A 72,089-nucleotide genomic window follows, 5' to 3' on the forward strand; every position below is an offset into this window, starting at 1 on the left:
AGCTTTAAACACGTGGATTCATTATTTTTCCCATTGCACTCTTACTTATGAACTTTTTCAATAATAATATTTATATTAATTCAGTTCCTACAAATTCAGTGCATATGTTTATATGAGCGACCTATTCCTTGTCAAGGTCTTAATAACAACGTAATCTGCATTCATATATCACCCATTTTCTTCTAGTCCATTTTGTTTAATTTTGATGCATGTGTAACAAGGCACAAATGCACAAAATACAGCAGATCTTTCAAATTCTATCAATTTCTGTCAAATGGAGGCGTCTGTTGTCCATACGAGTACAACCCCAAGTCCCTCACACAGCATCATTTGTCAGTCTTATATGATTCCACAACCATATTTCTGAAGGAACGCTTTCCACACCACTTCACACTATAACTCACCAGTAGTTATATTTACACCATGCCCTCACACTGCACACACACACACACACACACACACACACACACACACACACACACACCAGAGCTGGGCGCTTCCACAGTCACTTCCACAAAGTGCAAATTCCGCAATTGCGGAAGTGTGATTTTGTTTGCAGATTTGCATCTGCGACAAAGTCTACGCAGATTTGTGGTTTTGCACTTGCGGAAGCACTTCCGCAAACACAGATATGCCTGCAAACAACTATGTGACTTAGACCGAAAGGCAGTGCCTGGCTGAGTTACCGGCTTGCCGGCGTCGGCCGTCAGTTCTGCACTGTTGCCATATGTACGTTAAATATTGTAATATTTACAATAAATTCACCATCAGTATGATGTACAATAGCGTTTTTTATTATCGTACATTTTGAGATAATTTTGCAATTCCTTCAGAAAGAGAGAGAGAATGGCTGAAGATCAGATTCATCTATTTTAGATATTCCCTAGCTTCATAGCAAGCTCCCAGGAAAGGAATGAAAATGGGTATAAACCAAGAGGGGGCAACGTTCGTACTCGTGATTAACCCGCCCCGTCCCGGCCACTTTTCGACCACTGGTACCCCCCAATCCCGGGCAATTTTCGACCTTTTTTTTTTTTTTTGCTAAAACTTTCGCTTTTGGTGAGAAACATCGAAAATTCATAGAGAAATCACTCACCTGAGGTTTAAAATACTCATTACAGGTAGGAGAGCCTCCTTACTTTACTGGGTTTTCTATCAGGCTGCCACCAAAGAAAACGAGTTCTATGGGAGGATAACTATTTCACACCACTCATAAACGGTATTTATTTATTTACTGTTACGAATTTATATGTAGTACAAAAATATATTGGTTTTCAAGCAGTAATATAGGCATTATAAGCATTGTTTCACTCACTAATACCTGACCTTTTTTTGCCACATTACCTGATCATCATTTCTAACTGTTTCTTCCTCTAATGCTATGTAAAGTTTGTCCTCCACATTGTCATTGATTGGGGAATCACTCTGGCCCTGAATTTCGTACCGTGGCATGACATGGCTATACTGGCCAGGTCACTGATAACAGGTGAATTGCTGAGAAAAGGGCATGCAGGGGGGGGAGGAGGTCATGCTGGGTAAGGCATTGTCTCTGCCTGGCATCTTGTTGAGGCAGGTGTCCCGTGTATACGTACCAAAAATGACTCGCGAAAATTGAAAATTGTGGAAATTATGAACCTTGCAATTGCAGGACGTTGAACGTGAGGACGTGGAAGTACGTCCTTGGGACGGCACGGGTTAAATAGTAAAACATATCACCGTCATTGCAAGTCTTATTCTACTTTACATTAGAGGGTTCCTTACTACATTGTCTTACAATGATATACTGTATTAACTTTCTGGGGGGAGGGTAAGAAATAAGAATCTGAGGATAAAAGCTAGCAAAGATGCCCCCCCCCCCAATAAATAAAGAAAAATATAGTCTAAATCAAGATCAATGTATTTACAGATTCTTATATATTTTTTTCTTTTATATGAAGAAGAAGGAACCAAAGGACACGAGCCAGCAGTAACTGTTCCTTCCAAAAGAAAAACAGATCCGTTCATTTTGAGATGCCTGGACACACTGCGTTTGATCATAGGAAGCAGGAAATACAAACAGAGGGAGACAGTTCCAGAGTTGACCTGTTGCATAAATGAAGGACTGGGAGTAACGGTTAACTCTTGCATTAGAGAGTTGGACAGAAAAGGGATGAGAGTTTGCTACTAGACGGGTGCTACGCACCCGTTGAAGAGGTGGAAGAATGCATGCAGACAGTTTAGAGGAGCAGTGACCATTGAAGTAGCGACAGAGGAGAGATAAAGATGTAACACTGCGGTGAAGAGACAGAGGTTGTAGGGAGTCAGTAAGAGGAGAGTTAATGAGACGAAGAGCCTTTGGCTCCACCCTATTGAGAAGAGCTGTATGTGGGGAACCTCCCCACACATGAGAGTTGTACTCCACACAGGGGCGGATAAAACCCATGTATAGAGTAAACAATTGTGCAGAGGTAAAGAAGGAATGGAGTAGGCTTTGATATAATGTATGCTACTGATGTAAACTACAACGATACTTGAAAGACTTGTTTAGCATAGAAGCCAATGACAAGATGGAAAGTACAAAGATGTGCTATGAAGCCTTCCAGTCCATCTGGAATATGACCTTTAGTCTAAATTTCAAATTTGTCAGACTTATAGCATTGCCAGTGCCAGTATTTCAATCTCAACAAAAATCATTAGGTAGTTAAATTACAGATTCAACAAGAAACACACAAAATGACACTGAACACAATTTTACTACTTGCCTTACCAGACAACCACCTTTTCTCATATAGTATCAATATAGACAGATAGATAGACAGATAGATGGATATACCAAATGTTGGAGTTGTCTCCTTTGCTGGAGGAATCTGACTGTGACTAAGAGTGAGGACTGGGAAGGTTAGAGCCGAGGAATAGAGATGCATTGGTGTGTCAACTTGTCAAGTGTGAGCTGTGAAGTGATATAATTTGATTCATTTATATACAATAGTGAAGGATTTACTCTTGTTTCGTAGTAAAAACAGTCAAATATACTAATAATAATAACTGAAATATATGTTTTAGTTTCACTATAACTATACTTTTATATATCCCATTCACTAGACAATTTCCAAGCTTCATAAAGTCACCTATTGTTAGTCAGAATAGAGTAAATATTTAATTGATGTGGATGAGTAAATAGAGATGACTTTTAACACCCTGATTATGAAAAATGTTATCCTAAACTTAATACAAAAAGCGGTGCTAAGGCGCAGTAAACCCGTCCCCAGCAGTCATTTTAGTACTGACATATAAACACAACAGGATATCTAGTCAAAGATGTCACTTATCAAATTTGGAGTAAATTGGATGAAAACTGACGACTTTATGCACATTTGAAATTTTTGGCCCGACCTACCTAACATTGACCCTCCTACCACTAACTGAGGGGTGACCCCCCTAATGTAATGAGGCATGTTACAGGATGCAAATTTGAAAGATACATCTTTAGGTTTTGGTTTCATGTCGATATGGCATATTTGAAAGGAGTTATGGCGAAAAAAAAAAAAAATCTTCATTATTCTGGCCTACAGCCTGGGCCTTGGCCTAATCTGGCCCTAAATTTTATCAGGTGATCACAAGGTCATAGCCCATCTCCCTGTAATTTAGTCAAAATGGCACCAGTAGATTTTGTGTAAAGTTCTTAACAGACAGACAGACAGACATACAGAGAGAAAAACCGAGTGAAAACAATATCCATTCCCAGGCCCCTCTGGGGTGGGGACGGGTAATGGTCCAATGATGGTATACGAAATAAAATGAAGCTGATGCCGAGGTAATGAAAGGGATAAAAATTGTTTGCGTTTTCGATTTTACATTTGCAGAACTGCTAATTTCAAGAATTTTGCGGATTTGCGGTTGTGAATGGCAGTTTTATGAGTTTGCAGATTTGTGTTGCGAAAGTGAATCTTCAATTGCGGTGCCCAGCATTGATACACACACACACACACACACACACACACACACACACACACACACACACACACACACACACACACACACTAACTTAATTATGCTAGAAATTGGTAAATCATTATGTACTACGGACAATAGTAGGTAATTCTGGATGCCATAAGCAACTAGATTCTTTTAAATGCAAGAAAGAAGGAACCACAGGTAAGGAGCCCACAAGACTGTCCACATGAAGAAAAAAACAAAAACAAGATAGCAGAGAGCCAAATTCAAGATCTGTTCATTTCGAGATGCCTGGACACACTGCATTTGAAAGACTGGAGACCAAAGGTAAGAAATACAGACAAAGGGAGACAGTTCCAGAGTTGGCCAGTTGCATACATGAAAGACTTAGAGTATTGGTTTACTCTTACGTTTGAGAGATGGACAGAAAAGGAATGAGAGTTTGTTGCTAGATGGGTGCTGCGTGCCCGCCGTAATGGTGGAGGGATGCAAGCAGATAGAGGAGCAGTGACCACTGAAGCAGCGACGAAAAAGAGATAAAGATGCATCAGCGTGCAAAGAGACAGAGGTTTAAGGGAGCCAGTAAGAGGAGGGAAGTTAATGAGACTAAAAGCCTTTAACTCTACCTTGTTGAGAAGAGCTGTATGTAGGAAGCCTCCCCACAAGTGATAGTTGTACTCCACACAGGGACTAATAAAACCCGTATATAAAGTCAACAACTATGCAGGGGTAAAGAAGGCACAAAGTCGTCTTAGCACGCCTAATCTGTTGGAAGCAGATTTTATGTGAGGTAATATGATGTTTCCAAGATGAATCTCGAGAGAATGAAACCACAAGTATGTTTAAAGATGATGCAGGACTGAGATGGAAATTGCTGAAAATCAGAGGATACTCCTGGGGAAGAATTTTGTTGGTTTGAATGTTGAATGAACAGAGTTTTTGATGCATTAAAAACAAGATTACTTTTACTCCAGTCTGAGATATGAACCAATCTATGACATTAGGTATGCCACAGCCTCATCCCTTATTTACTGAAGTAACTGCTGAGATGGATGCTGCAGATGGCAAATGGAAAGGTGAAGGGTGGAGCCATCAGGGTATGGGTGGATAGGGTTAGATGAAGAGATCAGAAGGTCATTAATGAATAGAAGGAAGAGAGTTGGTGATAGGACAGAGCCTTGAGGAACATCACTATCGATAGCTCTAGAAGAATGGTGGCAGTATACAAGAGGTGCAATGGCAAATCTTTCGCCAAAGTCCCGAAAGGAGTATGACCAGGAATCTGAAAGATCGGTGAGAAGATAGCCAGTGAAGTGTCCTTGGCAGAACTCATACTGACAATCTGAGAGCTAGGTTGTGAAAGGAAATGTGCTCTATATATTTATGATTCATTTTTGCTAAGAACAGCCTCAAAAACTTTTGAAATACACGATGTTAAAGCTATTGGGCAATAGTTATAGGGCTGGCAATGGCCACCCTTCTTTGTGACACACTGAATCAGAGCAAACTTCCAGCAAGAAAAGGAACGTACAAGTTGACATACGAGAGCAAAAGAGTTTATCTAGGCAAGGTGTAAGCCTTGAGGACAACAGGAGGGACCCCATCAGGCCCATACAATATGCCTTGTTTGTACTGAGGCCAGTGATCACAGAATATACATCAGTTGAAGAAGTTGAAATGTCAACCATGAAGAAGTAAAGGAAGATATGGAGGGACAGCACAGGAATCGTCTAAGGTGGAACTGGAGGAGAAACTCCAAGTGATGAGTTCTGCTTTATCAGTAGAAGAAACTGCTACAGAACCAACAGAGTGGAGAAGAGGAGGGAAGGATGATGAGGTAAAATTGTTAGAAAGGCTTTTGGCAATGTGCCAGAAGCAGCAGGATTGATTTGAAGAGTTCAGAACATTTAGTACGAATGAAACAATTTTCAGCAGAGTGAAGAACTGACTTGGCACGATTCTGGACAGAAGCATGGATGAGATAAGATTCACCGGTGGGTTGGCTTTGGTACCTTTGTAGGCCTTCTCCTTGTTTTGGATATCATTAGAACAAACGTAATTAAGCCAAGTTTTATATATTTATTTTTTTCATTAGTCACAGGATATGAGAAAGGAATGTATGCACCCATGCTCGAAAGAATAACCTCCTTAATGTGCAAGGCACACTCAGATGGCTCTAGGCCATGGAAGCAGTAATCACTCAAAAAAAAATCAAAGAAGTACTGCCTGAGGGTCTCCCAAGCAACGACTTCAAAGTGTCAGCTGCTGCTTCTTGGGAGAGTCCACGGGCCTACTGGAGTGAAAGGACATGGTAAGGTCATAAGGTTGTGATCTTGACTGTATTTTTATTCACACATTAAGTCACCTTGAAACATCTGGTTCTTAGTCTGCGAAATCACTTGTTTCTGTGCTGTCAAACTTTACCTGAAACTCAGTTGGTTTATTTGATGTGGCAATACCACTCATATTCTGTCTCTTAGTCATCACTCTCAGAGAAAGAAGGTTGATTACGTGCATATGATATCCACTTTACAAAGCAAATACCGATCATGGCCTACATTCTTTGTCTACCAACCTCTATCTCACTTATCCTACCCTTCACCTCTCCTACCTTCCACTTCCTCCCCCACTGATACTAGCTGGTAAAGAGGCATATCCCCCTTACCAGTAGAAGGAGGAAGTGGACTTTGCTTCCTCCCATGAAGATCACACAAAGTAGCTGTTTCCGTCTCATTCCGAGGTGGGAATTCCAATGTAACAGCGATGACATTGCACAAACAAAAATTGAATCACCCTCTAGAGGACAGAGGGAAGGAGAAAAGGGCGCTGTGGGAGGTAGGTTTTCAATTTGCCTCGGGGTACGGAACAGGGGATGATGGGGTAGTTTGGAGGGAGGGGGTAGGTTGTAGTGGGAGAGTAAAGGTTTGGTTCCTGGATGGATGCCTCATTTGCGTCTCCATGCAGTGAACAAGGCTATTCCAAAGTAGGTTCCACATCACCTCGTTATTTGTTTGTAGTGACTATATATGGTTACCACCCAGTGTTATAAATGGTTTCCTTGGTTACAGGAAGCCATTAGGCTTGTCAATTAGTGTGGAGTCACCTAAAGATATTACTGTGTCAAGTGACTGGATGACGAGCGCCTTCATCTGCCACCACATGCGTAGTATTCCATGTTTATATTTCGATTACTGAAAATCAACCATGGATTTGTTAACTGGAGATGAAATAAGTAGCTAAAATACAGAAAGATTATATTTTTCCTCCTTTTCTTCCATACACCTTTGTTACCTTCACCATCAGCAAATGCCCCTATATTCTTCCGTATGATGTGTTCTTTGAATGTAAAGACTAAAATCAGGTGATACTAAGTGTCAGATGATATGAGGAAAATGCTTACTCCTACCGACTGTATGGGGCTCATTAACCCTCGCGCACACATAAGTTTCAGTAAGTTTCACGGCACACGATTTTACTCGACTGGCCGTCCGCCAAGCCTGCCCGCGCGCTGCTAAACACACGTATTGTTGCCTTATTTTCACCACCCAAACCTAAATATACTGCCATTAAACCTATATCTTATTCCCCGATGTTTGTTCTAGCTGATAAGCAAAAAAAAAAAAAAAAGAAAGAAAAGAAAAGAAAAACACGAATAAAATTACATTAGGCAGCCCTGAATAAAAATTTTGCAAAGTCAATCTCACTTCCCAACATCATCATTCGAATGTTTTCCATCATACAGGAAAATGTTAGAAGTTTTAATGGAGATTTTCATCAGCTTTCTAATGAAAAATATCCGGTTATGTACGATTAGTAGTTTTTGTGGAAATGGACGAAAACTGAAAGCCATTTTTTTTAAACTGAAAGCAACGTTGGGTCTGGTTAGTACTTGGATGGGTGACCGCCTGGGAACACCAGATGCTGTTGGCATAACGTTCTCCCTACGTGTCAAGTGGGGTTGGTGGAGGATTAGTGCCCCTCCCTGTAAAACAATTAACTCTAAGCCTTGGCCACCCCGTTTGGGATACATGGCGTCTGGCAATGAATGAATGAATGAATGAATTTTTGTACAGGGAACTCTACCGCAAAACTTTTCTCGCACGCCTTGTGTTTTTCATTCATTCATTCATCGTCTAATCCAGTGTTGCCCCATGAGGAGCGTAGGAGCCCAGGGCTAGGCAAGTTGGTCCTGACATTTAAGATGAGAGTGACCAGCCTCACTCATCCCTGAGTGGCATTACGCGAGCAATCAACCCCAACCATCCCTTGGATATAAACCTGCACTGGCTGAATCATATTGGAGCACCTTAATTACCCACTAATTCATAATATTGTGTAGAATTTCATGAGCTTTCTCATGGTATCCACTGTTTTTTGATAGGCTTCATAGTTTCCGAGTGAATCACAAGAAAACGACTGGGTACTCACGGTCGTGCGTCACTTTCGTCATGCGCGCACAGCAAACGCTATATTCCCGCCTCCAAAACAACGACTTATTTTCAGAGATATTACATTGTTATGTCCTGTACATAAGTAGAGTTTACTGCTCTTTATCATGGTTCTTATACGAAATTCATACGTCCTATAGTTTTCAATTAATTGGCCGACAAAATGAGATTACTCCGAGCTCTTGCTACTTTTACCGCAAGTGAGAAAAAAACACTCTGTTCCCCCACCTTTTCCTACAAAATAGCTCCCAAATGCTTATAATTTAGTAGAGAACATACGTAGAATTTATTGCTCTTTATCATGGTTCTAACAGGAAATCGATACGTACAATAGCTTTCGAGTAATTGGCCGACAAAGTGAGATTACTCCTCCGAGCGCTGGTTACTTTTACCGCAAGCGAGAAAAAAATACACTCTGTTCCCCAGCCTTTTCCTACAAAATATGCTCTCAAAGGCTTTTTTTTGGGGGTAGTGAACATATGTATAAACCACTGATCATCATGGTTCTTACAGGAAGACGATGCATCCAGTAGTTTTCGAGTAATAAGACTACAAAGCTAGATTACTCCTCCGATCGCTACCTAGTTTTACCGCAAGCAAAAAAAACAAAAATAAAAACACTGTCTTCCCCCCCTTTACCTTAAGACTATGCTCCGAAAGCCTTCTTTCCTTTTTCTCTTTTATGAACTGACTGTAAAATCTCCAAGGGTTGTTTTTGTAGTGTTAGAACCTACTAGACATGAACACTACTTTTTTCTAGTCATTGCTAATGAAGCTGACCTTTCCATCATATGTGTAATATAAAGAAGAAAATGATTATTTCTGTGAAAAATATAAGGGTATTGGTAATAGGTTAATATAAATATCGACAAAATTCGTAAAACTTTTTTCCTTCAGGGGTGCTGAGCTGCCTGAAGGACCTTGTGGGATTTGAAGATGAGGAGTTATGTATAGTGTGTTCTTACCTAATTGTTCTTACCTAATTGTATCTTTACAGGAATGAGTCAAGCTCGTACTGTCCCGTGTCTTAAACCATATTTATCGTACATATCCTTAAATTTGTGAATTGTTTTGGCACACACTATTTCATTCGGTAGTGCATTCCATTGATCAATTGCTCTGTTTGGGAAACTGAATTTCCTTACGTCTTTATCACCTCTCTTCTTATGCAGTTTTTTGCAGTGTCCTCTTGCTGATGCTTCTCCATATGTTAAGTAATCATTTATGTCTATTTTCTCCTTTCCTGATATGCATTTATATAGCATTATCATGTCACCTCTTTTCCTTCTCTCCTGTAGTGTTGGTAGATTCAGTTTATTTAGTCTTTCTTCGTAGCTTAGGTCCCTTAAGCTTGGTATCCATCTTGTAGCGGCCCTTTGAACTTTTTCAATCTTGTCTATGTGCTTTTTGAGATGAGGACTCCAGACTACTGATGCATATTCCAGGGTTGGACAAATGAATGATGTTATTATCCTTCTTAGCATGTCTTCATTTATGTATGTGAATGCTATTCTCATATTTGCAAGCAGTGTATACATGTTCCATACCTTCTCGCTGATGTGGTCAGCCGGAGATAGTCTGTTATTGATAATCACACCTAGGTCTTTCTCTCTTTCTGATGTGTATAGGGTTTTATTTCTTAACTTATAATCCCAATCAGGTCTTTTTCCACTTTTACCAAACTTGATTACATGACACTTGTCCACATTGAATTCCATTTGCCATGTACTACTCCATTCATGAAGTTTATTTAATTCTTCTTGTAGCTCTTTACAAGAGCCTGTGTTAGTAATTCTCCTTTGTATTTTTGCATCATCTGCAAACATATTCAGATAGCTCTCATTTCCAGTGTTACTGTTTATATCATTTATATACACTAAAAACATGATTGGTGCCAGCACTGAACCCTGTGATACTCCACTAGTCACTTCTTTCCATGATGAGTAGTTTCCTCTTAGTACTGTTCTCATTTCTCTTTTTATGAGAAAATCTTGCATCCAACAAAACAGTTTGCCTCGAATTCCTCCTTGATGGTACAGTTTCCATAAAAGTCTTTGGTGTGGTACTGTGTCAAAAGCGCTCTTGAAATCTAAATAGATACTGTCCACCCATCCTTCTCTTTCCTGTATTGTGTTTGTTACTCTGTCATAGTAGCTCAACAGATTAGTAACACATGATTTTCCTTTTCTGAAACCAAACTGTCTTTCTGTTATCATACTGTGTTCTTCTAGATGATTTACCCAAGCTTTTCTTATAAGCTTTTCTAATACCTTGCTTACTACACTGGTCAGTGATAATGGTCGGTAGTTGAGTAGATATTGTCTATTTCCTTTCTTGAATAAGGGGACAATATTTGCTTTCTTCCAAATATCAGGTAGTTTACCATGACTCAAGGATTTCTTGACAATTAAAAATAATGGTTTACTTAACTCCTTTGCACATTCTCGTAGCACCCAACATGAAATTTCATCAGGACCACTTGCTTTTCTTCTGTCTAATTTACTTAACTCCTCCTGTATTACTTTTTCTGCTATTTGTATATCTGGTAGTATGTGTGGACATGCATGTTCCACATAGTCCCTCTCAAAATTTTTTTCTTCTGTAAAAACTAATTGGAAATTTTTATTTAGTGCTTCACAAATATCTTTCTCTTCCGTATAAGTGATTCCCTCGTCAGTAATGGATTGTATTATATCTTTTACTTTGGTAGCTGTAAAACAGCTTTGGTTGATCACTACTTTTATTTATTATATCCTCCTCAAACTGTTTTTGGGCTTCCCTCCTTATTCTTGTATAATCGTTTCTTGCCTGTTTGTAATTATTATACGCCCTTTCACTATTGTGTCTTCTGTATCTATTCCAAAACAAATCTCTTCTTTCCTTTGATTTTTTACATTCTGTATTGAACCATTTCTGTATTTTCATATCTACTTCTTTGTGCTGTGGGATGTACTTCTGGACTCCTATTTCATAAAATTCACAAAAAATTTTATATACAGCATTTAAATCTTGTCCTCTAAGCTCATTTTCCCAATCAACATCTAAGAAATACTTCTTTAGGTCTTGATAATTTCCCTTTTTATAGTTTAGGATCTTTTTGTAACTGTCATTGCTGTTAACTATGTCATATGCTATCCTGAAGTTGTAATTTAGTACTACATGATCGCTTTTGCCGAGTGGAGGGTGATATATTAAACTGTCAATATCATTTTCTTGCCTAGTAAATATTAGATCTAGCACTGAAGGTACATCGAGTCCTCTTTTTCTGGTGCTTTCCCTCACATGTTGCTTTAGGAAAAACTCTTGTACGAGATCCAGGAGCTTTTGGTTCCAACAGCTTTCTTCGCTAATTATATCTAGAGTATTCCAATTTATATTTGTATAAAAATCTCCAGTTAGTATAATTCTTTCCGATTTCTCTTCCATTTTATGTAGTAATGATCTTAAACTCTGAATTGTACTCACTGCCAGGTCCTCATATTCGTCTCTTTCCCATGTGTTTGATCTGGGTGGCATGTACAAATTGGCTACAATTACTTTCCCTTCAGATGTGTTGATCTCTACTGCAATCAATTCTACTTGTGATGGTATATCTAGTTTTATTTCATTGAATTTTAGATTTTTCTTAGTTAATATTATAATTCCTCCTCCTTTTTTTAAATTTCTGTCTCTTCTCCTTATATTGTATTCCACTAAGTTTAGTATGTCATTGGATATCCTTGGTGTTAATTTTGTATCAGTTAGGCATATTATTTGTGGTTCATTTTCTCTTATATAATCATTCATCTCTAGTAATTTAGATACCATTCCATCCACATTTGAGTACATCAACTTTATCATCTTGTTTATATACTTGTCATGACATTGTGTGTGTGTGTGTGTGTGTGTGTGTGTGTGTGTGTGTGTGTGTGTGTGTGTGTGTGTGTGTGTGTGTGTGTGTGTGTGTGTGTGTGTGTGTGTACGCTCCATTAGGGAATACTTTGCTCGGTATGGTACCGTTCGAAGCAATCACCCACGCAAAGCAGCACATCACAAACAGGACACATGTGACTTGTGTCCCTCCTTATCTTTGCCAGGGCATGCAGGATGCAACAGAGCCTCCTCTGGTTGGGGATCCTCTCCTGTTGATGGTCCAGTGTGTGATCCAACCGCACTGTGTCGTTGATGACTCTCAGGCGCTTGGTTGGATGTCCTCCTGGTCTTCCCTAGTCCTGTCGTCCTGGAGGTGCAGCTGCAGGACCGGGCATGGCAGCAGCAGCATGTTCTCCCAGTGGACCAGGAACTGATGCAGATGGTCATCTCAGCACCCGTGCTGGTCCTGCAGGTGATGGTGGTGTTGGCTCCTGTGTTGGTCCTCCTCCTGGAGATAGTGGTGTTGACACCTGTGCTGGTGCTGGTCCAGGAGATGGTGCTGGCCCAGGAGACAGTGGTGATGGCACCTGTGCTTGTGTTGTTGCAGGTGTCACAAGTCCCGGAGGTCCTGCTGGCCGTCGTATTGGAAGCTCAGGGGCATGGTGGATGATGTGCCCTAATGTGGGCCACTCTGCTTCAATGAAGTGGAGGAGCTTATCAACTATCTCCTCCACATATTCCAGCAAACTGACTGACCCACGCTAGCACTTCTTGTACAGGGCGAACACATTGAAGATGGCCATCCGGATGAAATAAAAGGTGATCTTCTTGGTCAATTTCACGGTCCGCCGCTGGATGGGGTAACACTCTACCATCTGGTCGGTGGTCCACCCCACCCATGTGTCGATTGTAGTCCTCCACTACGACGGGCTTGTCCACGGTCTTCTGGACATAGGTTGTCCTCCTGTCAGGAAATCTGGTCTTCCCTCGAACCTGCTTCTGGATGATGCTTGTGCTGTGGAAGGTGGAGACCATGTTGACAATGCATTTGTCCTTCTGCAGCAACACCAGCACGTTGTCCTTGTGCATCGCTGCCATGCCCCCCTCTGGCAGGTTCTTGGTCCTGATGAAGTCCTGCAGCCGTTTTGGTGCTCCTCTTGCCAGGTGAAGGGTCCTACACACAAAGGTCCCTGCACTGAAGAGGTGTTCACACAGGGATACAGTTATAATAGTTGTCTATGTAAACTTTGCATCCTTGATCCTTCAGCGGTTCTATGAGGTTCCAAATAGTGGTCTCCAGACCTTCTTCTGCCCCGTATACATCTCAAAGTTCCAGATGTACCCCGAGAAAGCCTCAGCCTGGTTATAAAACTTGATGAAGTACTTCGAGGGCTTCATGAGGTTGCAGATGCTGAAGCTGAGGCGCCCTTTGCACATCAACGAGCCCTTGTCCAGGCTGAGGTGCTCCTCTGGTAGGTAGGTGTCCTGGAACCACTGAAGGAGGTATTCCATTTCCATGCGAACCCTGATGTTCCTGTTGCGATTGACTTGGGGTATAGTGAGTGAGTTGAAGGCATGGAAGTGTTTCAGGATGGCCCTGAAATGCCTCCCACTCATCACGTTCAGGAAAAAGGGGTAGTTATGAGGACGGGATATCCTTCAGCAATGCCTGATGGTTGGCATATTCACAACCGTCATGAAGAAGTAGAGCCACAGGAACTTGGCCATCTCTTCACTATAGATGAACCATACATCCAACACAGTCCCCAGGAATGATGCATAGCTGTTGGTCTCACGGGTGAAATACGTCAACAACTCCCTGGTGAAAAACAGCAGGAAGAACTGGAGAGGTGTTGTTGGTGGATCCACTCTCATTCCTGGGGATCCTGTGAAGGCCCCATCAACTGGTTTGAATGGGTCACTGCTCCACCCTGGATCCTCTGCGGCAACACATTCCGCAGTGGTGGCAGTGAGTCGGCCTACTGACACCCTTCTGCCTCCTCGGCCACCCCTTGGCCGCCCCCCATATCCGGGCCATGGACCACGCCGGCCTCGTCGAGGTGGTGATGGCTTTGATGATGAGGAGGAGGAGGATGTCTCTTGCTGCTGCAAAACGAGGGGGGGGGATGAATGCTGTCAGAGACAGCGCTCTTATTGACCAGGTAGGGGATGACGACACATTCACATCCTGCACCAGTTGTGCCACAGACACTGCACCATATGCAGGTGCCAGTGTCACGTAACTAGGCCCTGCTACTGGTGACATGAGCTCGGCCAAGGGGGAACTGGAGGCTAGAGGTGGAGAGACCGTGATGGCTGCTGGAGCAAGAGGTCCGAGCAAAAGCTATGCCTGTCGTCCAAGTGAAGATGATGGCTGGGCTGATCGTCCCCACATTGGTGGTGATGGTGTCTGCTCCTCTGATGGTAGGGGTCAGGGCAGAGCCTCCTGATGGAAACGGCGTTGGACATTGTCCCAGTCCTCCTCACTTGAAGCATTGCTCAGCTGCTGCTCCTCCTCACTCTTGGTCTCCCCCTTGGAGAGAACCTTCTGCCACTCCTGGGAAGACAAACCCTTCTTCTCCACCGTGGCAAGCACTGACACAAAGAAAGTCCAGTGTGAGCTGTTTAGGTTCTCAGCTGAAAAGCAAGAAATATTTTTCACTGTCACACAACACCTTCCATTGAGAGTAGCACTACAGAAGTGATGTTATATATGTGTCTGTACAGCCAATTGCTGCACCATTTATGAACAGTTCACATAAACGATAACTTTTCAGTCTCTTTGCACGGTGTAATACCTGCCCACTGTAGTCCGTGGGTGTGTGCCACACACACACACACACACACACACACACACACACACAAATATATATATATATATATATATATATATATATATATATATATATATATATATATATATATATATATATATATATATTTTTTTTTCCTCCTTCCCCCAAAGTTCCCCCAACACATGATACCATCTCTCGACGAGTACTCGTGACACATATCAATAACATTTTATTGTAAATCATTAATAATCAGTAATTGTCCTAGCAAGGTGCAGTACCTGTCCACTGACGTCCATCGTTGCCAGGCGTCTTTATGTCACCTGCACACCTGCCACTAAGGTGTCGCAGACATATGCTACGCACCCACAATATCCCACAACGAACACTCATGACACACATCACAAACATTTTAAATAAATCATAAATAATCAACAAATGTTCTAGCAAGTTACAGTACCTGTCCACTGACGTCCATCCTTGCCCAGCGTCCTTACATCACCTGCACACCTACCACCAAGGTATCACTGACATACACTACGCACCCACATCCCAAAACGAACACTCATGACACATGCCAGAAACATTTTATATAAATCATAAATAGCCAACAAAAGTCTTATCAAGGTACAGTACCAGTCCACTGACGTCCGCCGTTGCCTGGCGTCCTTATGTCACCTGCACACCTGCTGCTAAGGTATCGCTGCCATACGCTACGCACCCACAATATCCCACAATGAACACTCGTGACGCATATCAAAAACATTTTATATAGGGTAAATCATAAATAATCGACAAATCTCTTAGCATGTTACAGTACCTGTTCAATGACCCACGTGGTTGCTAGGTGTCCTTATGTTCCTGCACACCTGCGACTAAGGTATCATTAACCTACCCTATGCACTTACAGTATCCCAGAAGGAACACTCGTGATACATATCACAAACATTTTATATTAATCATAAATAATCAACAAATGTCTTAGCACGTTACAGTACCTGTTCAATGACGCACGTGGTTGCTAGGATCCTTACGTCCCTGCACACCTGCCACTAACGTATCACTTACCTACGCTATGCACCCACGGAATTCCTTCACGGACAGTCGCTGCATATTTCAAGTTCATTGTACATAAAGTATAACTTCTCAGTAAATGTACCTGCTCAGTACCTGCTTAATGACATCCGTGGTTCCTAGGCTTCCTTACGTCTTCAAACACCTGCTGCTAAGGTATCGATAACCTATGCTATGCACCCACAGAATTCCTTCACAAACACTCACTGCACATTTCACGTTCATTGTATCATGAAATATAACTTCCCACTAAATGTCTTAGCAAGTTACAGTACCTGTTCAATGACACATGTGGTTGCTAGGTGTCCTTACGTCCCAGTACACCTGCTGCTAAGGTATTGCTAACCTACGCTACGCACCCACAGAATTCCTTCACGGACACTAGCCACACATTTCACGTTCATTGTACGTAAAATATAACTTCTCACTAAATGTCTTAGCATATTACAGTACCTGTTCAATGACGTCCGTCGTTGCCCAGCGTCCTTATGTCCCCGCACACCTGCCACTAATGTATCAGTAATCTATGCTACACACCCACAGCATCCCACAATGAACACTCGCTGCACATTCACGTTCATTGTACATAAAGTATAACTTCTCACTAAATGTCTCAGCAAGTTACAGTACCTGTTCAATGATGTCCATGGTTCCTAGGCGTCCTTATGTCCCCGCACACCTGGTGCTAAGGTATCGCTAACATACGCTACGCACCCTAAAATTATCACTTCACATACACTCGCAACTTGATTCACATACACTTTACACTATATCATATGCAAATACATGACTACAACGATCATTCCACCCCTACGTCCACAGTTATTTACGTTCCTTACTACAGTAGAACGTGACCATGACACAGCACTTTTGCCTCGAGATTTACAACGCACCACTATATTGTCACACACCACACTCCTTCACGAACACTTGCAGCATGTTGGTCTTATATTTCACACAAATTTATACACATATACAGTATCACAATCAAATTATCCATTCCTAAACACCTTTAATAATCCCTTCCTAACTATGGCGTACAGGTAACGCCTGCCCCAGTCCACACTATGGCTATGGAGTATGTAATGGATGCTAATTCCAGTATATCACAAAGCAAGCCACTATAGCTTTCTCACACTATACAGTTTAGGCAATGGCTTTTCTATATACGTATGTGTAGTCAAAGCATAGGCCTCAGGAAAGGCAGAGTGGCAAAACCCCACCATGGTGAACACGTGTCTTGCCCCTAGGCCTAATGACTGATAACGGGCACCATTTCTTCATAAGATATAAGTCTAAGTTCCATCGACAAAATCACTTCAAATTATGCTCAGAAATAATATATTATCACAGTCCATAGAGGCTTCAACTCGGGCGAGAAAGGGAGAATTAGGATGATTTAAAGGGACAGCACACACGACACGGCCTTACAACCTGACTCCTTCAGAGGTAGTGAGGTTTCTCACTACGGGGAGGCTCCGAGAAGGCTCTACAGTGCCTCAGAAGAGGGATGCGCCTGCTAGAATGCATCCAGATTTGACGCAAATAGGCTGAAAACTTTTCTTTTCACAGCATTTTCTCTGCTTTTTCATGCGATTCGCATCAATGTGCATTTATGTGCCAAACCACAAATAATGCAATTCAGGTCTGGGAGGGTTAAGGTTTTGTTGGGTCTCAATCTTCCCCTAGAAAAGGACAAGGACCCATAGCAGTCAAATTTACATCGAGGTCCCAGTTTATATTCCTGTGTTAAAATGAAAAATGGGAAAAACTCAACTCGGGTTCTTCTACTTGCGAGATGAATGTGCCAGCCAATGCAACGGTCGTTCTCCCAGGAAATGAAATCAAGTTCTAGATACTGTGTTCCCTGACAAAAAGGAACATGTGCTTTATGAAGGGATGGATGGCATATATACCAAAGTGCAAAGTACTGGTTCAGCTGTTACTTTCAAGATGCAACTAGGGACACATTATTTACTTCATTTATCTACGGTTGCAAGGATTATTATAATATGCATCAGAGACAATGTTGGCTTCCCATACCTCCACTGCACCTGCCCTGACTCCACCACAAATCTTGCACTCCCTGAAATTGTCGGTAGTTTAGCTAATTCCTTCTGTTGTCCTTTTCCTAACATCACCTGTAACAACTGCTATGCTGTTTATACTCTAACCTGGGCCAGGTCTTGGTCCTGTTGCAGCTTATTTCTCATAACTCAGTAGCAAAAAAGATAGTACTACCCCTCTACATCCTTCCCACAGCACTTCTTTGTGATTAGCATCATTCTAGTGTTAATCTATTGTTTTTACTCACTATCGCAGGTTGAGAGACGGCAATTTTAGGCCAAGAAAAATTGAAAAGGGTATATTGTAGGTAAGTATACCTTAACAAACATTTCCTGCTGCAGTTGTGCCGTAGGCAATCCGTGCTGGTGGTGGAGTAGTGTTGATGGCAGGTGCTGTGCGACGACTGTGGTTTTGTCTGGTTGTGTCCTGCCTCACGGTCCACGCCCGCCTGCCCCGATGCTGTGGTATGATGTTTGTTTGCAATTAATTATACTTCAATCAATGAATCAGTCATTTCCTGTGGCACCCCACGGGATGCATAGGGTTTCGATGAACTCTCTCGACCAATACTTATCTCCTGCCATCTCCTTGAGGTCCCACCAACACTCCTCTCCTGCTTTTCTTTTCATTGTACTCAACGAGATCTCACTTGGCCTACCTCTGCCTCTTCTTCCTCTAGCAGTCCACTCTGGGACATCCTGTATTAAACTGCCTTCTTTTCTATATATGTGTCCCAGCCATTTCCAGCGAGACAGTCTCACATATTCATCAACTGGTTCAACTCTTGTAGTATCCCTTAGTCTTTCATTTGTAACTCCGTCTCGCCACTTTACCCCAAAATCCTTCTCAGTATTTTATGCCCAAATCATAATAATTTCTGATCTGTTGCAATTGTAATGTACAATGACTCATGCCCATAAATTAAAATTGGTCTAACCATTGACTTGAAAATTAGTACTTTAGTATGTACCGAAAGCATATTATTATTCCAAACAGATTTCAACATTCCAACAGCTCGCCAAGCCTGTCTAATCATCTCCTCAATTTCATTGTTTAATGATCCATTAGATGATACAATCGTTCCAATTATTTAAAATTTTCTACATTCTTCAACAAATTATTCTCAATTACACAATCAAGTTTGGTTCTCCACATTCATATTAATAATTTCAGTCTGTCCACAGTTTATTACCAATCCCACTTTCTCTCCTTCATCCAGACAATCAAGCACCCTCTGCATCTCGAAAATACTTCCGCAAATCAGTACAATATCATCAGCTTAGTCCAAATCCATCAGTCTCTTATTTTCTTTCTAGTTAATTGCTGCACCTGTCCTCCTTACAACCTTCGTCATAATATAATCTATAACCAAAACAAACAGCAAAGGCGAAAGAACTCCTTGAATCACCCCTGACAACTTCAAATGGATCAGTCAAAGAACCACCCACCATTACCTTACAAAAATTACCCTTCATGCAGACTTTTCATGCAGACTTCTAATAATATTTACAAACTTTTCTGGAATACCATAGAATTTCATAATTTTCAACATAGCTCCATGTGAAACACTATCAAACGCCTTTTCAAAATCCACAAAACACTAAGTGACATTTTCATCTCATTGGCGCTGTTGCATTAGATGCCTTACAATATAAATCTGATCATTACATCCTCGACCCTTTCTAAATCCAGCTTGTTTTTCTCTTAAAATTTTATCAATTACTGTCTGTATTCCGTTCAACAAGATTTTTGAACAGAGTTTTGCAACTACAGGTGTCAAAGTTATCCCCCACCAATTTCCACACACACTGAAATCACCCTTTCTTGGTATTTTTATAATCACTCCATTTTTCCACTCTTCTGAAATTCCACCATTACTCCAAGCCACATTAAAAAGTTTCAAAACCACATTCATCAACTCATCATTTTCCACCTTAAGCATTTCAGGATATATTCCATCCTCTCCTAGGGCCTTAAAAGTCTATAAATCGTTTATACAGAAATTAAAGGAATTAAAGTTATACCTAAACATTCCAAAATTCGATATTATATGAAAAACGCACTTTCGTAACTTGTCTTGAGTTCCCGGTGCCTTGAAGTACTGAAATAAAAGAATTATACCCACATCAAGAGGGTCTAACAAGCTGAAATAGTTGTATCTCCCCATTAAATAGTTTTTCCAAATTTAGATATCATATTATTATTTTCTTTTAACTTTCTGTGGTGTCAGAATGAAGTAAGAAATTAATGTATTTGTTAGATAGCATCGGCTATAGTCGCGGCGCACGACTCTGAGGTTGTTATTATCGTACCCTGGCAACCTACTACTCAAAAGTGCGTCTGGTTTTGTATCATAATATACACTTATCACATTATTATGCACGAATACATTATACACGAATATTATTATACACGAACATATTATACACGAATCACATGCGTCTCATATTACACACGAAATCAGATACACTTTTGAGTGGTAGGTTGCCAGGGCACGATAATAACAACCTCAGAGTCGTGCACCGTGACTATAGTACAGTAGACTAAACGTGAAATGGAGTTAGGGCGCTATAAATTTATGTGCCAAAGTCAATGCAGAATATGAGCCATTTGGTATGCATGTAAGCTTAAATATAAATTGCAAATGATAATTAGCAACGTGCTAAAGGAGGTTTTTAATTAAAATGTCAAAATGGGGATTTTGGATCCCTTTCCATAGTGTAAAATCATAAGCAAATTTCCATATATTTTCAAATATTACATCATTATTACTGACAGTGATTTGTGCTGTATTGAAGTTTTCTTTTGTTGTCACTTTAGTCATCATGCTAACCCACTTTCCCATTAAATACATGCGATGAGAGTGATCCACAAACAGGAGCAGTATAAGTGAAAAGCTATAAAATTCTCAGAGCTCCCGGAAAATGGACCACATATCTAATCACTAATCATTCAAGTCTCCAAATTATTGACATCACCTTACAGACTAAATGATTAACACAATACAATATTAACATTAACTGTACTTATGAGATAAAGATCAGATGAACTATGCGAAATACCATGTTATTTTGTTTCCAAATTTATGCTTGTTCCAGACCTGACCCAATCAGTGGCAGAGTTTCATGCTGCACTGGACGCCATGTTGGCTATACAGTCATGCAGGCACTCCTCCGTGTTTGTGGTGACAGATGGCTCGTACTGGACCTCCCTCGTGTCCAGGGTGAGTTTAAATTCTGTTTCCCGTGTTACTTCATTTCTTATCGATCTAAAGCAGTCGGCAATAATTAGTTGTACGCTAGAGGATGACGAGCTAAAGAGGAAATTTTAATGCAACACTGGATGTAGGCATTAGATGCTGAATGGTTGCTCACTATTTAGCCTTACGCACTTTCATGAAGCTTTCATGTCCCTGTTCACCTGGCACAGAGTAGGTACAGTACTATTGCCAAGTAAAGTTTTGTATCTACTGTTTTTCTGTCTACAGTCTTTGAAAATTTGTCTTGAATCCGAAGCATATGACACAGATTAAACTGATCTATGGCCAAATAATCCGTGTCAGTTGCTGTAGAATCACCAGACGGATTTTTATGGTCCATGGAGACCGAAGTACTGTAGGACAGCCGACAGAACTTTCGCTGCCAAATGTATATGGACATAAATCGACTGAGCGAATCGTAATAAGGGGGAAGAAACTATCGACTCCTGATACACGCACAAATAAGACACAAATTCTCTCACATGCACATTGCCTTTTCCCTAAACACCCCTTCCCAGCCCAGCTTAAGCCATGTGGGATGTTTTCTTGGCTGTAAGCCTCCTAAATGTGCAAGTCTAATCCAACAGTGAACCATAAAGAACTGGTCATTGTACTTTTTATTTATCATCATATGTAAAAGAGAATTATTTGATAAAGAGAGAGATTAATTGTGGAATGCACTGCTCTGTTTTTTATAGTCTGTTCTGTAGTTGTCATTGTTGGTGTTATTGTTGTTGCTGCTGTTGGTGTTGTAACTCCAGGCTCATCTGGACGGGAATCCAGGACAGAAGGATAGTGGCCACTACAACCGGTCACTCCCAGAGATCTTTTGTTAGTTATGCTGAACGACTGAATGGCTTGCTATGGTGTGGTGGATGTGGTGAATTTATTGTGGTGTGGTGGGCCGTAATGCAGTGTAGGTATAATGGATTGTGAGTTGTATTTTAGTTCGGTATTGTGGCACATGCTTGCAGAATATTTAAATCAGAAAAGAAACTATGTCTGCAAATGGCATAGCGTATGATGAACGGTAATTACAATGATTTTGTGTGACATAAGTTTATCCAACCCTCCTATGGGGTAACTGGCTAATAGCTGCACTAGAATCTTAGCAGGGCAGGTAGAAGTGAACGACAGGTCTAATAAGGTATTCCACTGGTACAGGATCTGCCCAGGCTGAGAGCACCCTGGGGTCTGGGAGTTTTCGAGGGCAAGATTCATGGTCAAGACCAGAACACAACTCAGGAACATTTTACCAAGACTGTTAGTGAAGCCCAGCAGGTAGGTTGTGCAATAATATATTAATGGTTACCAAAACATAATCTCACTAGTAGCACTGTCGTAGCAAGTACAAGGAAACTTTTATACTTATACCAAGCACAAGTGAGTGGAACTCGCATCCCCAATTTAGTTTCCCCTATACTTAAACCTACAGCAATTCAAGTCCAACTGCTGCTGATTTTTTTTCTTAGTGAATGGAGGACACTTTATTTATATTTAATTTCTTTTCCATTCACTGTTCATCTTTTGTATATGTAAAAATCAATGTAAATCGCATTCTGCCTTTCTTTCCTTCAGCTTCTTTAGAAAAATAAGAGTATTTACAAGCCTTTGGTCTGGGGTTCGACTATGATTTAACTCAAGTCGTTTCCTTTAAGTTTCCCGTTTGTAGTTTACTGCACACACACACACACACACACACACACACACACACACACACACACACACACACACACTGATACATAAATATTGTTTATATATATATATATATATATATATATATATATATATATATATATATATATATATATATATATGAGCCAGAAGGATTGAATAAATAAATTTCTTCATATAGTGTAAAATCGCAGACTGAAGTTCACATTAGCTGGTGACGAAATATTGTGGAACCCCCGACGCATACCTTCTGATATGCACACCTAAATTCTTCATTTTGTATAAACTTACAATTCTCTCTCTCTCTCTCTCTCTCTCTCTCTCTCTCTGTCCTTGTACACATGAACAACCCTGGATCAACTTTTTTTTTTTTGCCTTATTTTCTTCGCACATGATTATAGTCTACTTTTATGTGGTGACTTTGTGTATTGGTGTTGGAAAGTTTACCTTGGTATGCCCCCAACTCGATCTAGTACGCCTAAAAAAAAGAATCGGATAAGATATTTGTGGTTATTATGGGATTACTATAGAATTCTTGAATGCTGTGACTTAGTGGCATAAAATAATATCGTAGAGTAGTAGAGATAACTGGCTCGGTATTACGGACTACGAGTATGCAGTTCTTAAAGCTGCATGATAAAGCCATAAAGGTTTTTGAAAAGAAAATATGAGTTCAGAGATAAAATGGTAAAATTACCCATGTATACGGCGTCGTAAGTTCAGAATAAAGCTTGAAAACCTATTCGTGTGCAGTGCAAAACTTAGTAAATTAGCAAGAAAGTATTAACAACCAGTAAGAACAGTGTGATATCACATAGCTCTTAACATCCTTCTAATATCTGACACCATCAATAGCTGAGTGAGGTGGTGTGGAGCTTGACTGTGGTGGTGGTGAGTGATGACCCAGACTTCCTGTCCACTTTCGCCAAGTCCTCCTTCAAGACTCACCTGCTGATGATTCAGCGAACGAGGATGCTCGCCTTCACTCGCCTCCCACTGCACCGCCTCCACACCCTCCACCACCTTCACAAGACATTCTCCCGCACTGACTCACTCATCGCCATTGTCAATGACGACGTGACAACATTCAGGTAATCATCATAACGTGATACTAACCCCTCCACTACACGGGATTAAATAAGTTTTTTTTTTTTTTTTTACCCGCCCCGTCCCGGCCACTTTTCGACCACTGGTACCCCCCAATCCCGGGCAATTTTCGACCTTTTTTTTTTTTGCTAAAACTTTCGCTTTTGGTGAGAAACATCGAAAATTCATAGAGAAATCGCTCACCTGAGGTTTAAAATACTCATTACAGGTAGGAGAGCCTCCTTACCTTACTGGGTTTTCTATCAGGCTGGCACCAAAGAAAACGAGTTCTATGGGAGGATAACTATTTCACACCACTCATAAACGGTATTTATTTATTTACTGTTACGAATTTATATGTAGTACAAGAGTATATTGGTTTTCAAGCAGTAATATAGGCATTATAAGCATTGGTTCACTCACTAATACCTGACCTGTTTTTGCCACATTACCTGATCATCATTTCTAACTGTTTCTTCCTCTAATGCTATGTAAAGTTTGTCTTCCACATTGTCATTGATTGGGGAATCACTCTGGCCCTGAATTTCGTACCGTGGCATGACATGGCTATACTGGCCAGGTCACTGATAACAGGTGAATTGCTGAGAAAAGGGCATGCAGGGGGGGGGAGGAGGTCATGCTGGGTAAGGCATTGTCTCTGCCTGGCATCTTGTTGAGGAAGGTGTCCCGTGTATACGTACCAAAAATGACTCGCGAAAATTGAAAATTGTGGAAATTATGAACCTTGCAATTGCAGGACGTTGAAGTACGTCCTCGGGATTAGCTGTGACAAAACGTGAGGACGTGGAAGTACGTCCTCGGGACGGCGCGGGTTAAGTAGTTAACCACCTTTAGTATATTTTAAGATGCTATACTGTATACTCGTGCATCATGCTATATAAGTAAATCCACTTCCTTGCCTTGTAGCCTACATGAATTTTTTGGACATTTTCTGCACACCTAGCACTTCCTGCTAAATTACGTGTAACTGGTAACTCAAGAAAGCAATGTTACATTAGATTGATAATCACCGGGATACCCAATAATTATGTAATAATAATACTAAAGCACATATAATTTCGTTAAATATTATTAAGCGATACTAAAACAACTGAATCTAGGGAAGGCGGTGGCTCTATCGTTAGAGAGGCTGCCTGCAGTCTAATGGACCCAGGATCGAATCTCGGCTGGGGCAGGGAACAGTTTGAGGGTTTGAATCTCATAAAAGCAGAGTTTACTGATCTACCAGAAGACTCACCGACATGTCATACAATTACCCCCGCTAATACCAATACACCAATCCTGTATGAGACAGCCCCAGCATGTATTCAATATGGACGGTGGGTGTTAGCGCCGAAGTGGTAACATGTAGAAGCGTATGGTAAGTAGGAGGATTACTGGACCTTGGAAGCAGGCTGTGAAGGCTATGCCCAGAGTCGGACACATAAAAAAGCATTAAAAAAAAAGAAACATTGTTATGCATCGGGCTCTTATTACATTTTTAAAAAAGTTGTCAAAGATCATCCTTATTCATTATACAGTGTTGGTTTCAAATGACTCTAAGCTACATATTAATAGTCACATGATAGGGCTTCGTAGCTCCTTTTTTTGCGGTTTATTATAGATAATGATACTCAACATTCTCTTTTATGCTATTAATATCATAATGATGAACAGTGTGGCTTTAGGAGAGGGAGGGGATGCGTGGATCAGGTGTTTGCTGTGAGACAAGTGTGTGAAAAGTATTTAGCGAAAGGCAAGGATGTGTTTTGGGCATTTATGGATTTAGAGAAAGCGTATGATAGAATTGATAGGGAGGCTTTGTGGACTTTTTTAAGATTGTATGGACTTGATGGTAGGTTACTAAAAGGGGTGAAAAGTTTTTATGTAAATAGTAGAGCCTGCGTAAGAGTGGGAAATGCTGTGAGTGATTGGTTTCCCGTGAGAGTGGGGCTGCGACGGGGATGTGTGATGTCGTCTTGGCTGTTTAATATTTACATGGATGGTGTTGTAAGGGAGGTGAATGCAAGAGTTTTAGGTTGAGGTCTGAGTCTGGTGAATGTTGATGGTGGAGAGTGGAATCTGCAGCAGCTGCTGTTTGCAGATGATACTGCACTGGTGGCTGATTCAGAGGAGAGATTGAGACAGTTGGTAGAGGAGTTTGGAAGGGTGTGTGAAAGTAGGAAATTGAAAGTAAATGAGAATAAGAGTAAAGTGATGAAGTGTACGAGGTTGGTAGATGGTAGGGGGATGAATATAGTTTTGAATGGCGAGTTGCTTGAGGAGGTAGAGTATTTTAAATATCTAGGGTCACATGTTCCTGTTGATGGAAGAATAGATGCAGAAGTGAAGTTTAGAATAAATGAAGTAGGAAAGGTGCTGGGAGAATGAAAAAAGTGTTTAGATGTCGTTCACTTAGAATGGATGTAAAGAGAAGGCTGTATGAGGGTGTTGTGGTACCGACTGCGTTATATGGGACTGAAACATGGAATATGGGTGTAGCAGAGAGGAAAAGTTTGAATGTAATGGAGATGAGGTGTCTGAGGAGTATGTGTGGAGTGATGCGTTTGGATCGAGTGCGAAATGATGAAGTGCGAAGGAGAACTGGAGTTGTTTGGGAGATGGCTGGTAGAGTTGAGCAGAGGGTGTTGCGATGGTTTGGGCATATGGAAAGAATGGATAATGAGCGATTGGTGAAAAAGATACCTAGATCTGATGTGAGAGGTGTAAGGCTGAGAGGAAGACCACGAATAGGATGGACGGACAATGTGAAGAGAGTGCTGGATGCAAGAGGGATGTCTGTTGAGCAAGGATGAGTGGCTGTGCATGACAGAAATAAATGGAGAGAAATTGTGAATGATTAAGTGATGACGCAGCCCTGAGGGGATATTCTCCAGCATTTGGTCTGATCAGCTAGTCAGGTCAGGTGCGGGTAAGGGGATGAGTCTGTTATGATGTGGCAGGGGTAAACCAGTTCTGCTGTCGAACCCTGCTGCGGATGTCATTGATGCATTGCGCAGTTGACCCTTGTGCAGTGTGGTGTGGTGAGGATCTGTCCGTTCTCCCCTTTGGGGCTAAGGTGTGAATGACTGTGTTTGAATGGATGAGTAAATGGGGAGTGTGTCGTCCTGTCTCGGCTACCTTGGGGGAAGCAGCCTAGGTATATAGATATATAGACAGAATATCATATTAATATCGACATTCGTTACATCAGTAACATACAAGGTAATACTGAGGTGTAGGGAGCAGAACAAATCGCTGAAGAGTAAGTGACCATGCCTGCAGAACCCATTATTACCCTAAGTGACTAGCGAACCATATAATTTCCTATAACCCAAAAAACTACTTACTATGCTGGGTGGTTGCCATATTCCATAAAAAGATGCTTGATAGTTTGGTGGGTCTGGGCGCTCCAACTGCATGTGGTACTTATATATAAAGGCTTACATCAGAGGAGTTATTAGGGTTTATATGTCTTTCTTTCCTTCATTCTTTCCTCTCCCTTCTGTCTACGGGTGACTCTACACTGAGTGACAAGCCAGATGGTTTCCTGTACACCAGGAGACCAATTACTACGCTGGGTGGTAATCATGGTTTATTGGGCAGTTAAGGGGCTCCAATCGGATTGAGCCGGTGAAGGTTTATATCCAAGGGGTGGTTGGGGTTTATTGCTCAAGTAATGCCACTCAGGGATGAGTGAGGCTGGTCACTTTCAACTTAAATGTCAGGACCAACTTGCCTAGCCTCGATCTCCGCTTCTCTTGGGGTAACACTGGATTAGATGATGAAAGAATGAAAAATTGCTTATATGCCACTCAGGGTTTTGCAACTATAACCTGTTTACTTTAACAACCTAAACTTGCCAGCTCTCCATCTTGAAAGCTAAGATATAGCAGTAGGATAATGCTAGAATATGATGCTAGTCACGAAGTGTACAGCCCTAGTATGGTGTTATTTTGCTACTGATCAAGTTTGAAATATGCCATAAAAGAACAAAATTCTGTTCCAAGTTAAGGTAAAAGAACTACAGTAACTAAAAGAAAATGCCAGGACTAAGTAACCTAGCCTCGAGTTCCTACATTTCTGATGGGGTAAAAGTGAAATGATGATGATGATGACGGGATTACCTCGACTTGAGTAGGTGAGGCAGCTTAAGAACCTCTGTGCAGTACTGGAAAAACAAGGTAAAGGTGCAGTGGGAGTAGAATGTGGAATGTTCCTGGAGAGACGGTGACCGATGCCATGATAAGCTTGATACGAAGATGGAGGCCTGGGTGTGAAAAGTATATGAGGAGTACTTGGAGGTGTGTTATTGCAGTGTTCAGATCAACATATGGGCCAGAGAATTTTGCTTTGCATGAGGAGAAGTCAAACGTAAGAGCATTGAAAATAATAATGAGGAATATGTGTGCCGTGTATTCAGTGATTAGAATATGAAATACTGTGGATGAGAAGATAGTGCTTATACCCACTGTCAGGCAACTTGTTTCTTAAGCCCTGCCCCCTCAACCACTGCCCAGAAAGTAGCAAGCCATCGACATGGCCACGCTTCAGGAAGGGGGCGGGGTATACAAGACAACTTGCCTGGCGGCAGGTATAATAACAAAGCAAGGGTATGTGTTTAACCCTTACACCACGGGCTTGTTTTGCTTTTTCTTGCGGCTCCCGCGAGCATATTCGCGCTTCGATAGACTCTCTAAAAATATTTGCCAAAAATCAGTTATTAATCCTAGAATATTAAAATCATATATGCTTATGAAACATACCTTCAGCTTTCTCCAGGGGTGTTTGTTGAGCCTTCTTCGATTACCATAGGACTTGTGGAGACCTCTGAAGTTGGGTAACAAAGTCTCCACTTTACACTTCCCGACAACCCGTAATATGATTACCACATTCTGATCTTATCACTAGAAACACTATTCTATGATTCTCAAATAGTTTGGAATCCATACTCCAAAAAAAAACCACTGTGTAAGCAATGAAAATTACGAGGGCGTGTGACCTTCCCACTTGCGCTAGTTCGCCGCTGGTATTCTGTCATTTATTACTCATAACAACACTCACAGTTTATATTTCTATTACTATATAACACTTATATATATCTACAGTCTTTCTCCATAAGTTTCCTTCAGTAATAGTAGTTTATTGTCACTTTAGGCATTCAATTTCTTTCAGTAAAATACGTAGCATTCACTTTCTCGTCCTGTATACTAGCACTGAGAGTGAATGTCACTTTCACCTTCACTCTCATAATTCATAGTATTCATACATGCTAGAGTGAAACTTTCACTTTCATTACTCCTAGGGTATATACTCGTATTCTTATAATACTACTCATTTACATTTCTATTTACGTCCTCTATTTTATTTATGTTATTTACATTTCTATTTTATTTACACTGTGTTATGCACTGTCACTTGAAGTAACTTATAAAACTATTTTCCACTGTTCACGTATATGTGCATTCATTGCTTTCACTTGCTGTTTACACATTAATTACAATTCCACTTGCAATGTTTTACTTAATAGAAAGATTGTAGTCACTCTTTTATCAATTGTCAGCCCTTTACCTCTTTCCACACGAGGTTTAGTAGGAGGTAAAGGTCACAGGGCCCTTTGCATGGGGCTGAAAAACGGCGGAAGTTAGCAGGAGCAAACAGATGTACCTTCACCTTGAAAGACGACAGTGAACTGATAGTGATGGCCTCCTGCCGCCTGGCTTGGGTGAGTGCAATACTACCAACTTTAGCCTTGTGAGACCTGCTAATATGTAGCAATGAAATGATTGGCAGGAAACCAAGACAATACATAATAAATTAGGTAGTTCCAGGTGAATGTAAATATCACTTAGGCTTCCCCCTTCCCTCCTTATATGTATATTTATTACGAAAATAGATTATACGGCATATTTCAAGGGGAAATAAACAGTGAAAATTAGCAAACGAGTGCACGTGAGGTGTTGTCAGGTGATAATTAGCCAATTCCAGGTGTATGGCACTATCACTTACCTTATTTCTTTTTTGTATATATTATTTGGTATAAGAATAGGGCATAGGGCTTATTTCAATGGATGAAATCAGTGGAAAATTCCAGGGAAGATTTACTTCGTGTAGAATACAGTGTGGTGGCCTGCAATAATTAGGTAATTCCGGGTGAATGTAAATATCACTTAGGCTTCTCCCTTCCTTTCTTATAAATATTTTTATTACGAAAATAGATTATACACCATATTTCAAGGGGATATAAACAGCGAAAATTAGCGAACGAGTGCACATGAGGTGTTGTCAGGTGATAATTAGCCAGTTCTAGGTGTATGGCACTCTCACTTACCTTATTTCTTTCTTGTATATATTATTTGGTATAAGAATAGGGCATAGGGCTTATTTCAATGGATGAAATCAGTGAAAAATTCCAGGGAAGATTTACTTAGCGTAGCACGGCCGGGCAGGTGAGAGGATAGGGTAATGGAGAGGAGGTAGGAAGGGGAGTCAAGAACAGGGAGAAATGGCTAAATTGTCAACAATGGATGGGAGTACAGATGAGATTAGGAGTGCTGACTAGTGTTGGACATAGGTAGTACTGATAGATGATCCAAGCCACCACTTGAAAGCCCGGGTGAATTCAAAATAACACAGAATCACAAAAGTGACGCCCTGCGGTATGATCCCTTGCTCCCAAGCGTCATGAAAGTGATGTCCCGCGGTTAAGGGGTTAAGTGGTATGAATTATGGGGACAAAGATTGCAGACAGGGTGATGGAAGGATAAATTTTAAGTATATGACTCTAGTAAATGAGTGTTTAAGAAATCAAGGTATGGAAATGGGTGATACTATGGATCTGACAGGAGAATGGATATGTTTGATGAAGTTTTAAGGATGAACTCATGATGTAGTTCTGGCAAACTTTTCTAACTTCACTGTCGCTATCTGGCAGGTGTATGAAAAACACATCTGTAATAAGTGAATAAATAATTAAATAGATACAAATAACGATAATGCCTGATGGTTAGGCCTGCGAGGTGGTGGACCCAGGATTCCGCGGCTTTGTGTGACCTGTAAATGAATGTACGGCCAACTTCACTGCGCATGGTGTTGAGAGTTCTCCTTATGTCGGTTTTTCTTTCGTTGTGTTGTGAAGCCTACCCCATCTTATCTTTAGCTGGGAAAGATGGTCAGGGTAATGTCAAACAATCAATAGTATTGTGATAATAAACATCCTCTCGAAATCATCATCATTGCCATCATTGTCATCTTTGCTGTCGATGTTGTTGTTAATATGAAATGAACTTATTTTGATTACTTTTATTAAATGTTTTCAGAGTGAGCTTTTACTCGTTTTTGCCGTACAGCGATTCATTGATCCTGCCAAAGCGAGTGGCCACCTGGACTGCCGACAGAGGCCTGGTTCTTGCCCCCACCACCCAGCTCTTCCCTTCGAAGTTTGTGAAGTAAGTGATCTGTACCTAAACAATGGGAAAGTTTGCCTATGCACAAGATTATTTTACCTAATAAAATAATATATTACCTAAATAAAATATTACATTATAAAAATACGGTACTTTACTTTACCCCCCTGGGGGTAGGTTTTTTTTTTCAAGAATACTTCCCCAGTATCCCTGCTTGTCGTACAAGGCAACTAAAAGGGTTGGCGGCCAAAAGATGACAACCATTGACTGAACAAAGGACATGGTAATCAGAACATGGAATGTAAGAGGTGCGAATGATGAGGTGAAAGAGAGAGAGATTGTCCAGGTGTTTGAGGGTGCGAAAGCTGATGTATGTGGAGTAACTGAAACTAAATGGAGAGGTGAGAGGGTGAGAGAATGGGAGTATGGATGGGGTATATGTGCAGGAGTAGGTGAGAATGAGAGGGCAAAAGAAGGAGTGTGTATAGTTGTGAGTAAAAGATGGAAGAAGAATATAAGAGAGTATGGATCAGTTGGGTCAAGGATTGTGTGGGTAAGACTGAAAAATGGAATACAAATGTGGGTGATTGTGTGCGTGTATGCGCCAATGCAAGATCGTGCAAGCAGAGTAAGAGAAGAGTTCTGGACAAATGTGGAAGTGTGCATGGAAAAGTTTGGAAGGAATGAGAGAGTGTTTTTGATCGGTGATATGAATGGTAAAGTAGGGATTGTGAAAGTGGATGGAATAGTTGGTGAGTGGGGTGTGCCTGCTGAGATAGATGAGAATGGGAGTGTGATAGTGGACATTTGTGCTGGGAGGGGGTTGGTGATAGCCAATACCCTCTTCAGGCATAAAATGATCCACAGGTATACATGGCGAGTGATGAGAAGGGTGGGTGGTGAACTGAATGAAAGGCAGGCAATGACTGATTATGTGTGTGTGGATGAAAGGATGCAAAGGTGTGTAATGGATGCAAGAGCTTATAGAGGTTGGGGGAGTGGACTTTCTGACCACTACTTGGTGGTGCCCAGAATTAGAATGGAAGTAAGATGGAGAAATAGAAGAAGGGAAGGACGGGAAGAAGGAGTATTTGCAAGGAGAGTGGAAAGGTTACAAGAGGGTGGGAAAAAGGCAGAATATAAGAGAGAGGTGGAGGAACGATTGGGCAAATATAAATTGGAGCAGATGGTGGACGTGGAAGGTGTGTGCAGAATATACACAGAAGAAATGTGTGCAGCATGTGATGTGGTGTGTGGGATTCAAAGAAGATGGAGGAGGGTGCAAGGAACAGCGTGGTGGAATGAAGAGGTGAGACAGGCTGTGGCACAAAAGAAGAAAGCATACAATGAATGGAAGAGAAATAGGGGCGTGGAAGAAGTTGAGAGGCGGAAGAGAGAGCCATATGTAGAAAGAGAGAGGTGAAAAGATTAGTAAGAGAGAGTAAGAAGAGAGTGGATGACGAATTTGGAAGGAATTTGAGTGAAAAGAGGCGGGACTGTAAGAAAATGTTCTGGAAAGAGGTGAAGAGAGTAAGACAGGGTGGAAGTGAAGTTAGCAGGGGAGTGAAAGATAAAAATGGTAGACTACCAGTGGAGAAGGGAGAAAAAGTGAACAGATGGAGAGAACACTTTAAGGAATTGTTGAACATAGAGGATGGAAGTGATGCGAATATAAGTGGCTGGGGAATGGCTGGGAGAAGGAGGGAGGTGAGAAGACAGGAAGAAATCAGTAAGATAGAAGTTGTGGAAGCAATGAAGAAAGTTAAATTGGGGAAAGCCCCAGGAATTGATGGAGTGTGTGGTGAAAAGTTGAAGCATGGGGGAGAGATAGTAGTGGGATGGATGTCGAAGATGTGCAGATTGAACTGGGAGGAAGGTACAGTTCCGGAGGATTGAAAGTAAGGTATAATTATTCCCTTGTACAAAGGAAAAGAGGAAAAAGAAGTGTGTGGTAATCATAGGGGCATTTGTCTTCTTAGTATAATAGGAAAAGTGTATGATAGGATACTTATTGACAGTTAAGGAAAAAACAGCGGAATTACCTGGAGAAGAACAGGGAGGCTTTAGGAAGGGAAGAGGTTGTGTAGATCAGATATTCATTCTTAGATCTTTCGTGGAAAAGTTTCTAGAGAAGGGAAAGAAGTTTTATGCAGTCGTTATGGATTTGGAGAAAGCATATGACAGGGTGGACAGGCAAGGATTGTGGAAAACATCAAGAATATATGAAGTAGATGCGAAATTGTTGAATGCTGTAAAGAGTATGTATGATGGTGCTAAGGTTCCCGTGTGTGTGGATGGTGAACGGAGTGAATTTTTCTCTTTGAAGGTTGGGTTGAAACAGGGGTGTGCCATGTCTCCATGGTTGTTCAATCTGCACATGGATGGGGTAATAAAAGAGGTACAAGGTAGGGTAGTGGATGTTGAAGTGGCCCTGGTGAGAGAGGGTAGTGTTTGGAAACTCCCTGCACTGTTGTTTGCAGATGATACTGTGTTGTTGAGTGAAGACGAAGGGGAGCTGCATGGCTTGGTGGATGGGTTTGGGAGAATGTGTAAGAAACGGAATCTAAAGGTGAATGTAGGGAAGAGTAAAGTGATGGTCTTTGAGAGATGTGAAGTCAGTGAATGTACAGAGAGGTTGGATGGTGAGGAATTGGAAAATGTGAGTAGGTTTATGTACTTGGGTAGTGTGATGAGTAAGGATGGAGGTTTGGAGGGTGAAGTGCTTGAAAGGGTACAACAGGGAAGAATGGTTGCTGGTTCCTTGAAAGCAGTGATAAGAAACATGAAAGTGAGCATGGAAGTGAAAAAGTTGCTACATGACAGTATTGTGATACCAACTCTAACGCATGGAAGTGAAGCTTGGACGTTGTTGGAAGGGCGCAAGTCAAGAGTGACAGCAGAGGAAATGAGTTATTTAGGAGAAGCCTGTGGAGTCACATTGACAGACAGGCTGACAAATAAGGATATAAAGGAGCGTTGTGGTGTGGATGTGGATGTGATAGGAAGCGTTAGGAGGAATATACCGAGGTGGTTTGGCCATGTGGAGAGGATGGAGGATGAAAGACTGACGAAGAGAGTGTTTGTGAGTGAGGTGGAGGGGGGAGAGGTAGGGGGAGACCAAGGATGAGGTGGAGGGATGAGGTGGAGGGATAGGGTGGAGAGGTATATGAGAGAGGAGGGGTGTGAGTTGGGAGCAGGGCAGTGAAATGGTGGGGGACAGGGCGACGTGGAGGAGATTTGTTTGTGACCACCCCGAACGGGATTGAGGCGTCTGGCAATGGATAGATAGATAGACTTTCCTAACGAACACAATATTATACACAGTGCAATACCTTACATTGAGAGAGAGAGAGAGAGAGAGAGAGAGAGAGAGAGAGAGAGAGTTCAATACCTATACAAAACTCTCCTGACTTTCCGTTTCTTCTCATCTGTTGAAGCATTTGCACACACACACGAACACATTTACATTCCCATTTTTCTCTGAAAGTAGATAATTCTTAGCTTCATCATCTCAGAATCTTTTACAATATCCATTGATCTCCTTGCCAAGACATTTTCATCAATAGTATACATGTCTTTCCCATATCTCATACTCCTACTGCCCCTCACCTCTGCCATTCATCTGTCTTCTAAGGCCCTATCCACACGAGCGGGCAACGCCTGACGGGCTCTGCCCACTGAGCGTATATCCCCCTTTTTTTAGCAGTGTTACCAGATCAAACAGTTTCTGGCGGCCGTTGGTCACCACTGGGCACACTTGTTTTGTTGTCCACACGGCAAGCATTGCCTCAACAGCGGGCAAGGGTGTTATAGATAGTTTGCCAGTGGTTTCCCTGCTTATGACGTCATCTACGATCGAGCCCGCCGGCCACTTTTAAAATGTTTGAATTGCAATGTGATTTGTTATCAATGTTTGCCCGTCGGGCACTGCCCGCTCGTGTGGACGGGCACTTAGATATCCAGCCTCAGACTCATGTTCGTTCTTATAATTTCTCTCACATCAGAGATTAAGTTTCACTGACAACCCTCATGCCTGATAAGTTCTCTCCCTGGCTTTTATGTTCACCCGAACTCTGTGAAAGTTTTTTTTTTTTTTTTTTTTTTATGAAGTCTGTACTGTGTGGGAGTGATGTCAGGATTCTTGTGACATGCAGCAGTGTAAATGAGAATCGAACGCTAGTGAATTCCTTAGGAGGAACTGAAAGCTTTTGAGAAACAAAAGACCAGATTATTATTATTATTATTAGTAGTAGTAGTAGTAGCAGTAGTAGTAGTAATAGCAGCAGTATTACCAGATGCAATAGCGAAGCTGGTATTGTTTTCGATTTGTCTGTGTGTTTGTCTGTGTCTGTTTCTGTTATCATGATAACTTCGCAAACGCTCAAGATATCATCATATAATTTTACACGTGTGTAGTAGGGAAACCAATAGATCACGAGTTCGAAACTGGTGAATGTAGGTCAAGGTCTGTGTGTCTGTTACCACGCTAACTTCGCAATCGCTCAAGATATCATCACAAAATTTTACAGATGTGTATTGGGGATGAAAATCTCTTAAGATTGTCTTCAGTTTGGCTGTGTGTTTGTTAGCACAATAACTTTACAACTGCTCACGATGTCAACAAAAAATTTTACACATCTGTAGTAGAGATGAAAATATCCTATGGGTTCAAAACTGGTGAAAGTAGATCAAGGTCTGTGTGTCTGTTATCATGATAACTTCGCAACCGCTCAAAATATCATCACAAAATTATACAGCTGTCTAGTAGAGATGAAAATCCCATACAATTGTTTTCATTTTGTCTGTGTTTTTGTTAGCACGATAACTTTACAACTGCTTAAGATGTCATCACACAGTTTTACACATCTGTAGTAGAGATGAAAATCTTCTATAAGTTCATAACTGGTGAAAGTAGATCAAGGTTTGTGTGTCTGTTACCATGATAACTTTGCAACCACTCAAGATATCATTACATAATTTTGCAGGTGTGTAGTAGGGATGAAAATCTCCTACGAGTTCATTGTTGGTGAACGTAGGTCAAGGTCAAAGTCATATTTCGAGCCGCGCTAGATATGTATCAGCTCGTGGCTGGTGTTATTCCCCCCATGGGGAGTCTAGTTATTATTATTATTAGACTTTGCATAAATTAAGTGCTTGGTATTCACTTTTTTCTTAATAGCAAAGTTCATTTCCTGAGACTGTTAACAGTGACCGTACACAAGCCTGGACACCCCCTTGTTATACTATTTTTGCTCTTACTTGGTCCAGGCTTTTGTCTTTTTGCAGCTTATTCCAGGTAGCTGTGTGGCAGAATGAGACAATGCACTAATATACCTACTTTCCATTGCACCTCGCTGTGACCAGCATCATAATCTAGTGTCAATATATTCCTACATCTCAGCATTCATGTTGGGGAGACAGGATTTTTAGGCCAAGTATGAGTAAAAAGATTATAGTAATTCCTGCTCTTAATGCAATACCTACGATTACCAAATTTTAATGATATTGCAGTTTCTTAATACAACTTATATGCTTTCACTTTGAAACACTTAAATACAACAGAGAAAAGTAAAGGCTCCATCCCATTCCAGGTTCCCCCACCGTCCTCGCCTGGTGGTCTCGTCACAGTCGTACCCGACGCACGAAGCGCTGATGGTGGACGACCCAACGGCGCCTGGGGGTAAACGACTCACCTTCAGGGGACCCACGCATAATGTTGTTGAGTTCCTCGCAGAGAGGATTAATTTCGAGTACGTCACACTGGGTTACTAGTTTAACGAATTTAGTAATGGATTCATTTGCGATTTACATTATTTGTTTTCAGAAGGTAAGAAAAATGTACAGTATTTACAGATTTAGTTACAGGTATAATTGGACGTCCTGCATTTTTAGAGCTACTGTAAGTCGTGACACTAACTTACAAGAATTTTAATTAGTCTGTATCACACTTTAACATATATAATATCGCCGCAGAATTGTAATTAGTCTGTATCATACTTTTAACATACATAATATTGCCATACCATTAAACGATAGAAATATTTTAGAAGTACTGGAGGTGTCTTATGTCCCTTCCTTTAACTTCATATCAACTGGTAAAGCAGTGGGCTGTTGACTGGAAAAATATCATCGATTCCCGACTGGGACAGAGCAGTTTTGGGATTTGAGGTATCTTATCATCCGCAAGACTGTTCTACTTGTCCTGCTGATAGTCACTAGAAGGTCTGCTTCAAACATCCTGATGATGTGACATGTAGACTATGACATTGTTAAGATATTCGAGGTATACCTCCCACCTGAGATCAGAGAGGCTGTGGAGCCATGAGTTATGCTGCAAGGGAGATTATTGAACTAATAGTTTTTCACGGGGATTTGCCATCCCGTGACACTTGCCAGTCAGGATTTACCTGACTGGAAGTCGCGGATCGAAAAGCCAGTGCACATCAGACATCAGTGTAGGAAAAGGTTAATTCGGCCTTGATGGTGATAACCATCCTTTGCATATACAATGGAAAATTGTGGATAGGTGACTAAGAACATTATAAGGACACCTGGATCCTTGCGCTGAGTTGTTCTAGAATATACCTTTGCTCCAAATTATCTTTTTACGCCCACATGCGCTTAAATCACGAATGGGATAACGTTTTTGCAAGGTTGTTGAAGGGGAGTGACCCAAATAACTCTACCAACTTTCAACTGATTTTAATTATGACAAAGATGAAGGTCACAGGGCAAGATAAATATTTACCTAGCAAGGCCAATGTAATCAGTTTTCGAACAATTTAGACCAATCTTGGTGACAGGGCTAAAGGTACGGCAGGAACGAAGATTCTGAAGTTTGTGAACAATTGGTCAATGGTCATGGTAATAAGGTAAGGCCAAAGTACGACCTTTATGTGTCTGTGAGTGAAACAAATGGAACGGTTTTGATCTGATTTAGACCAAACATGGTTGAACGATTAATGGTCACCCAGTGGGTTGACCTTGTGCTATTTAGAACAACAGGTCAAAGGTAAAGGTCACATGACAAGGTTAACTTGGACATTTTTGCTTCGACCAAGCGTAATGGAGGACTTAAGGGTCAGGCAAGAATAATATAATTCCATTTTGAGAACACTCGATTAAAGGTCGAGATGAACAAAGTCAAATGTTCGACCTTTAGACTGGTTGTAAGGTGCGGGTGATGTCCTCGTGAGTGGCCTTCATTTTCCTTCCTTATATTTTCTTCTGCATGGGGATGGGCGAAATGGTGGTCCACTGATCTCTTTGTAATAGAAAACCATATAGGTCTCACCAAAGTCTTTGTTTGGTACCTGAATATTTTTGTCACCTTGGAGACAGGACTTTCTTAAGACGAAATATTCCACAGTCATATACTGGACAACCTTGGCGATATTTCATGCCCCTGTCTCACCAGTTCTGATACTAAACCAGTCACTCCCTCACCTTCAAGTACTCTTAAACAGGACTTGTTGCTTTGAATATTTGTACAAAATTATGTAATTTTCTTTGCAAAACACACATAGGAAACTCCTTTCAAAGAAGCTAAACACGACTCTTTTTACCTGGTAAATTAACAGTGGACCATGGGACATTAACAACAAAATAATTTCAGGTACTGGTATGTGAGACCAGATGACAATGAGTTTGGCACCAAGCAGAAGGATGGTTCATGGTCTGGTATGGCTGGCCAAGTATTCAGGGAGGTAAGTGTTTAGAGACAGTTATCCACCATTATATCTAAAAAAAAAAAAAAAAAAAAAAAAAAGGAATAACTGATGATCCTGTGGTCTACAACGCATGCAGGAATGGAAAATAATTAGTTTTGTGCATTAGATAAAATCCTCTAGGGCACTGTATGAGTAATGCCAACAGGGATGTAGGTCGATCACCCATAGGTAACTGTTCTTGTTTGTGGTTGCCTAGCCGTAGACAACTCTATCTTCCCAGTTGTGTGAAATATTGCAGTGTCTGTTGCTGTTCCACACCAGATACAGACCTCCACAACCATCACAGAACTCCACAGATTTTGGTGTTTTTCTTTCACACATTAGATTAGGTTAATAGAGCATTAGGTAATTACTATATGAACACCTTGTTATGTGATTTTTCCAGGTCATCACATGTCATACATACATTATGGTCATCACAACACTCTGTTCATTATTTAGTAGTTATTCTGGTGACTCACCTTTGTAGTCATTGTTTCCAATACGTTACTCACAAGTCACGATATTTGCTCCACGATTCTTTGTCCACGCTTTATTTTTTTCTAGCATTTTTATATCAACTTACGGACACCGCTTTTTTTCCTGTTCGAATGATTAATCCCTTATGTAGCCAACACTGTCTGACATGTTTTATAAAAAGACCATAGCACAATCCCTACAGGATTTGACAAGCTTTACATGTATCTCATTAATCTAACATATCCCAGTTTTTTCACGTACATAGTACATGTAGTCGTTGATTTATACTTAGGTACGTCAACTTTCTTTGTAAACCAGCAACATCGATCACTTATAAGGTAGAACTAGTGGAGATTAAAGTAGCAGCACTGATGATCAGCAAAAGGACATGGGGACTACACTAAGGACATACTGGTACTAAGGAATACCTGTGGATTGCCAGTCAGAGCAGGCTTTTTTTAGGGGTTGAGGAATGGAAAGACAGTTATATGCGCTAGGATTTTACCCCTGTCAAACTCCTTAATGATTCAGGGATGACTGATGCATGGTTTATTCCGTGCCAGTGTAACGTGGTGTTTAGTGTCATTACCTCAAATGACAACTCAATATGTGGCCGTGGCTCCATGAATACTTTGCTGTGATATCACTTGTGCATTGGTATTGGTGAAAACACAGATTCATCTATAATTTTCCTTATCACACTTCTTGTGCAGAGTGAGAAGTTATGTCAAATAGTCGGTGATGGAGGAAGTACAGTTGATATCAGAAGTTGTGTTGGAGAGTCATTGGCCATGACAGTTACGTACCTCTGTTACTTCTGATTATTGTGAAGAATGTTGAGCTTGATTTCCCACATCTGACAACAGTTGACCATGACTATATTTCCATCTGACACACCTTTGACTCTGCCCTACTGACGAGGAGTTAAATCAGCTAAATCAGGAACCGGGAATTCATACAGTCAAGATGAAAAGTTCATCAGACAGACCCAGATACAAGAACAGGATAGCACAAGAGCAGGATAGCTGTTAAAAAGTGCCCTGTAGAAAATGAACCACATATCCAGTCATAAATCAAGGTTCCGAAATTCTTAGCCTTACCTCACAACCAACTGCACCTCAGAATGCCTGTGAGAGTCATCATATGGATCTTCATACTGAACATAATTTACATTCCGTTTGTGTCCTCAGTAATTTCTTTCGTTCCCCCTCCTCCTACACCTTGCTTACTCACATTCACTTACATTATCCATCCACTAAGCCTTCCACCCCTCCTCCTGCTCTGAAACTCACTAATATTGATTACTGAGTTTACATTTATGCTCTCCGTGTGACCATACCATACCAGCTTATTGTACTCTCTCCTACCCGTTCATCAGACAACTTCCCTGCTCCACATCTGCAGTGAAAATCGGCAGTTCTTATCCTGTCCACAGTAGGCAGTCCACATGCGCTCCTTAATAGTTCCACTTTCATTGGAGCTTTTAAGTGACTCTTCACTGAGTGACAATCCAGGAACCCTCTCAGCATGTTTGATGGTAACCGTATAAGCAAGTGGACGCCAGGTGGTCTAGTCTATTAAGGCTCCTCAACTAGATGGAGTCCATAATGGTTTCCACCTGTGGGGTCATTGGGGTTTGTTGCTCATATAATGCCACCAAGGGGAGAGTGAGGCTATTCACCCTCACCCTAAAAATTGGAAATGAATGCTCTACCCACAGAACCCTATGCTTCTGATGAAACAAACACAGAAGAGAATTGGGTGATTTGTGGACAGAGATAAAGACAGAATGATTTGATCACATCCAGATTCTGTCATAAAATACCAGCACTTTTTATTTTATTTTTTTAACGCTGAGTTACCATTGCTTTCTGGTTTAAAAGGTATCCTTGGTGTCCGACTGCAAATACCCTGGCAGTTGTGTCGTCAGTAACCAACAGGTCTTTTCACTGGTGCATAAATACTGTTAGTAGAATCAGGGAAGGGTGCAAAGTCAGCAGGCATGTATAGTCTGGAAAAAAATGTTCCAATTGCTTCAATGTTGTTTGTATGTGGACTGATCCTTTCTGTGAGGCAGGTCACACTGTGGTATGAGGGTGGGGTGTGGCTGAGTAGAGGGCAGGAAGAGACTGAGGTAGGGGCTGGATGGCTGGGAGAGAGGTCAGGCGTAAGAGGAGTGTGCTGTTCAAAGCAGGGATCAAATCTGTCTAATTTTATGGGCATAGTGTACAAGTTGTGTCAGTGGATAATGTATTTTTGCATTAACAGGAAGCAAGGAATGGCTGATGACAAAACACTTCAGATCAGTCACTCATACAGACCCAAAGAGACATTGTGAGGGTCGTTATGAAGAGGTTTGATTTTAAACTGATACAGGGTTCCAAATAGGTCTGTGAAGCCTGCATCGTAGCCTAAGGGACAAAATAGGACTCGTAAGCACTAACACACTGGCAACAACGAAGCCTAAACTATGTAATGATGGATAATTCATGGATACATTTCCATACGAGTATTTAGTCAATAATAATAATAATAATAATAATAATAATAATAATAACAATAATAATAATAACAATAATAATAATAATAATAATAATAGTAACAATAATAATAATAACAATAATAATAATAATAATTATTATTATTATTATTATTATTATCTTAATTATTATTATTATCATCATTATTATTATTATTATTATTAGTTATTATTATTATTATCATTATTAATTATTATTATTATTATTGTTATTATTATAACAACAATAATAATCACCATCACCATTTTCATCATCAGGACGTCCTTTCCCACCTTAGATTTACACATTTACAATACATTATTAAACTGACAGCACTTATATCCACGAATAGTAAAGGCAACATGTGTAATATTTCATGGTCAGTATGCCATGACTGCCTTTTCACATGACCTGGCATACACTTCCACCCCGATATACTGTCATGCTGTTGTCTCAAATTTATGAACAGTTCTTTGTGGAACTAGCCTCGGCAATTCTCGTTCCATTTATCTGTGTATTTTAAACACCGTGTGCCCTGTGTAATGTGCATAAAATTATACTTTCAGAAAACAACCAACAGTAGTTTCTTCCTGCTTGCGTTTGTTTATCCAAAGCATAACCAGAATAATCCCATCTGCATGCCTTAACAAAACGTACCGAAGGCGATCAATTTGTGTGTGCGTGTGTGTGTGTGTGTGTGTGTGTGTGTGTGTGTGTGTGACAGAGAGAGAGAGAGAGAGGAGGGGGAGGGATGGTTGCTAAAATCTATGGGTGATAAGATTTACATAAAATTTCGTATGCCTGTTTAGTGAATGACCTGCTCATGAAGTAATGATTTTGTTATATCTACTTGCAATGAGGTTGCAAACCTTGTGCCCACTTATCATCAAAATCATGATTATCTTTTTTATTTTATTTTTTTTTTAATAACAGAACAGAAACAAAAACATAAAAAAACTAATCCATACACCAGATTACTGGTGTCCTCTGTTCATAAAATATCTGTAACAGTTAGACTTGAACAGCTGTAGGTTGAAGTTTGGAGGGAAGCAATTCTGGGGAAGCGAGTTCCTGAGAGATGCAGTTCAGAGAATGAAAAAATTCTGATAGGTAGATTTTCTGCAATATGACTGAGTGACCTTCCAGTCATGAGTGCTACCAGATGCCCGTGTAGCACGAGGGAAGGCATGAATAGGTGGCACAATTGATGCAACATTATCTGAGCATTTGCTAAAAAATATCCGTAAAATAATGCACGGGAGGCAACAGTCCTTCTTACTTGTAGGGCAGGTACTTTATTACTAATAGCAGGGCTGTTAATAATTCCAACAGCTTTGTTCTGAATTTTGTCTAGTTGTTTTAGCGCAACCTCTTCACATCCATTCCAAAAGGGTGAGCAGTATTCAAGCTGAGACCGCACATAACTCTTATAAATTATAGCTAACTGCTCATCAGTGAAGAAGTTATGGACTCTTTACAATAATCCAAGTTTCTCTGAGGCGGTTTTAGCAAGTGATCTGACATGAGAGGTCCAGCTGAGGGCATTGTTAACCCAACGCATGCCAGTGCCATTTTAAAACGGTCTGACAATTCTGTGGCCAGTGCCACCACAGTTTAAATGGTTTAAAATAAATAACTTCACTGTGACCGCAATTTTCAAGATTCACAGGTAAAAATTGGCAGGCCCTCACGCTCACTCTGCCTCACTCTGCCTGTGTGCCAAACCCAGTGCTGTACATAGTGAAGAAATTTTGTAAATATTTTCATGTAAGTGTAAGTTGTAAAATAAATATTTTCTTGTAAGTGTAAAGACTATATAGTGAAGTCAAGTTGTAAATACCTTCTTGTAAGTACCAGAACTGTACATAATGAAGACAGGTTGTACCTATCTTCAAGTAAGTGTAAGATAATGCATTCACAGTGAGAAAGACACTCAAATTGTGATAGACGCTGAAGAATTAAGGAATCAGAAAAGTGTACTGAACATTGCTATACCTTCCCAGCATAAATACCTGAGTATACCTTACACAGAAAGCGGCTTTCTCTCACGTACGTGGTGAGCATGAGAGAGTGGCTATACCTATACACAAGTATGCAGGACTCAATAAAACTCACTTCTGAGCCTCGGTGAGCATTTTAATCCGCCGCGTCCCGTCGATGTGAATGAACGTCCACACGGTTTTGTCACTGCCAATCCCATTAACGTACATAAACGCGAATCAATTGCAAGGTCCCTAATTTGCACAATTTTCATTTTGGTACGTATACATGGGACACCTTCCTCTACAAGATGCCAGGCAGGGACAATGCCTTACCCAGCATGACCTCCCCCCCCCACACGCAATTGTCTCAGCAATTCACCTGTTACAAGTGACCTGGCCAGTAAGGACATGTCGTGCCATGGTACGAAATTCAGGGCCAGATGATTCCCCAGTCGATGACAATGTGGAGGACAAATTTCACATAGCATTAGAGGAAGAAACAGTCAGAAATGATGATCAGGTAATGTCGCCAAAAAAGGTCAGGTATGTTGATGTGTTTCGTGAGTGATACAATGCTTATATTGCCTATATTACTGTATGAAAACCAGTATACTCTCGTACTACATATAAAATCGTACCAAATACATAAATAAATACCTTTTATGAGTGGTGTGGAATGGTTACCCTCCCATAGAACTCGTTTTCTTTGGAGCCAACCTGATAGAAAACACAGTAAGGTGAGGAGGTACTGCCACCTGTATCGAGTATTTCAAACCTCAGGTGAGCGATTTCTCTATGATTTTTCGATGTTTCTCACCAAAAGCGGAGGTTTGAGCCAAAAAAAAAAAAAATCCAAAAATGGTCAGGATTGGGGGGAGTCAGTGGTGGAAAAGTGGTCAGGATGGGACGGGTTAATGGCAAAATTCATTGTTTCCACATCAAAATCTATCAATTTAGCCAAAAAAAAAAAGGTTGAAAAATGGCCGGCCCTGGGGTGACCCATACGGCTAAATATAGCCGGCATGCAGCAGGATAAGTGAGACACCAAGAATTTCAATACTTTTGGAGATGGGAGTATTTGTAACATTGAAGGTATACGAACCTGGCAATACCTATTAGTAAATTGTATACATTTCGTTTTACTAGCATTAAATGAGACAAGATTGTTTTATCCCCATTCACTGATCATAGCAAAGTCTTGATTTATGAAGATGGCTGTACTGAGTTGAGAGTTGGAGATATCAGACTTTGTAAATGGGTGTCTGAGTGTGAATGAACAATGAAGTGTCGAGTCATCTGCATATGAATGGATGGAATTGTGGGTGACATATAAGAGATCATTAATATGAACCAGAAACAGGGTTGGCACCAGAACTAATCCCTGTGGCACACCGACGTTAATCGAGTGGGAATTGGAATATACTGTACATCCTCTATTATTACTCCTATTTTTCTGTCGCTGAGATATAAGGAAGTCAAAGGAACAAAAGCAAGGGAGTTTGGACAACATGGAACGGTGCCATACTCTGTTGAGAGCTTTAAAAATATCAAGGGCTACTGCATGAGTTTCTCCATGTACTGTAAGTCGATTGATTGATGAACGGTATGAGTCAGGAGATTGAGTATGTCAGTGGTGGATCTTTCCTGGTGAAAACCATATTGTCTATCACTAATTAAGTTGTTGGATTCAAGATGTTTAACTATGTGCTTATTAATTAAAGTTTCAAATATCTTACCAAGAGAAGATGTGACAGCTACTGGTCTGTAATCAGAGGGCCCAGAGGAACTTCCTTTCTTTGGAACTAGGTGGTTATTGACTTCTTTCCATGAATTAGGGAATGAAGAAGGCAAGTTTGGGGGGACACTTTTTCAAAACAATTTTCGGAATTCCATCTGGGCCTGGAGCTTTGTTGGTGAGTAAATTGTCTAGGATGGATTTTACATATCTTGTCAGTATGTGGAACAATTTCGCGAGAGTCAGGTTCTAGTACTGGGATGTTCTGGCTGGCTTCCTCTATGGAAGAATTTCTGGCAAACGCACTGGCAAAGGTATCTGCTTTCCCACGTGGGTCATTTGTAATGTTGTCATCTGAAGATTTTAGTGGGGAATGGATGACTTGGTGAAGATATTATTGAAAGAATTGAGATTTGACCAGAATATCCTATTGTCATTTGGGTTGTTAAGTAGTTTTGATGCTTGATTTTGAAGAAAGTTTGATTTAGTAAGATTTATTACAGCTTTTGCATGGTTTCTAGCAATTTTAAATTTAGAGAGTGATTCAGATGTTTTTTATTTTAAGTATGAGTCATATGCTAATGACTTTTGGGATCTTGCTCTGGCACAGTTGCTATCAAACCATTTTGGAGAGTTCGATCTTTTAGTGAACTGTTGACTTGGTATGAATATATCCATACCAGCTAGTATTAAGTCGCAAATGTGGGACTAGGTAGAACTGGCATCACTAGAGAAGAAAGACTGCCATGGAATGTCAACAAGAAAATTTCTAAATCCATCCCAGTTTGCCCTATCAAAGTGCCATCGGGTCACCCAGACAGGTTCAGAACAGGAAGGTTTGGGGGAGGGGGCTAACTAATGAGGCTTTGATAAGATTGTGGTCAGAGGATCCAAGTGGATACAGTACCTCTACACTGTACTGATCTGGATTATTTGTCAGGAGTAGATCCAAGAGATGGGCATTATGGTCAGGATTATCTGGTATTCTGGTAGGTTGCTTGCGCCAGCTGCATGAGATTAAACGATTCTGCAAACAGCTTGCACTCTAGACCAGCATTGTCAGTCCAAGCAGAATGCAATAACCATTCAACATTATGTATGTTAAAATCACCCAAAATGGTAATTTCTGTGCTAAGGGCAAGGTTAAGGTTACTCAGCTATGTGGATATGGAATCAAATACACTGGGTTCCGAAGAAGCACTGGGAGAGGGATAGACTGCATAGATATATTTGGTAATATTTTGACAGTTTAGTTTATATAATGAGTAATCAAAACTGGATGAAGTGAAGTTAAAAGTGGTGCCAACTGCAAATTGAGATTTGATAATACAACAGGTGCCGCCCTTGTTATGGAAGTTTGTGAGGAGGTGGTAACCGGCAAAACAAAATGGGGATATTTCAGTAGAGGGTGAGATTTGTGGTTCTGTGAGGAATAGGGCCAGAAGGGATATGGACTGTAGGAAAAAATTTACTGAATTTTTTAATTTAAACTGGTACTAAGACCACGGATGTTGGTGAAGAATAAGGCAGCCTTTCACTTCTCTGCTGATGAGCATGACCGGAAATTGCACTAGTTGCTGCCGGCAAAGTAGCTTGACGGCGACCAGGAGGACCCTGTGCCGCCAGCCCTATCCTGCCTGTGGTGGCAGTGTGTTGCAGAGTTTACACCCACAAATTGAATATACTATATATTTTTTCTTGAAGATGTAGTAATTTGGACTGGACTTGAACTGCCCTCTCTTATGAACAAAAACGAAACATTTCCACATTTTTTTTTTCACATACACCAAGAAAACAGCGTGTGAATAACTTCGTCTATATGAACAAACACGTGAAATGAAGCTTCCTGTTGTATGTATGATGTTACTGTACCTTAGGGGAAAGAGCCTGGAGGCGAAGGTATGAAGTATACAAATACAGTTCATACAAATTAAGTTTCCCACAGATGATTCGTATAGCAAGGTGTAACTGACGAGTATGCGAGAAGAGATAGAGTAAGGCTAATATGTTCCATTGCTTGAAACTGGACTTAAAAATGTCATTATTTGTCCCATCAGTGCACAGTTTTGTTTTAAGTATAATGAAGAACGAGACAGGATTAATAATTACCCATAACTTCTTGACACCACTCAAATGCAGACTATATAAAACGTCCAAAACACCTTCTCCACCTTCATTGATAGTGTTTATTCATGTGTTCAAATCTTCAATGATGCAATAAACTGGATCAGTCGAGTCTGCCTGGTTTAAAAGTGGAGTTTGCAATTTTGTTGACGTATCTTGTTTAACTGTGTTTTAATAATTATTGGACTTTTATTTCAAGTGTGGCTCTGTCCAAAACTCTGTACTTATGTCATTGCTTTCGGTATACACCAAGTGTTTAGAGGCTCCAGTAGTAAGCTTTCACATTTATCTCCACATCATGAGGCAAAACTAATTTTATATTGTAGACTTCATATACAGTCTTAAGCATGTTACGATATAATACAACATTACCTATCAAATAGCAGCCCACACACCATGCCCTGAGTAGAGAAATTCGAGCAGTTATGATCCCACTTTGCATCACAAACTCCCTCCTCTGCCTGACCCCCCTCCAAATCATTCAGTCTCCTGTAGTCTATATCTCCATGCCTCTTACTCTTTCACAATTCCCAATCCCACTATGACATGCCACATAGGAAAGAGCACCCTAGACGCTCACAGTATAGATGACAGTGGAACATATTTCTCCGAGACTTTACATCTTCACTCCCAACGTTTTGTAGATGTCTGGATCGCCGGCCCATGATTTGGACCATGAGGGATAGAGACACAGGCGAGTTGGCACAAAACTGAAAACAGAAGGTTTCAAAGAGTGGTGTGACTTACCACAACCTACATCTACCTTCCCTGACGTCCTGTTCCTTCCCCTTTCCACCCACACCATACGTGCACCTCTTCCGCTAGAGAAAAACTTTCAAAGGAAATATTCTATGACCTGAAATTTACTCTTGAAATACAAGCCCATATAACTTCCTTAGTTTTGCACGGATTTTAATGAACGTGGTGTCAATTAATCAGCAAAACAAGACACATACAATTATACAGAAATATGTTTTTTTCCTTTTGTTGATGAGAATGATGCTATCTATCTATCTGTCTATTGTCAGACGCCTCAATCCCGTTTGGGGTGGCCACAAATAAATCGCCTCCAAGTCGCCCTGTCCCCCGCCATTTCACTGCCCTGCTCCCAACTCACACCCCCCTCTATCATATACCTCTCCACCCCATCCCTCCATTTCATCCTCAGCCTCCCCCTCCCTCTTCCCCCCTCCACCTCACTCACATACACTCTCTTCGTCAGTCTTTCACCCTCCATCCTCTCCACATGGCCAAACCACCTCAGTGTGTTCCTCATAACGCTTCCTATCATATCCACATCAACACCACAACGCTCCTTTATATCCTCATTCGTCAGCCTGTCTCTCCACGTGACTCCACAGGCTCCTCTTAAATAACTCATTTCCACTGCTCTCACTCTTGACTTGTGTCCTTCCAACAATGTCCAAGCTTCACTTCCGTACGTTAGAGTTGCTATCACAATACTGTCATGTAGTAACTTTTTCACTTCCATGCTCACTTCCCTGTTTCTTATCATTGCTTTCAAAGAACCAGCAACCTTTCTTCCCTGCTGTACCCTTTCAAGCACTTCACCCTCCAAACCTCCATCCTTACTCATCACACTACCCAAGTACTTAAACGTACTCACATTTTCCAATTCCTCACCATCCAACCTCGCTATACATTCACTAACTTCACCTTTCTCAATGACCATCACTTTACACTTCCCTACATTCACCTTTAGATTCCGTTTCTTACACACTCTCTCAAACTCATCCACCAAGCCTTGCAGCTCCCCTTCGTCTTCACTCAACAACACAGTATCATCTGCAAACAACAGTACAGGGACTTTCCAAACACTATCCTCTCTCACCAGGGCCACTCCAACATCCACTACCCTACCTTGTATCTCTTTTATTACCCCATCCATGTACAGATTGAACAACCATGGAGACATGACACATCCCTGTTTCAACCCAACTTTCAAAGAGAAAAATTCACTTAGTTCACCATCCACACGCACTGCAGCCTTCGCACCATTGTACATACTCTTCACAGCATTCAACAACTTCCCATCTACTCCATATATTCTTAACACTTTCCACAATCCTTGTCTATCCACCCTGTCATATGCTTTCTCCAAATCCATGAAAGCCGCATACAACTTCTTGCCCTTCTCTAGAAACTTTTCCACTAAAAATCTAAGAATGAATATCTGATCTACACAACCTCTTCCTTTCCTAAAGCCTCCCTATTCTTCTCCAACTAATTTCTCTGTTCTTTCTCTAACTCTGTCTATAAGTATCCTACCATACACTTTTCCTATTATACTAAGAAGACAAATGCCCCTATGATTACCACACACTTCTTTTTTCCCTTTTCCTTTGTACAAGGGAATAATTATACCTGACTTCCAATCCTCCGGGACTCTACCTTCCTCCCAGGCCAATCTGCACATCTTCCACATCCATTCTACTACTATCTCTCCCCCATGCTTCAGCATTTCACCACACACTCCATCAATTCCTGGGGCTTTCCCCGATTTAACTTTCCTCATTGCTTCCACAACTTCTATCCTACTGATTTCTTCCTGTCTTCTCACCTCCCTCCTTCTCCCAGCCATTCCCCAGCCACTTATACTCGCATTACGTCCATGCTTTACGTTCAACAATTCCTTAAAGTGTTCTCTCCATCTGCTCACTTTTTCTCCCTTCTCCACTAGTAATGTACCATTTTTATCTTTCACGTCCCTGCCCACTTCACTTCCACCCTGTCTTACTCTTTTCACTTCTCTCCAGAACATTTTCTTACAGTCCCTCCACTTTACACTCAAATTCCTTCCAAATTCCTCATCCACTCTCTTCTTACTCTCTCTTACTAATCTTTTCACCTCTCTCTTTCTTTCTACATATAACTCTTTCTTCCGCCTCTCAACTTTTTCCACGCCCCTATTTCTCATCCATTAATTGTATGCTTTCTTCTTTTGTGCCACAGCCTATTTCACCTCTTCAGTCCACCACGCTGTTCCTTGCACCCCCCTCCGTCTTCTCTTCCTTCCACACACCACATCACATGCTGCACACATTTCTTCTGTAAATATCTTACACACACCTTCCACGTCTCCCATCTGCTCCTATTCATATTTGCCCAATCGTTCCTCCACTTCTCTCTTATACTCTGCCTTTTTCTCATCCTCTTGTAACCTTTCCACTCTCCTTGCAACTACTCCTTCCTCTTGTCTTTCCCTTCTTCTATTCTTCCATCTTACTTCCATTCTAATTCTGGGCACCACCAAGTAGTGGTCAGAAAGTCCACTCCTCCAATCTCTATACACTCTTGCATCCATTACACATCTTCGCATCCTTTCATCCACACACACATAATCAATCATTGCCTTCCTTTCATTCAGTTCACCACCCACCCTTCTCATCACTCGCCATGTATACCTGTGGATCATTTTATGCCTGAAGAGGGTATTGGCTATCACCAACCCCCTCCCAGCACAAATGTCCACTAACGCACTCCCATTCTCATCTATCTCAGCAGGCACACCCCACTCACCAACTATTCCATCCACCTTCACATTCCCAACTTTACCATTCATATCACCAATCAAAAACACTCTCTCATTCATTCCAAACTTTTCCATGCACACTTCTACATTTGTCCAGAACTCTTCTCTCACTCTTCTAGCACGATCTTGCGTTGGTGCATACACACACACAATCGCCCACATTTGTATTCCAACTTTCAACTTTACCCACACAATCCTTGACCCAACTGATCCATACTGTCTTATGCTACTCTTCCATCTTTTACTCACAACTATACATACTCCTTCCTTTGCCCTCATTCTCACCTACTCCTGCACATATACCCCATCCATACTCCCATTCTCTCACAGTTTCTCCTCTCCATTTTGTTTCAGTTATTCCACATACATCCACTTTCGCACCCTCAAGCACCTGGACAATCTCTCTCTCTTTCACCTCATCATTCGCTCCCCTTACATTCCAAGTTCCAATTACCACGTCCTTTGTCCGGTCCTTGGTCGTCATCGTTTGGTCAGTCCTTGTCCGAGGCTTATTGTTTGTTTTTTTAGTTAGTTGTTTTCCGGGGAGGAGCACTAACCCTCCGCCAACCCTTTTAGTCGCCTTATACGACAAGCAGGAATGATGCTGCTCTTTAAATTATTTTAGAGTTTGAAGACTTAAGAGTTTTCATAAAAGTTATGCTGAAAAATGTAAATATCTCTGTACATTTTGATATAGCATGAATTCCTGAACAAAACGCCACAAAAAACACCAAAATCCATTCATAAACAAGGAAGTAATAGGCATTTTAGTGTCGAACAAGTAACTGTTTGGGAACTTGACCTCAAAGTTTGAAACCAATGTTTGTTCTATATCTGAAACACTTTTTCTGCTAATGACTTGATATTTGGTATGGAAGTAACTAAGTGCATGCTTATAAGTCTATATAATTATGATTAGTGTGTCTTGAACAATCTATCTATCTACATACCTAGCCTGCTTTCCCCAAGGAAAGGGAGGTAGCCGAGACTGGACGACACACTCCTCATATACTCATCCATTCAAACACAGTCATTCGCATCTTAGCCCCAAAGGGGAGAACGGACAGATCCTCACCGCACCACACCGCACAAGGGTCAACTGCACAATGCAATCAGTGACATCCGCAGCAGGGTCCGACAGCAGAGCTGGTTTACCCCTGCCACATCATAACAGACTCATCCCCTTACCTGCACCTGACCTGAAATAGCTGATCAGACCAAATGCGGGAGAATATCCCCACAGGGCTGCGTCATCACTTATTCATTCACAATTTCTCTCCATTTATTTCTGTCATGCACAGCCACTCTTCCTTGCTCAACAGACATCCCTCTCACATCCAGTGCTCTCTTCACACTGTCCATCCATCCTATTCGTGGTCTTCCTCTCAGCCTTACACCTCTCACATCAGATCTAGTTATCTTTTTCACCAATCGCTCATTATCCATTCTCTCCATATGCCCAAACCATCGCAACACCCTCTGCTCAACTCTACCAGCCATCTCCCGAACAACTCCAGTTCTCCTTCGCACTTCATCATTCCGCACCCGATCCATATGCGTCACTCCACATATACTCCTCAGAAACCTCATCTCCATTACATTCAAACTTTTCCTCTCTGCTACACCCATATTCCATGTTTCAGCCCCATATAATGCAGTCGGTACCACAACACCCTTATACAGCCTTCTCTTTACATCCATTCTAAGCGAACGACATCTAAACACTTTTTTCATTTCTCCCAGCACCTTTCCTACGTCATTTATTCTAAACTTCACTTCTGCATCTATTCTTCCATCTACAGCAACATGTGACCCTAGATATTTAAAACACTCTACCTCCTCAAGCAACTCGCCATTCAAAACTATATTCATCCCCCTACCATCTACCAACCTCGTACACTTCATCACTTTACTCTTATTCTCATTTACTTTCAATTTCCTCCTTTCACACACCCTTCCAAACTCCTCTACCGACTGTCTCAATCTCTTCTCTGAATGAGCCACCAGTGCAGTATCATCTGCAAACAGCAGCTGCTTCAGATTCCACTCTCCACCATCAACATTCACCATACTCAGACCTCCACCTAAAACTCTTGCATTCACCTCCCTTACTCCTTGAACAATACAATTATAAATGATATTTTTGTATATGGCCTTTTACGGTGAAATCGGTTGATGCAGAATGTGTGTGCAAAGAAAGCTCCAACACACCAGCACAATCACTGCACACCCCAGCAACACTCTTAAAAACAGAATAGAGGCCAGATTCCTTCACAATAAAATTTGTCTCATCATCACCATTACCATCACTATGAAGGCACCTTCACCACCGCCATCACTCACATCTCTCAAGGCAAAATAACTTTCCGAAGCATTTTCCCTTACCTTTAGGGTGCTCATGATAGTTCCTAGAGGTGGCTGGCTGTTGTCATGTACCGTATAGAGGTCAAGAGCTAGGCCCAGGTAATACACGAGGTGAGGACTTAGGCCCAGCTTGAGGTTCAGAAGTACTCGTCGTAGGTCCTAATGCAGCAAGTTCTCCATCTCGTTTCCTCTTACGAGCTTCAGCACTAGCTAGGCGTGCCTTTGGAAGGTGTCTCGTTGATTTTTTTGGCCTGGGCATCTGTAAAATCCCTCGATAACAAGCAGAAAAAAGCCAAACCAATATGGCTGATTCCAGAGACACACTTGATAAGTGAGGACAACACCAGTGTAGACAATTAATACCTGAGGCTTATATTGGTAATATATATATATATATATATATATATATATATATATATATATATATATATATACACACACAGTGGCGTAGCCACTGGGGGGTGCATGGGGAGCAATTTGCCCCCTCTGGGAAAATTTTGCGGAAATGATGAAAGGGATTTTTGGCATAGTTCTTGTATGACAATACAGTTTTCCCAATTTTACCACTTGTATATTAAACAATATTATCTATTTCCAAAGCTATTTATTTGGGAGCAATAATTTCCCTTGAAGTTGAAAGCTAGACTAAATATTATAAAACCCTTGGGAAAAAATGACCAGTTATATCTTAATTTCCACTATCAACTCAGATTATGTGGTTAATATTAGAGCTCTAATGATGTTTTGCACTAGAATCCTAATGAGGTGCAACACTGTCCTTCCTGTCCCCTCAGCCATATCCTCTCACCCTGTAGCAAGTTGCAAACACTGCACAATTATTATTACAAACAACTGAAACAATCTACCTATCTATATACCTAGGCTGCTTCCCCTAAGGAAAGGGAGGCAGTCGAGACATGACGACACACTCCCCATTTACTCATCCATTCAAACACATTCATTCGCATCTTAGCCCCAATGGGGAGAACGGACAGATCCTCACAGCACCACACTGCACAAGGGTCAACTGGGCAATGCAATCAGTGACATCCGCAGCAGGACCCGACAGCGGAGCTGGTTTACCCCTGCCACATCATAACAGACTCATCCCCTTACCCGCACCTGACCTGACTAGCTGATCAGACCAACTGCGGGAGAATATCCCCTCAGGGCTGCGTCATCACTTATTCATTCACAATTTCTCTCCATTTATTTCTGTCACGCACGGCCACTCTTCCTTGCTCAACAGACATCCCTCTCGCATACAGCACTCTCTTCACACTGTCCATCCATCCTATTCGTGGTCTTCCTTTTAGCCTTACACCTCTCACATCAGATCTAGTTATCTTTTTTACCAATTGCTCATTATCCATTCTCTCCATGTTCCCAAACCATGGCAACACCCTCTGCTCAACTCTACCAGCCATCTCCCGAACAACTCCAGTTCTCCTGTGCACTTCATCATTTCGCACTCGATCCATACGCGTCACTCCACACATACTCCTCAGACACCTCATCTCCATTACATTCAAACTTTTCCTCTCTGCTACACCCATATTCCATGTTTCAGCCTCATATAATGCAGTCGGTACCACAACACCCTCATACAGCCTTCTCTTTACATCCATTCTAAGCGAACGACATTTAAACACTTTTTTCATTCCTCCTAGCACCCTTCCAACTTCATTTATTCTAAACTTCACTTCTGCATCTATTCTTCCATCCACAGCAACATGTGACCCTAGATATTTAAAACATTCTACCTCCTCAAGCAACTCGCCATTCAAAACTATATTCATATCCCTACCATCTACCAACCTCGTACACTTCATCACTTTACTCTTATTCTCATTTACTTTCAATTACCTCCTTTCACACACCCTTCCAAACTCCTCTACCAACTGTCTCAATCTCTCCTCTGAATGAGCCACCAATGCAGTATCATCTGCAAACAGCAGCTGTTTCAGATTCCACTCTCCACCATCAACATTCACCAGACTCATACCTCCACCTAAAACTCTTGCATTCGCCTCCCTTACAACACCATCCATGTAAATATTAAACAACCAAGACGATATCACACATCCCTGTCGCAGCTCCACTCTCACAGGAAACCAATCACTCACAGCATTTCCCACTCTTACACACGCTCTACTATTTACATAACTTTTCACCCCTTTTAGTAACCTACCATCAAGTCCATACAATCTTAAAACAGCCCTCAAAGCCTCCCTATCAATTCTATCATACACTTTCTCTAAATCCCTAAATGCCCAAAACACATCCTTGCCTTTCGCTAAATACTTTTCACACACTTGTCTCACAGCAAACACCTGATCCACGCATCCCCTCCCTCTCCTAAAGCCACACTGCTCTTCACCAATCACTCCCTCTGTACCCTCTCTAACTCTCATAATTATAACTCTACCATACACCTTACCTACAACACTCAACAGACTTATACCCCTCAAGCTAATACGTATTAATTCATACTTATCACCCTTGCCTTTATACAACGGGACCACACAAGCACTTGCCCAGTCAATTGGCACCATACCTTTCACAAAGCACACATTCAACAATCTTACTAACCAGTTAACAATAGTCACTCCACCACCCTTCAGGCATTCCACAGCACACCCATCCATACCTGCAGCTTTCCCTGTTTTCATCTCCTTTACTGCCTTCTCCACTTCCTCCTTCGTGATCAAAGAATCATTCAACTCTCCCAACACATTTATTCCTTGCACCCTTCCATCCGCCACAATCTCAGCCACCCTTTCCTCCTCTACATTTAACAATCTTTCAAAATACTCTGCTCATCTCTTCCTTACTGCATCCATCTCAATTAACATCCTTCCATCCTCTGCTTTTACTCGTTCTTCCTTCCCAGACTCTCCCTTTCGCACCCTTTTCACCTCCTTCCAAAACATTTTCTTTTTCTGTTGAAAATTCTCTGTCAGCCGCCTACCCCACCTCTCATCTGCTGCCACTTTAGCATCACGCACAGCCCTTCTCCTCTTTTCCTTATACCTTTCATATGACACATACATCCTCTGCAGCCACACTTCATATGCACGTCTCTTCTCAACCACAGCCATACTTACTTCCTCACACCACCATTCACTTCCTTTTCTTACACCACCACCCACACGTCTCACACCACACACCTCTTCTGCATGCCCCACCACAGCACTCTTAAACAACTGCCATTCCTCCTCCACACTGCCATTTTCCCGATCTTTCACTGTGTTCCACTCATCTTTCAATTTCTCCTGATAGTCTATCTTTCTCTCTTTTATCCAACTCACTCACTTTCAAAACCTCCCTGCCACACCTAACCCTCCTAGCTCTCACCCATCTCTTACCTACTCTTAACTTTCCCTCCACCAGGTAGTGGTCAGACATACCTCCACCCTCCCCTCTCAGAACTCTCACATCCAACAATCTTCCTATTACATTCCTAGACACAACCACATAGTCCATCAAAGCTCTATCAACAACCCTTCCACCCTCCTGTCTCACCCATGTATACTTATAAATATCTTTCTTCTCAAACAGCGTATTTCCAATCACCATCTCTCGCTCAACACACATCGCTATCATTCGTTCCCCATTTTCATTTCTTCCAGGCACACCATGCATACCAACTACACCTTCAGCTGCTACATTTCCCACTCTAGCATTCAGATCTCCCATCATTACCACATTCACATTCGCTCCAAAACTCTGCAAACACTCATCAACATCATTCCAGAAAGACTCCCTCTCTTCTTCATCCCTTTCACTACCAGGCCCATATGCACTCACAAACACCCACAACTCACGGTCAAATTTCGCTTTCACCCACATCAATCTCGATGACACCTCCTTCCATTCAATCACACACTGCTGTACTTCCGGACTCACTAACAAGGCCAAACCTTCTCCTGCCCTTCCTCAATCAACACCTGACAATCTTCCATTCACACTTCCAAACATAGACTCACCCTTCCCTTTCATCTTCGTTTCACTCAAAGCTAACACATCCAACTTTCTTCTCACAAACATTCTCCCAATCTCCTCCCTTTTAGCCTCAATCGTACTACATCCACGCACATTCATAGACCCAATCTTCAGGGTACGGGGATAACTCAATCCCTCATCCCTTTCTCTGGCCTGTCTCTTTTTAGGAACTAAAAAACAGAGGAGAGGGTCCCTAGTCCCCTCACCTCGCCCCTTTTAGTCGCCTTTTACGACACGCAGGGAATACGGTGGCAGTATTCTTCCCAACACAACCTGGTCGCAGAGTAGTAGTACCACCCCATAGTGCGGCCAGATTGTGTCCCCCCCCCCCCCCGCCACAGGGGGGAGGGCACAAACAGAATGAAATCTGCATGAAGCCATTTTGATCACCTCAGACTACATTTTGGAAGGCAAGCAGATGTATGTGGTGACCCGTTCTAGGTGAAAACTTTCAGGATGAATAGCGCCGTTTTTCTTTTTTTTCCCTTGACGGAAAAATCCTTTCTATACAGTACAGTACAGTTCAGGTGATATGAATCTCATTCCCTGATGAGCGGGGCAGGTCGAGTGGTCACCTGAGTCAAGGATTAAGAGAGGTCACTCCCACCAGATGTATTTACTTAGGTCAGTTTTGACATATGAACCACTCCTGATGCCTGAGGCAATGAGAATCAAACTAAAAGAATAAGTAGAGGAAAACAGAATTTCTACTGGCTACCACCACAGTAGTAGTACAAAATAGAATACCAGACTGGGGATGGGTGTGGCAGCGAATTTTGATTTACATATAATATTGTGCTAAGTGGAGAGAGAGAGAGAGAGAGAGAGAGAGAGAGAGAGAGACAAAAAGCAAAGGAAATAGAGAAAAGCGATAGTGGCACGAATGTTGGAAAGTGTGTGTGTTCGGGACACTTACGCCAAATCTCGAGTTTTCATTGGCCCATCCATTGTGCCATGTAAACCCAAGATGTAAATTTATTTCTGATGACATAAAGCATCAATCTATGAAAATTTGTGGTGACATATTTGGGGGAAATATTCCAAGTGTTTGGCCCCCCCCCTCGGCAGAAATCCTGGATACGCCACTGTATATATATATATATATATATATATATATATATATATATATATATATATATATATATATATATATATATATATATATATATATATATATTCTCGGTCTCGCGCTTGCCTGGACGCACCACAACTCACAGAAGAATATGCTTGAAGTGGTATTTATTTTTATTTTCATTTAGGTTCTTTATTTACCATCCAGTACAAGCCCCAACACTCTGGGGAACAGTGTCTCTGAAGGCCAAGCAGCGAAGTGTGGATGAGGAAAACAAAATCTGTATCATAGAGCATAGAAGGTACAGAAGGAATTATTATTACAAGCACAATATTGAACAAGACATACAATGATATATATGTGGTACAAAGTTTTCACATTAATTATCATTACATGTTTTGAAATGAGTGAAGTGATACATAGATACACATGAATGTACATACTGTACATATGCAGAGTGAGACACATATGCACACACACATATACATACATATCCATACATATATGTATATATTCACGTAAGACATCTGCAGGCGATCTTGGACATCGCAACTTCCACAACAGTAGCAAAATTAATGTAGTAAATATTCTCAATATAATACGAATTTTCGGCCTACCTCAGGCCATCATCAGGTATTACAGTTGTCTATATAGTCAGCTCCGATTTGATGAAAATAAAAAAAAAACAGGACTTTATTGAACCATAAAACTAATAAGAGCAACTAAAATCAATCCTCCTCCCAATATAAAAGCTCAAACAGATTTTTTTTTTTTTCAATTAATGGCCATCACCCTGAAGGGGCATTAGGCCAGCAAGAATCGATAATCATGAAAGCCAAAATAATGATATGAAATATTTGCATCTATTTCATACCAATATTAAGTTATTATTCATGATTATGAAACATAATAAGTAATAAAGAATACATCAGTATACATGGATAGTACCAGGACAAATACTTCCATCTATACATCACATGTAGACTCATTAGTATGCTACTACAAAATAATCAAATACTTATCAAACTTATATATTTAAAAAAACATAAAACGGATAATTACAAATTTACTAGTCCTGAACAAAAGAAAAAAATACACTTTTATACAAATGTAACCTCCTCCTGCGGTTCACAAATATATAAAAGTGTATTGACGTATTTACATATGTACAAAAACCATATCCCTATATATATATATATATATATATATATATATATATATATATATATATATATATATATATATATAAGGACACCACAACCAAGTTCATAAAATAAATCACAACTCTCTGAGTAATCTGGTCTCTTTCAGGAAAGTCATCAATTATTAGTCACACCAACGTCCCCATCGCCCATGACAGAATCAAGTGTGAAAGGGAGCGCATTTGCCCTCCAGTAGGCAGCCAGAGAGGTACGTTCCCCAGCATACCTACTGCAATACAAAAGGATGTGACTAATAAATAACACCGCATCACAGGAGGTACAGCGCGATGGAAATAGTCTGTTAACCCGCGGCGTCCAGTCGATGTGAATTAATGTCCACACGTTTTGTCACTGCAAATCCCGTTGATGTTCATAAACGTGAATCATTTGCAAGGTCCCTAATTTGCACAATTTTCAATTTTCGCGAGTGATTTTTGGTACGTATACATGAGACACCTTCCTCTACAAGATGCCAGGCAGGGACAAAACCTTACCCAGCATGACCTCTCCCCCCCCACCACGCCATTGTCTCAGCAATTCACCTGTTACCAGTGACCTGGCCAGTAAAGCCATGTCATGCCACGATACGAAATTCAGGGCCAGAGTGATTCCCCAATCGATGACAATGTGGAGAACAAACTTTACATAACATTAGAGGAAGAAACAGTCAGAAATGATGATCAGGTAATGTCGCCAAAAAAGGTCAGGTATGTTGATGTGTTTCATGAGTGAATCAATGTTTATATTGCCTATATTACTGTGTGAAAACCAATATTCTCTCATACAACATATAAATTCGTACCAAATAAATAAATAAATAAATACCGTTTATGAATGGTGTGGAATGGTTACACTCCCATGGAACTCGTTTTCTTTTGCAGCCAGCCTGATAGAAAACACAGTAAACTGAGGAGGTACTGCTACCTGTTTGGAGTATTTTAAACCTCGGGTGAGCGATTTCTCTATGATTTTTCTATGTTTCTCACAAAAAGCGAAGGTTTGAGGCAAAAAAAAATTTTCCGAAAATTGTTGGGATTAGGGGGAGGCAGTGGTGGAAAAGTGGTCGGGATGGAGCGGGTTAATATATGGTAACATATGTGTTATTAGGGTGGAATTCATGCGGAGGCAGGCTAAAGCGACCTCCTCCCGTCTGTTTCCTCGGGAGGAACTGGATCAGTCACATATGGTCCTTCTGACAGATGGAATTGTCAGGTCGGTCCTCTGACTTTGCCACAGAAGATTAATTGATTTCTTTCCGAAAGAGAGACTAGACTGTAGCTCACGAGGAACGTCCCAAGTCTCCTCGAGTTCTACAGCCAATTTAGCTAGTACATCAGCCTGCTCATTGCTGTAAATACTGCAATGACCAGGCACCCAGATCAGAGAGAAGGATTTAGTACATGTGTGCAGCTTATTGATAATGCGGCCCAGGACCTCATGTGAATCAGTCCTACATGAATGAATTGCCAGAAGGGCTGACTTAGAGTCTGAAAAAATGACAAGACTGTCGTGATCTGAATGCAAAGCAAAGCCTATAGATTGATCTATGACAAATAATTCGGCAGTGAATACAGACGTATGGGGGGGAAGCAAAAATAGATGAGGCACTCCGTAGATCACACACTCGCACCCACACATTCATCCATCTTAGAGCCATTGGTGTACAAGTGGAATGATGCTAGGTGTCTAATGAGGATCATCCGGAACAAATGTCGTACATCCACCTCCGGCGCCTTGTACTTTGCGAGGGGGAGCCAGTCAGTATTAAATGTGGTACCAAGAGACTCCCAGGGCATTATTTTTGATATTAAAACCTGATCCCCATTAGAAAGGTCGCACCCTAACACCTCACAGAGGAAGTGAAGCCTCACAGCCACCGGCTTGAAGGCTGCATACAGCAGGTATTCTCACTGTAGGAGGATCCGACAAGTTGGAAGGCCAAGTGAGCGTTTACAGTGGGTGGTGATACCGCAAGAAAATAGAAGGTGGTCACGTCATAAACAGAGGGGGGGCAAATTAGCCTCCACTTCCATCCGGTCCACACGAGTACATCGAAGGGCTCCAAGACGTATACGCAAGCACATGTTCTGAAGCACATCATGTCTACAGAGTACAGCATCCGATGCATGAGGACGAAGACTGCCACTATTGTCTTGACTTTTGTAAAAGTTTCACTCCCAGACCATGTCAAAGTTGGATACGAAATTGTTAATGTAAGGCTTTGTATCCCTAATTCACTTCATTGTCTAAGGTGTCAATTGTACGGGCACGGTCCAATCCACCTCTCAAACTGACACCCCTGTGGCACCTTGCTATTCTCAGGCTGCTGCTGCCTCTCAGTCAGTAAAGCCTAAACAGAAGTCTGACAACTCTAGTAAGAGTAATATGACCACCCTTACGAAACAGCCACGTCCTCATGTCCTTCCTGCTCCTGGTCCAGCGAGGGAGAGAAGAGTTAGCTCTTCCTCAGGGGGCTCTGGGAGCCTAGTTATTGATGAGCAACATATGGAGGTTTCCGTTAGTAAGCACTGAGATAGGTCCCCTGCTAGCCACTCGCATGGCGGCGAGTGGCATAAAAAATGCTAAGCACACTGGCCCCTCTTGTAAATCTTAAACCGCCACATTCATCTTGTTACAATGGAATTGTAAGACTCTTGGGAATAAAGTCCACAATATAGTAATTTTGCTATCTTTACACAGGCCAGATGTTTGTTTACAGGATACGCGCTTGGTGGATCACCCTGATCCTCCATAGTTCAAACACTACCATTCGTACAGAGGATATGATGGTCACGGAGATGCCATACACATACACAAATCACACCCACAAACAGAAGTGGTTCTAAATTCTACTTTGGAAGCTGTCGCATGCAGAGTAAAATTTAATAACATATCTGTCTATTTGTTCTATCTACTGTCCTCCCTGTGGTCCCATTGATCGTGATGCTTTCACTTGCCTAACCCATCAACTTCCGGGTCGAAAATTAATTTTAGGGGATTTTACCCATCACTGTCAATGGGGAAGCTTGAGGAGTGATGGTAGGGAGGAGCAAGTAGCCAACCTAATATTACAGTCAAACCTCTGTCTTCTAATCAATGGCAGAGCGACTCGTGTAGATGACCGCACTGGCAACATGTCATGTATAGATCTGTCCTTGTCATCTTCCAATATACACACTAAGATCTCTTGGGACCTGTATGACGACTCGATGGGTAGCGATCATTTTCCAATCTATCTTATACACACGACGATTCTCGGCCTCCTCCACCATCTAAATTTAACTTTAAGAAAGCAGACTGAGGGTACTATTCAAGGGTCACCAATCTAGATATATCCGGATATAACATTGATGAGAAAGTTGCACACCTACAGACTTCCATTATACACGCAGCTGAGGCTGCTATTCCCAAGACATCTGCAATTCCAAACAAGCGTAGCGTTTCGTGGTGGGCACCAGATTGCCAACAAGCACTCACCTAGCGCAATAGGAGATACAGGATTTTTGAGAAACAGCCAACAGAATCAAACTTTATTGCTTACAAAGCAGCTAAGCCTGAGGCACGGAGGACAACTAAAGCAGCAAAACGGAATAACTGGCGTAGTTTTGTGTCCACGGTGAATCGCTCCACCCCACTAAGTCAGGTCTGGTCCATCATAAATGCACTAAACAACAAGTACACCCGGTCACCGATGTCCACACTTGAGGTGGCCGGGAATGTCATTGATGATCCCGTGGACATTGCCAATACTATTGCCGACCATTTTGCCCAGGTAAGCAGCTCAGCCAACTATGAACCTCACTTTCTCCACCATAAGCGTACGGCTGAGCTGCAAAATTTCGACATTGCCACTGAAGACAGAGATACCAGCTACAACTCCAAGTTTACATTAGATGAACTTCTCCTTGCCCTTAAATCCTATAAAGGCTCCAGTCCTGATCCATCCACCATTAAGTATGGTATAATTCAGCATCTTACTCAGGTCAGCCTGAGTAAGCTGTTAGCGGTGTACAATGAGATTTGGGCATCTCGCACGTTCCCAAACTCATGGCACTACGGGCACGTCTTACCGATACCTCGCCGGGATGGTCGCCTTATGAGACCCAGTTCGTTTTGACCTATTGTGCTGACTGACTGTCTATGTAAGGTCTTTGAACGTATGGTTAATAAAAGGTTACTTTTTGTTTTACAGTCGAAGGGTGTGTTAAATGATCAACAGAGTGGATTCTGTAAATACAGATTCACTTTGGATCATTTAGTGCACCTGGAGCATTGCATAGCCGAGGCTTTTGCCAATCGCGAATTCATTATAGGAATTTTTCTGGATATTCATAAGGCTTATGATATGACCTGGTGAAACGGAAAACTACGTAAACTCTATGCTTATGGTTTAAGAGGTAATTTGCCCATTTTCCTTCAGATCTTCCTTACTGACAGAATGTTTTCTGTCAGGTTACCCTGTAACTTCGGACATATTTGTCCAAGAGAACGGGGTACCACAAGGAAGTGTGCTTAGCCCTACTTTGTTCAGCGTTGTTAATAATGACATTCTATTGTCTGCTTCCATCCCAAGGATGATTAGATACTCACTCTATGCTGATGACTGTGCAGTGTGGCACTCTTCCCGCAATGCACAGTCCTCGGCAGAGCAGATTCAACTGGCACTTGAATCTGATCAGAGTTGGGCCCTGGAGTGGGGATTTAAATTTTCCGCCCCTAAGTGTGTCTGTGTTGTTTTTACTCATAAACTTAACGTACCTCCATTGCATTTGACTTTAGACAATCAGCCGATACCTTTTCAAAATTCAGTAAGATTCCTGGGTCTACATTTTGACAGTAGGCTCAGTTGGAGAACACATATTAATCATTTGCTTGTTTTCTTGTAGTAAAAAAGTAAACGTCCACAAGTTTCTTTCTGGTAAATCGTGTGGAGCAGACAGAATGTCTTTATTGATGATGTATAAGTCCCTTATCTGTTCTAAGCTTGACTATGGCTCACAATTGTATGGGTCGGCATCGGATGCTGTACTCTGTAGACTTGATGTGCTTCAGAACGTGTGCTTGCATATATGTCTCAGAGCCCTTCGATGTACTCGTATGGAGTGGTTGGAAGTGGAGGCTAATGTGCCTCCCCTCCGTTTACGACGTGACCACCTTCTATGTTCTTGTGGTATCACCACCCACCATAAACTCTCACTTGGCCTTCCAACTTGTCGGATCCTCGTACAGTGAGAATACCTGCTGTATGCAGCCTTCAAGCCGATGGCTGTGAGGCTTCACTTCCTCTGTGAGGTGTTAGGGTACGACCTTTCTAATGGGGATCAGGTTTTAACACCAAAAATAGCGCCCTGGGAGTCTCTTGGTACCACATTTAATACTGACTGGCTCCCCGTTGCAAAGTACAAGGCGCCGGAGGTGGATGTACAACAGTTGCTCCGGATGATCCTCATTAGACACCTAGCATCATTCCACTTGTACACCAATGGCTCTAAGATGGATGAATGTGTGGGTGCGAGTGTGTGGTCTACGAAGTGCCACATCGGTTTTTGCTTGCCCCCCCATACGTCTGTATTCACTGCCGAATTATTTGCCATAGATCAATCTATAGATTTTCCTTTGCATTTAGATCACGACAGTCTTGTCATTTTTCCGGACTCTAAGTCAGCCCTTCTGGCAATTCATTCATGTAGGACTGATTCACATGAGGTCCTGGGCTGCATTATCAATAAGCTGCACACATGTGGTAAATCCTTCTCTCTGATCTGGGTGCCTGGTCATTGCGGTATTTAGAGCAATGAGCAGGCTGACTTACTAGCTAAATTGGCTGTAGAACTCAAGGAGACTTGGGACGTTCCTCATGAGCTACAGATTAGTCTCTCTTTCTGAAAGAAATCAATTAATCTTCTGTGGCAAAGTCAGTGGACCGACCTGGCAATTCCATCTGTCAAATGGACCATATGTGACTGGTCCAGTTCCTCCCGAGGAAACAGACGGGAGGAGGTCGCTTTAGCCCACCTCTGCATGAATTCCACCCTAATAACACGTATGTTACCATATATTAACAGACAATTTCCACCGCGTTGTATCACCTGTGATGCGGTGTTATCTATTAGTCACATCCTTTTGTACTGCAGTAGTTATGCTGGGGAACGTACCTCTCTGGCTGCCAACTGTAGGGCAAATGTGCTCCCTTTCACACTTGATTCTGTCTAGGGTGATGGGGACGTTGGTGTGACTAATAAATTGATGACTTTCCTGAAAAAGACTAGATTACTCAGAGAGTTGTGTTTTATTTCATGAACTTGGTTGTGATTTCATTATTTATTATATATCTTTCTTTTTTTTTTTTTTTATATAGGGATATGGTTTTTGTACATATGTAAATACGTCAATACACTTTTATATATTTGTGAACTGCAGGAGGAGATTACATTTATATAAATGTTTTTTTTCTTTCTTTTGTTCACGAGCAGTAAATTTGTAATTATTCCTTTTATTTTTTTTTACTTTTTTAATATATAAATTTGATAAGTATTTGTTTATTTTGTAGTAGCATAGCAATGAGTCTACATGTGATGTATAGATGGAAGTATTTGTTCTGGTGCTATCCATGTATACTGATGTATTTTTTTATTACTTATTATGTTTCATAATCATGAATAATAACTTAATATTGGTATGAAATAGATGCAAATCTTTCATATCATTATTTTGGCTTTCATGATTATCGATTCTTCCTGGCCAAATCCCCCTTCAGGGTGATGGCCATTAATAAAAAAAAGTAAAAAAAATTGTTTGCTCTGGGACGTGAATTAACACTGTTGGGCCTCCCTGGAGTGGTTTGAGAAGGCAATTTCAGCCTAAGGTGTTTGGTCCTGGTGTGTTTTGTCCCTTGTTCGTTTCCGTTCCTCTTCCCACTTACCCCGTTAGGGGGGGGGTTACTGTGTCGGACGCCCCTGCCGCCTCCCCTCCCTTCAGAGGGGGAGGTGGTCCTGACGAACCTAGGACTGTGCCTCGGACTTACCACCCCCTGACTGAATGGCCACAGACTCGTACCGATCTGGACATTAGTGTAAATAATGGACAGTTTGTAACGGTCCATGCTCTCGGTTCCACATCCTTGAGCAGTATCAATCCTTTCATCATCAAGAAAGTGATTGATTACTATGCTGGGGAGGTGGAACAGTTGAAGAAACTTGCAAATGGAGACCTCCTCATCAAAACCTTCAACTCCTCCCAGGTAAAAGATTTGATGAAACTACGTAACTTCCATGAATATGATGTCGAGCCGAAGATCCCGCACGCCATGAATTCCTACAAAGGTGTTATCACCTGCAGGGATCTTATGGTTATGGAAGAGAACGAGATCATATGGGAACTTGCTCGACAAGACGTAATCAATGTCCGATTTATAACCAGATTTTCTGAAGGCATGAGGATGAAGACTGCCACTATTGTCTTGGCTTTTGGAAAGTTTCACTCCCAGATCATGTCAAAGTTGGACACGAAATTGTTAACATAAGGCCTTATATCCCTAATGCACTTCGTTGTCTAAGGTGTCAATTGTACGGGCACGGTGATAAGACTTGTCGGGCTTCCCAGTCAGTGTGTGGCAAATGTGGAACACAGGGACATGATGCTGAACACTGCACATCGGAGACAGTACATTGTTCTCACTGCAAGGGTGCACACTCCACTTCCTCTAGGGATTGTCCCTGGTGGAAGGAGGAGAAGGAGGTCTGCGTAGTGAAAGCAACTGAGGGGATTTCCTACAACGAAGCTAGGAAAAAGATGGAGGAGTTGCATGCAACTCCCACGTCGAATAGGTCCTATGCTTTGGCGGTAATGACCCGTCCCGTGATGTGTTCTGTTGAAACACAGACTGACCCTGAACCTGTTCCTCTTGACACACACTCTACCTCTCCATCTGAGCCTCCTATCCAATCCACCTCTCAAACTGACCCCTGTTGCACCTTGCTACTCTCAGGCTGCTGCTACATCTCAGTCAGTAAAGCCTAAACAGAAGTCTGACAACTCTAGTAAGAGTAATATGACCACCCTTATGAAACAGCTACGTCCTCATGTCCTTCCTGCTCCTGGTCCAGCGAGGGAGAGAAGAGTTAGCTCTCCCTCGGGGGGTTCTGGGAGCCTAGTCCTTGATGAGCAACATATGGAGGCTTCCGTTAGTAACCACTGGGATAGGTCCCCCAGTAGCCACTCGCCTGGCGGTGGGTGGCATAAAAGAGCTAAGCACACTGGCCCCTCTCGTAAATCTTAAACCGCCACATTCACCTTGTTACAATGGAATTGTAGGACTCTTGGGAATAAAGTCCACAATATAGCAATTTTGCTATCTCTACAGAGGCCAGACGTTGTTGTTTACAGGAGACAAGCCGGTGGGTCACCCTGACCCTCCACAGTTCAAACACTACCATTTGTATAAAAGAGATGATGGTCACGGAGTTGCCATATACATACACAAATCACACCCGAAAACAGAAGTGGTTCTAAATTCTACTTTGGAAGCTGTCGTGTGCAGAGTAAAATTAATAACAGGTATCTGTCTATTTGTTTTATCTATTTTCCTCCCTGTGGTCCCATTGATGGTGATGCTTTCACTTCCCTAACCCATCAACTTCCGGGTCGAAAATTAATTTTAGGGGATTTTAGCGCCCATCACTGTCAGTGGGGAAGCTTGAGGAGTGATGGTAGGGGGGAGCAAGTAGCTGACCTAATATTACAGTCAAACCTGTCTTCTAAACAATGGTAGAGCGACTCGTGTAGACGACCGACTGGCAACATGTCATGCATAATTTTGTCTTTGTCATCTCCCGATATACACACTAACATCTCTTGGGACCCGCATGACGACTCGATGGGTAAAGATCATTTTCCAATCTTTCTTTCTTATACACGCGACGATTTTCGGCCTCCTCCACCATCTAAATTTAACTTTAAGAAAACAGATGGGGGGTACTACTCAAGGGTCACCAATCTAGATATATCGGGAGATAACATTGATGAGAAAGTTGCACACCTACAGACTTCCATTATACATGCAGCTGAGGCTGCTATTCCCAGGACATCTACAATTCCAAACAAGCGTAGAGTTTCTTGGTGGATACCAGATTGCCAACAAGCATACACCAAGCGCAATAGGAGATACAGGATTTTTGAGAAACAGCCAACAGAATCAAACTTTATTGCCTACAAAGCAGCTAAGGCTGAGGCAAGGAGGACAATTAAAGCGGCAAAACGGAATAACTGGCGTAGTTTTGTGTCCACGGTGAATCGCTCCACCCCACTAAGTCAGGTCTGGTCCACCATAAATGTACTAAACAACAAGTACACCCAGTCACTGATCACTACACTTGAGGTGGCCGGGAATGTCATTGATGATCCCGTGGACATTGCCAATACTATTGCTGACCATTTTGCCCAGGTAAGCAGCTCAGCCAACTATGATCCTTGCTTTCTCCACCATAAGCGTATGACTGAGCTGCGAAATTTCGACTTTGCCACTGAAGACGGAGATACCAGCTGCAACTCCAAATTTACATTAGATGAACTTCTCCTTGCCCTTAAATCCTGTAAAGGCTCCAGTCCCGGTCCATCCACCATTACGTACGGTATGATTCAGCATCTTACTCAGGCCAACCTGAGTAAGCTGTTAGCGGTGTACAATGAGATATGGGCGTATCGCACGTTCCCAAACTCATGGCACTACGCGCAGGTCATACCAATACCTCGCTGGGATGGTCGCCTTATGAGTCCCAGCTCGTTTCTACCTATTGCGCTGACTGACTGTCTATGTAAGGTCTTTGAACGTATGGTTAATAAAAGGTTACTTTTTGTTTTAGAGTCGAAGGGTGTGTTAAATGGTCAACAGAGTGGATTCTGTAAATACAGGTCCACTTTGGATCATTTAGTGCACCTGGAGCATTGCATAGCCGAGGCTTTTGCCAATCGTGAATTCATGATAGGAATTTTTCTGGATATTCATAAGGCTTATGATATGACCTGGCGAAACGGAAAACTACATAAACTCTACACTTATGGTTTAAGAGGTAGTTTGCCCCTTTCCCTTGAGAACTTCCTTACTGACAGAACGTTTTCTGTCAGGTTACCCTGTAATGTAACTTCAGACATATTTGTCCATGAGAACGGGGTACCACAAGGAAGTGTGCTTAGTCCTACTTTGTTCAGCGTTGCCATTAATGACATTTTGTCGTCTGCTTCTGTCCCCAGGACGATTAGATACTCACTCTGTGCTGATGACTGTGCAGTGTGGCACTCTTCCTGCAATGCACAGTCCTCGGCAGAGCAGATACAACTGGCACTTGAATCTGTTCACCATTGGGCCCTGGAGTGGGGATTTCAATTTTCCATCCCTAAGTGAGTCGGTGTTGTTTTTACTCGTAAACATAATGTACCTCCTTTGCATTTGACTTTAGACAATCAGCCGATACCTTTTCAAAATTCAGTAAGATTCCTGGGTCTACATTTTGACAGTAGGCTCAGTTGGAGAACACATATTAATCACTGGCTTGTTTCTTGTAGTAAAAAAGTAAACGTCCTCAAGTTTTTTTTCGGTAAATCATGGGGAGCAGACAGAACGTTTTTATTGATGGTGTATAAGTCCCTTATCCGTTCTAAGCTTGACTATGGCTCACAAATGTATGGGTCGGCATCGGATGTTGCACTCCGTAGGCTTGATGTGCTTCAGAACATGTGCTTGCGTATATGTCTCAGAGCCCTTCGATGTACTCGTGTGGACCGGTTGGAAGTGGAGGCTAATGTGCCTCCCCTCCATTTACGACGTGACCACCTTCTATTTTCTTACGATATCACCACCCACTGTAAACGGTCACTTGACCTTCCAACTTTTCGGATCCTCCTACAGTGAGAATACCAGCTGTATGCGGCCCTCAAGCCGGTGGCTGTGAGGCTTCGCTTCCTCTGTGAGGTGTTAGGGTACGACCTTTCTTATGGGGATCAGGTTTCAACATCAAAAATAGCGCCCTGGGAGTCTATTGGTATCACATTTAATACTGACTGGCTCCCCCTCACAAATTACAAGGCACCGGAGGTGGATGTACAACAGTTGTTCTGGATGATCATCATTAGACACCTAGCATCATTCCACTTGTACACTGATGGCTCTAAGATAGATGAATGTATGGGTGCGAGTGTGTGGTCTACGGAGTCCTACATCGGTTTTTGCTTGCCCCCCCATACGTCTGTATTCACTGCCGAATTATTTGCCATAGATCAAGCTATAGATTTTGCTTTGCATTCAGATCACGACAGTCTTGTCATTTTTTCGGACTCTAAGTCAGCCCTTCTGGCAATTCATTCATGTAGGACTGATTCACATGAGGTCCTGGGCTGCATTATCAATAAGCTGCACACATGTGCTAAATCCTTCTCTCTGATGTGGGTGCCTGATCATTGCGGTATTTACGGCAATGAGCAGGCTGACATACTAGCTAAATCAGCTGAAGAACTCGAGGAGACTTGGGACGTTCCTCATGAGCTACAGTCTAGTCTCTCTTTCGGAAAGAAATCAATCAATCATCTGTGGCAAAGTCAGTGGACCGACCTGGCAATTCCATCAGTCAAAAGGACCATATGTGACTGGTCCAGTTCCTCCCGAGGAAACAGACGGGAGGAGGTCGCTTTAGCCCAGCTCCGCATGAATTCCACCCTAATAACACGTATGTTACCATATATTAATAGACAATTTCCACCGC

This window comes from Coenobita brevimanus, chromosome 46 (assembly GCF_032717465.1).
Source record: "Coenobita brevimanus isolate Jiangsu-jjx chromosome 46, ASM3271746v2, whole genome shotgun sequence".
Classification (NCBI taxonomy): domain Eukaryota; kingdom Metazoa; phylum Arthropoda; class Malacostraca; order Decapoda; family Coenobitidae; genus Coenobita; species Coenobita brevimanus.